The following is a 59,303-nucleotide window of genomic DNA, read 5'->3' as shown; positions in this document are numbered from 1 at the left end:
TCACAAAGACCGAAGCCAAGAAGATCATTCGCAGAGCCCTGCTTCGCGCCCAGAGCTGTAGCCTTGACGAGTTTATGAAAATGGTTGGCGTTGTGAAGGATGCGGTGGAGTGCCCTAGTGATGCCGGCCTCAGGCTTCAGCTCGTCGACCTTAACCCTGACTGCTGGCTCCATATTCGAAGTTTCCTGAAGATAGCAGACGTGCTGCCAAAATGAGGCAGTCAAGGTCAGTGGTGACAATGCAACAAAATTTATGTTTTGTATGGGGTAGGGGCTTGAAGGACGTGCTCTTTTAATACAGTATGACGCAAGTGAACATGATTGCCCATAAACAACAATGAAATTAACAAAACATTATCATAGACTTCTGAAATGCCATTCGGCAGTGAGACGAATTCTGGAGTTTTACGTGCCAAAACCACGCTTTGATTGTGAGGCACGCCGTAGTGAGGGATTCCGGATTAATTTTTACCACCAGGGGATCGTTATCGCGCTCCCCATGCAAGGGGCACGGGTGTCCTCGCATTTCGCCTCCATGCAAATGTGGACGCCGCGGTGGATATTGGATCCCTAGACCTCGTGGGCAGTAACTTTAGAATTCTTCAGTTTATTATATTGCTGTTACGGTGCCATTAGCTTTCCTGCGACCTAATCATAAACCTGTGATTGATTTTTATATATGCGACATATTTTCTCCGATAGCATAAGGCACAAACTCAGAAGGTGTATACATCGGAAATAGTCAATATCATCTTGCATAGCATTTCACTGACATGAGGGATCAAAAATATTTGATCATTTTATTTATCCCTTTTCTATACTTCATATACAATAATCAACTTGTCATGAAATCACACAACTAGATTGGTTACAGATGATCGGCTTTCTTAGTCATTGATAGCCGTACAGATGAGAGAGTTCATTGAAAGGTGAAAACTCCACCCGGCTCATGCAGGCCTTATTAGCTCTTTTAGGGAGATTAAAATGGTATGAGGAGAAATAAAATGAAATTAATAATTAAGAATAAATAAGCTCGACACTTCAGGCTCAAGTAGCATTTACCAATTTCTTTTTTATTTTTTGTTACTGCGTATCTGTAAGGCAAAACACATGGCATTTCATCTACTGGTCTTTTGAGCTAGCGGAACGTCTGCGGCTCAAAATACCGTAAAAATAAATATAAAATACCGGCAGCGCTCAAAGAACTTAGAACATATTGCTGTCATAGCTTGTTTACAAGCTACATTTGGTTTAATTTCTCGGGAGCTCAATGCATCCTGACATCATGACGCTGAAAGTGAACACATTGGCTGTGAACATCGCGACGGTTGAAACTCGAATTTTATCTCTCGGTGCACTGCAATGTGGCCAAATATGGCCGCGCAGTTAGTAGACGTGACTGAGCCTTTTACTTGAATTATTTGTATGCTTTCTTCATAAACTGACTTGCTGATGACCGGCTCCTTTTCTTAACACCTTTATTTCCAATGCACACAAGCCACCACAAGCTAGAGGAACACAATGGTGACAAAAGGGGCCAGTACTGTTCAAAATTTCTTCTTGCTCTAAGAACAGTACAAAAAATAGAGACTCCAAAAAATGAACAGAATGCGCAAACTTCGACTTCTTTTTTGGAGTTAGATCACGAAAACACTGCCATGACACAAAGACACACAAATGGAAAGTATAAAGTCCCAATAGATTGAAAGATTAAAACTTCTGTGAAAAAAAAGTAAGGTTCGTCCGAAAAGCGAAGCATCGATGGTGATAGGAAATTAATTAATTAATTGTGGGGTTTTACGTGCCAAAACCACTTTCTGATTAGGAGGCACGCCGTAGTGGAGGACTCCGGAAATTTCGACCACCTGGCGTTCTTTAACGTGCACCTAAATCTAAGTACACGGGTGTTTTCGCATTTCGCCGCCATCGAAATGCGGCCGCCGTGGCCGGGATTCGATCCCGCGACCTCGTGCTCAGCAGCCTAACACCATAGCCACTGAGCAACCACGGCGGGTGTATAGCAAATTAGTGGACAGCTACATGAAGTAAGGACAGTAGATTTATTGGCCATATAAACTTGTAAACATAAGCATATCAAATAAATTAGGACGCATGGTGTCATGCGCGCATAAACTAACACGAACACAAACCAACATGAACCACGGAGTCTTAATTGCGGGCGAGCCTCCCTCCTTCTCCCCCATTGCGTGCGTGAGACTGAGCTGCGATGGGCGGCTCACCCTCGCACTCTTTCGCTCGCACATAGAGCATACAACTCGCTGCGACGATGTTATCGCCCTCAGAGTTTATACGGAACTTAAAAACGACGGCAGAAGTGCGCTTCGTGTGTCCATATAATTGCTATCACAAAAATAAATATTTCACTCGCAATAGAACTGCCTTTCAGCAAGCTAGAAAGTGTAAAATTGACGTGGCGCCATCTGTTTTGTAATATGGCATCTCTCCTGAGGTGTCAGGACGGGTTTATTTGCTGAAAGCTGCAAAGTGTGCAGCTATGTGAGGGTTACGTCAACTCGTCCCTTTAAGTGCGGACAATTCAAACCGAGGAGCAGCCGCGGGATATTCCATTGGAATTTTTTGCGCAAGAAAGTCATAGGTAAAGAAAACAATTATAGATTTTCGCACAAATAATCTATCAATTTAACTCTGCCTCATATTTTCTAGTGGTGTTTCCTTAAACTATCATAACCTCATACTATGCATGTTTACATGCGCGAATGGTCTAACTTTCCATACACCTTTAGTGCGAGAGTCGCACGACTATTGGGTATTTACTTTGTTGGGTGGCTATAATTTCCTCGTTGTGTTGGTAACGCTCCCAATTAATTTTATTTATGTGTGTTTCATCCTGCAGTCTTCGGCAGCATATCTTGGCAGCCTGAGGGCAGAGGAAAGCAACGTGGCTCCTGCTGTCGTCGAAGTAAAGGTCCTAAATAGGGGCTATTCGTTTCAATTACTGGGACGAGGTTGTGCTCCCCTTGACTCTTCCCATTCGCTACACCGCCGAACCAAGAAGCTGTTACGAAGCCATTGAACACTGTTTGCCAACTCCGATTTCAGTCTTCCAACTTCTATTTATTATGTTTTCATTTCATTTCATTTCATTTATTGATACTATGAATCCCATCAGGGATTGTAACAGGAAGGGCTGTATGTTATACATAGGAACATGGTATAAGGTGTTACTTACTAAATCTTATACAATCAAAAACTTGGGCATATAACAATTTGATTACGGGATTATACAAGAGAATAAATAGAACGGAGAGGTTATGACAAAGATAATTGCAGTTACAGAAACCAGTTACAAGGTTAGTATTGACGTAATAACAATGGCGCAATAATCAAGGTTACAATAATGCCAACAAGAAAAGAAATGTATTGCATCATTGCCCTAATTATAGTCAAGCACAAACACCGTTAAAATAATAAGGCAACAAGGAACTATGCAAATAATGTGAAGAATTATTGCTGCAATGCGTATAGTTGATGCGCAATCAGGGTACCAAACGTATCTAAGGATGAGCTGTCAGTGATACTTGTGCTAAGATTATTCCATTCGCGTGTCGCCCTTGGAAAAAAAGAGTACTTGAAAATATCAGTGTGGAATGGAAATTCGCTTAATGTGTGTGTGTGTTTATGGAGAGTTATTCTAGTCGAGGACGTTGATATGTATTTCATAATAGGCAGTTTAAGTTGATTGTGTATTCACTGATACATGATTTTTAGTCAAGCAAGCTTAGCTCTGTTATGCATGGTTGGGAGTTCTGCCCGTTTCAGTAATGCTGTTGGTGAGTCTGTGATGGAGTGTTTATTATATATGTATCTCAGCGCTTTTCGCTGTACCACTTCAAGTTTTTTTATCAGTTTGTTAGTAAACGGGAACCAAACGGTGTTGGCGTACTCTAGAACCGGTCTTATGAGTGTTTTATATGCGAGTAACTTTGTTTCGGATGGTGCTAGTTTAAGGCGTCTGTTAATGAAGAAGAGCTGTCTTAAAGCGGTTGATGTGATATTGTTAACGTGAGAACCCCACCTGAAGTCAGATGTTAGTGTCACACCAAGGTATTTATGCTCATGAACAGATACAAGAGGAATGTTGTTAAGGGTGTACTGGAAGGCTGATGTATGTTTTTTTCTGGTTATAGATAATAGAACAGACTTTTTTATATTTATATCCATCTGCCAGTCCTTGCACCCCTGGGAAACTGCTGTTATGGCGTTATTGAAAGTTCTATGGTCATCAAGGCAGTTAATTTCCTGGAAAAGAACGCAGTCATCTGCAAAAAGTTTGATATTCTGTGAAGCATATGCGGGTAAGTCATTAATAAAGATTAAGAATAATACTGGGGCTAAGACACTTCCTTGGGGTACTCCTGATGTAACGTTAGTCGTCGCGGACCTCTCGTTGTTAATTTCAACAAATTGTGTGCGATTACTAAGATAGTTTTTGATCCAATCAAGGATACGGCCGCTTCCCAAAGTTAGTTCTAGTTTTGCAAGAAGTTTAGCGTGTGACACGCGGTCAAATGCCTTCGAAAAGTCTAAAAATATGAGGTCTATTTGTTTCTGGTTATCAATGCTCTTGGATATGTCATGTGTTAATTCAATTAATTGCGTAATAGTAGAAAGGCCTTTACGAAAGCCGTGCTGACAAGGGGTTACGATATCATTTACGTCTACAGATGAGTTTACGTGTTTTAAAATAATATGTTCTAATATCTTGCATACTGTACTGGTTAATGATATGGGCCTGTAGTTTGAAGGATCAGATTTATTTCCTGATTTGTGTATTGGTGTTATTTTGGCAGTTTTCCATTCCGTAGGAAGGGTGCAGGTGGATAATGATTTGTTAAAAAGGAGTATCAGGAATTTTGCCATCCACTCGGCATATCGATGAAGGAATATGTTAGGGATGTTATCTGGCCCTGGTCCTTTTTTTGTGTCGAGATTTAGTAAAAGATTTAGTACTCCTGTTTCTGTTATAGTTAATGGTTCCATCTTCACACCAGTGCCGGAGGTTATTCCTGGTAGTTCTCCGTTATCAGATGTAAAAATAGAGCAGAAATAATTATTCAGAGAAGTCGCAGCGTTTTTGTTATCCGCAGGAGATGTCGTTCTTTCGTCTCGTTTTTTAGGGTTTAAATAACGCCAGAATTTTTTCGGGAGAATTCTTTATAAAGTTAGGAAGTGTGTTTGTAAAATAGTGTGATTTGGCCTTCTTAATTTTTGTTTTCAAATCGTCCATGGCGTAAGTTAATTGTTGAGCAGTTCGTTGTGAGGGATGAGATTTTTTATTTATTCTGATTCGCGAACTTTCCTTTTTGCATGAATAACGGTCCGAGTTATCCAGGGGTTATGTTTATGAGTTTTCTTAGTTTTCAAGGGGACGTAGTTACTGATGCAATATGACACAACGGACTTAAATTCGTGCCATAAAATTTCTATGTCTGTGTTTCCATCATGTGCGAGTTGTTTGAATGACGATAGTTGAAATGACAGTGTATCAATGATGCTTGTATCATCAGCTCTGTTGTAGTCTTTGTACGTATTTGTTGATTGTGAAGAGGGTAGCGAATCTTGATACGGCACCTCACACAATACTAGTTTGTGATCTGACAAACCGGTTGAAACTTCGAATTTAGCGTTATGGGTGGGGAAATGATTGCTTAAAAATACTAGGTCTAAAATGTTAGAACTGGATCCTTGTACACGTGTGGGTTCAGTTATTATCTGGGTTAGGTTAAAAGAGAGCATAATGCCGAAAAGAATATCAGCGCAAGGTGAACGGTGATGCAGTGTGTGCCAGTTGATATCAGGGAGATTAAAGTCGCCTAGTAATATGAGCTTGGTGCTCTTCACATGCTGCTGCATATACACGTGCAATGATTGCAACACATTCAAATCAGTAGAGGACTACGGTAAATGCATCCAACAATGAAGGTGGTAGTGGCAAAGCAAAGTTTGCAAAATACAGCTTCAACCCCCTCAACGTCAGGCAACTTAACGTACGGAATTTCCTTTTTTTATCAAAATAGCAACGCCACCGCCTCGTGTTGGCCGATCTTTGCGAATAATGACGTAGTTTGGGGGAGTAATTTCGAAGTCTTTGACGTCTTTGGTTAGCCAAGTCTCTGTTATGCCTATAAATTCCGGTTTGAAAGCTATTAATATTGATTCGAGGGGTCCGAGCTTACTACTAACACTTCGAGCGTTAACATTACCGAACGTTATTTTGGATGTTAGGGACGGCGGGGACGCAAGGTTCGCGTACCGACGTCCTGGTTTTTTGTATCGCTTGAAGTGGACGTAATGGGGGTCACCTCATTATTTTCCTCGTCCCAAGAATAAAGGCAACTATTTATATTTAGTTTGTCGTAGACCAGGACCACTTTATCACCGGATTCCTTCCTTGCTTTTCCATATTGCCACAGCTTCTTCCTAATATCTCGAACTCGCGGTGAGAAGTCTTCGCTGATTGCGTAATCAGTATCCTTGAGTTTTTTACAGTTACGCAAAATTTTTGTTTTGTCTCGGAAGTCTAGGAGCTTAAAGATTATTGGTCTTGTTTTGTTTGCCATTGGTTTGCCTAGTCTGTGGATGCGTTCTATTGCCACTGCTTCTAACTTCAAGGTATGCCTAATGACCTTTTCATTCACCGCGCGTTCCAGAGATTTTGAGGTGGTGTTGCTCATGTTCAAGCAACGTCCTGTCATTTTGCTTGTATAGCACACCGTGCCATCAACGGCGTTTGGGGATCAATTCACACGTGTTAATTTCGGACAGAAAGCGTTGGGCCCGTCTTTCTCATTGACCCTGCTTTCGGTTCTCAAACAAAAAAGTTTACATACACATCTCTCGATACTACCTGCTGATATTTATTTTACATTGTGTACATTGAAGCAAGTCAGTTTTGAAGCACTCATTTGGCGCTGGTGTTTTGCAAACCAACGTCCATGATTTTATTGCAGTAAAAAGCGACACGCAATAAAGCAACTGTTGCCTTCTACGTGTTTACCAGCATGCGATCGTGTGCCGATACCTTTCTTACTTTTTATCTTATTTTGTACATAAGTCTCAACTGCCTGTCTTTCGTTGCTCTGTTCTATGTTGTAATCGTCATGCCTGATGAAAGTAAGAAATATTCCATGTGTGTTCCCGCAGTGAAGCACGAGTCAGCATTTACAGCATAATCGGGTCACTACACACGCTGAATGTGAGAGATGGGGAGCGAGAACTTGAATGCAGTAACACCGCAGGCGTCATGAGCATTTTGTTGGACATGTATATGTACGCTTCTTGCGTATGCATGTGCAAGAAGCGAGTGTAACGCGATCTTTTAGTCTCAATAAAAAGTTTTCTTGCTGCCCAGGATGAGTTTAATTTGCAGTGCCATACTGACTGCAGTGGCAACGATACAAGAAAGTTTGAATGGCCCCAGGCCGAGGCAACGCTCATACGAAAGTATCTGGTGCAAGTAATCGAAGCTCAATCACGGCAGAGTGGACTTAAGAAGATGGGAGAGAGTGACGGAAACAAGTGGCCTTTACTACATACTTGTGGTGTTGGCGTTGGGTTGTAGCAACAGGTGGGTTTGGCCTCTCGACGCTGCGCCACTTAACGACATACTGCACAGACTAACAGACGGCGCCGCTGTGAAGTCGGCCGGTGCGTCATGTGCCCACGTGCGATTTAGCAAGCTTCCACTGCGTATATTGAATAGGTTGCCCGGCGTCGCCAGCTATAGTGAAGCGGGAAAATGACGCTGTGCGGGAAAATGGCACCATAGCATTGTCTGGACCTCGAGCGCAAAAAAAAGACGAAATGGCGTAAATCGTGCTGTTTTATGTACATGAATGTAACGGATACATGGCAGGGTCTGATACCAGGTTTTCTTGCTGCACGTCTACATACATCTATAGCATGTCTGCGATGGTGCCTTCTAACCCTTCCTGCAGTGGGTTGGTGTGGGGAGGATAGGAAGCCAATTTCGTTGCGATAGTGCGCGCATTTGAAGACGTCGATTATAAGTTTCGCTGTAGAGGCTAGTCCGTTGCCATTGATCACGCCAGGCACCATTACTCATAACGGTGTGGCATGTACAAAACAGCAAATTTCTAAGCCTTGGCTCGTTGTACAGCTCTTGTCTCAGTGTAGCGCTTAAGGGTTTCGGGCAACTACTATCGATTTGTTTGTGGCAGATGACATCGATGTATTGGAGCAATCCAGCAAGCTTCGTAAGCGACGATTTGTTGTGCTGTCATTCTCGGCATCTTTGCACGTAACCGTGGACGCAGGTAGGAAGCCTTGACCGGCAATACTTCTGGTGCAGTTTAGCTAGAGTATGCATTAAGCCTAAGCGTCCTGATGCGGGCACGTCATGCAAATCAAGGAGAATGCCATCCCGGAGTTTGGCAAGTAAAACCAGCATATGTAGGCTTTGTCGTGGGTGATCGAGCTTCTTTTAAAGCGAAGCTTTCTTTTCCTCTTCCTTCCACTTTCCAACTGCTGCTGTCCCGCAGACCGCCTCGGGGGGTGGTTCAGAACATATGACAAGCGCGAGTAAGAGAGGAAAGGTGACGGGAGAAACTCGTTTTCACCCCACCACGTCGAATGTGCACAATGTCCTCTCGAGCTCCCTGGAGGTCGCCACATTAGGCGCTTAGGCAATATTTAACAAAACTAAGCTGCACATTCAGAGGAAAATACGTGAGGCAGTGCTTGCTGCGTCATCGCTGACACCATTGAAGCCTCGGTGATGGTCCTGCTTGTTATAAGTGGTGCTCAACGAAGCCAACGACACTTGTTGGGCTTGCAGGAAGCTGCCGTCCACGGAACTGAGTGCTTGATTTTCACGTGCGGTGCGAAGCTTGATAAGAAGCTGGCCAAGATAACTGCACATTCAGAGCAAAATACGTGAGGGAGTGCTTGCTGCGCCGTCGCTGCCACCAGTTAGGTGACGGAGTGGACGATATGCGCATGTCCATTACGTAGGCTTTCTCTACCAGTCCTATATCTAGCAGGCTAGGCGATTATTATATCTTGTCCTAGCCAGTATTGTCGCATTCTGGCTATTAGAACTGATAACGCTTAGGCACGCGTTTATAAAGCTAAAGCTTTGAAAGGGTGGGAAGCAGAGGTTTGCAGGAACGATATCACCAGTACAAATGTTGGCGCTATTATTAACAATTCCAACCAGAGGTCCGCCAACTTAGGTCAAACCACATGTGCGCAAAAGTGCCGTATGCAGTTTTTTTCATCCATTCACGAACGCCACTATGATAGGCTGCGCTGCTTGTGGTTTTGCGAAGCAAGTGTACACTTACGAAGACCGTGACTCCTTATATTCTGAAGGAAGAAAAGGGGGCAAAACCGACAAGTTGAGTACGCTCTCTCGTTTGTTAGACGCATCGACAGACTTTTAATGACGCGGTGAATAGTACTATCGGCACAAGAGGCCATTAATGTAAAGGGGCAACTAAAGAGAAAATCAGGTTGAGCTGTTTCACCTTAATGCGCTAGGTCTTTAGAATGACGGAAAATGAGCTGCTCTTACAGTCAGAGGAGCTTTCATGAACTAGAAAACACAGCCAGAAACACAACATGGGCGGGGACGCCACCTTGAAGTTCCCGTACGAGTTCGCAGTGATGTAATCAGTTTTGGCGGCTTCTGCTCTGACTTAGCTAATTTTTGTATAGACACCCTACACGTAGATTTCATTTGCGCAGATTAACTACAGTCTACTCGGTAGGCAACGGCTGAACTTATAAGCTTTCGAGAACTACAGTACTGCACCACTGTTGAAGAGAATCAGCATTTATAGAAGATGTACACACAGGTAGATCGGACAAACACAAGTACTTCTTACTCATTCTTACTACTGCACCACAGGCCCTAGCGCTGTTTAATGCATTGAAGTACGCGACGTCCCACTGACGTTAATACCGCTGGGGTATTGCAGCAACATTTAAAAAGAAATGTAAACTTTGGCCTTTGTTTTATTTTTTGTTAGTCAACCTATTACCTGGAAATTAACCAAAGCAGAGCTTTAGAAAGACACTTGGCATGCTTTGCTATTTGGTGTTTCTCTGTTTTCAGACTTTCAAACTAGGCGAATAGATCTTGTTTTGTGCCGCAGCGTATATGTGCCGCACGCATGCATGGCGCGCGGTCGGCCAAGACTCGGCGGGCGACGCCTTCCCGAACTCAACTTCATCGTGCGGTGATAGCCCGCTCTCTGCCGGCTCGTAGCCCTCGCCGTAACCCACCGGTTTGTTGTAAACGAATTCTTCGTACTGCATGCTGGTAATGAAACTGGTCCCCTGAAGCCGCAAAGAAAAATGAATGCGAATAAAATTCATTGAAAACTTTACCACTTTTGCAGTATGTTTGGGTGTCTGTCCGTATATGGCCTCTTTCAAATACCCCATGACACGAGATGTCCGCTAGTTTGGGCCACTATGTATGCGCTATCTGCTGTTTGGTCTAGTAGACAACCTGGGTCACTGAGTACATGTGAAGTGGTGTGTATGTATATAGGGTAAATAAAGATAGCCCGTCGAACTCTTTCATAGGCACTCTTCAATTTTTTTCAGGTCACAACTCTGTCTCGTTAATTCCATCTTCTTCATCTCAATACTTATATTATGATAACATAACACATGTTATTAATTACACATCAATTATAAGAAAGATTTGCAATCACATTAACGCCGCCAATAATCTCCAAAGGATATCTGCTCCGCTAATTGCTCCTTTCAAGCAAGGCTTAGCTTACAAGACAGCTTTATTTGAATGTTGCTCGTGTGCTTCGCCAAGAACAGGGTATCCTATATAATAAGTTGGACTGGGTGTCCGAAAAGTAACCATGCAGTGAGAGAATAAACAAAAATATGACGACTATTGTGATTGACATTGCAGTTTCACTTGCAATATGATAGCGCAAGACCTGCATTTCGTCTGATTCCTTCTGTAGGATGCAATCAAAGGGCGGGTGTACAATAACAATCCTCACGCACTGCAGGAGTTACAGACAGCCATTAGCCTGTGCATTGCGCAGCTAACCCTGTAGTAGGTCCCCGCGGAGTATTAACAGTTCTAGCTCGGTGTCTTCTGTTGTTTTCGCGCTGATTAAGAAGTATGCGAGAAGATCGAGTAGTCTGTTCTGGTGAAGACCGTATACGCCATGATCAGTGGCCATCTGGATCACTAAAGATATATGTGCTGTCAAACAAGGTGTCTTGCTGTGAACTTCCAGGAAATTTCCAGAATAGTGGGGGAAGGTTTAGGAATTGAATCGTGGTATGAAAAAGAAAGAATAATCGCAAACGCAAAGAAAACAACACGAGGGGAAAGAACAGAGGTGCCTTAGAAAATGAGTCGGTCTAGAAAGAGCGTAAGAATCGACTATTCCAAGTCTTCTCAGCGTCTCAATTCACGTGAAACTTATCCGACCGATTCTATGGCTGATCCCTTTTAGCGGGTCTGAGACAAAGGAAGAAAAGTGGGCAAACAAATCGAGACTTTTTGAAAATATTACTGCACTAGGGACATTTTGCTGTCTTTATCGTAACGTGTCCTTGGCAGTACGTGCCACAATCTGAATAGTACGTCAAGCCACTTCTGGCATATAGAAAGATTGTCATGATGGCAACGGCATACACAGTCAATCTGGTTGTCTATTGAGACGGTATTACGACAGTTTTAGCTTATTTCACTGACGTCTACTATCTCGTTCTTGGACCATCGCTCATGTTGAACGCGCATTATCTTTCAGACGCAAAAAAATACAAATAAAGCTACTTTAAGAAATATCTCTATTATGTAATTTTATGACTTCTTTCTTTCATTTTTTGTTTTGATATACCTCTGCAACCTGTATAGAGAACCAGTGACATCTGTGTTCTCATATTTTCCATTGCTCCCCTCTACCTTGTGTATTTATATTCTTTTTATGTCTCAGAGCTAGCAAACCATATGCGAGGGCTTACGCGCTCCCAGGTCACTCCTGCCAGCTCCCTCACAACAGACGTGGGAGGAGCTGCTCAGAACGCCGGATGAAAAACTACAAAAAGCCCTCGTTGCCTGGGCCGAAAGGGTCGCGTCTCGGGAGGGGCCATTCTAAAACGCGGGCCTGCCAGATCATAACTGAGCAGAGTCTCAATAAAGTTGTTACCACCACCACCCAGGGCGTCTCTGCTTTGTTCAATTGTCATGTTGTTTTTTTTCGTAACCAACTTCCGGATTCTGCCTGCATCCTGCTAAGACCGCATTCTTCACTTTTTCTAGCCGTGGGTTTATGCTACCTTCCCGTGCCATCATCATTAAATTCAGCACGCTCCTCGAGCTTCCTGGCACGTCCTCTCGTTCGAACGAGCACGGGCATCGGTCAGGAAGCAGTCCTAGCGCAAGTTGAAGCTGCAGCTGTTCCAGTTTTTCGTCCAGTACCGATTTATCTCGGTGAGTGCGCGTGCACGCTACATACGCTGCCGATTTCATCGAACCCGTACCCCTGATTTTTCACTGGCGCTATTATAGTTAATGCACGATGGCTTTTATTTTTCAGTCCACTTATGAGACGCGCCATTACAAGAAGGGAGGCTCTATGTAATGAATTTTTTTTCTTCAAGTATTTCGAGGTGGGAAGCCTTAAAGGGACTGGTAACCGATTTTTAAGGGCATAGTTTTTTTATTGCGCAAGGCAAAGCTTACCCTCGCTAGTGTTTGCCCCTGCAGCAGTTACTTCCAAAAGCGCGTGGATATTTTGTAAGCAGATTTTTTTCGATCTGAGCAGCCTCTAAAAAAGTAAGGGTCCCACTCCAGCAACTCTGAGAAGGGAGAGCAATACCGATAGCACACCTCGCAAACTCTGAAAACCACCCATCGTTCTGCTTTCAATGGAGTGAGTGCAACTGTGGTTAACCACCTACATTTTGACCTTTCAGCCACATTTGAAGATAAAAAGCTGGCACAATAAATTACCATTGTCATACAGACCTTTCTTAAATTTGTGTCGCGTTTCCCCAAACCCTATGGCTGGCTGTTCCCCGTTGTCGCTATTCTGTCGATAGACGAGCCAAGCCAACTCATCGGAAAAGAAGGCGAAGGTAGCGCCATTTTTCTGCTCCGTGCAAACCAAGGCCCATGTGCGCATTGTAAGTTACAAAAAGTTATAACGGCAAAAGGTCTACTGCATCTCAATACTAATAAAATGAGCAAGAACCGCGTAGACTAATAGAAGGTCACGTGATAGACCTACTGTGCATCTTAATGTGTTTGCCACGTGGAGCGTCAAAGGTCATTTGTAGCGACTTTTAATGAAGAATTAAGAATAGAAACCCACGTTTGATGAGAAAAAAATATGGCTTGTTTTAACCAATACTCGGTAATCTTTCCATCATCGGGGTGGTCTCGATTCATGTTCTGGGCGGTTTTCTGTCACTTTAATGCATGACAACGTGGACTTTGAGGGACGCCGGGCAGGATTCCTAAGTAATCTCGACCTTTATGTTCTCTAAGGGTCACCCGGAGCATGGATACCAATGTTTTTGCTACCTCGTTTCAAAGATATATCAGATTCTGTTGAATTTCTACAGTGGCCCATAGAGATTTCGGGCCCCCATGGCGCTGAATCGAATCCACGACCTTGTGCTCAATTCTGGAACGCCGCTGCCAGCGCAGTGACTCCGGAATTCATTGACTGAGTTTTTGATTGATATTTATTTGAGAAGTTTACCGAAGACTTATTATGAGAAAGAGAATAATGGGGATGAGCCATGGCTGGCTGGGCAAGTCCGTCTCATTAGCTTATCCTAGTAGCGAGTTCGAAACTTCGGAAATGTCAGCACGGCTTAGCCGGACGCTGAGCTCACTTGGTGGTAGATTAAGTGACATCTAAGTAGTGATCATGATCACACTTTGGAACATGTTGCTGTTGTTGTTGTTGTTGTTGTTGTTGTTGTTGGCTGTGCTGCTTTCAAGTGCAAAAACACCCGGTAATGTTTAGAAAATCTCCATTCTCATTGAGCAGGGGGGAGTGCGTCTTTCCCTGACAACACATCAGTCTCGCCGTTTTGCTACTTCATTGCTATTTAGCTGATGTGTGACCTAGGCTGCCTGGTTTACGGTTGCTTTTGGCAATAATTTGACGTCTTTTTTTAGTTTAATTTAATCAATTGGGCTATGAGGCTATAATACTCCGGTCACTGCAATCCTTACACGACACTGACTGACGTATTTGTTAACTAGCCCTTTAATTGCCAGGACAAGAAAAACTTGGCCTAGAATGTTTTTATTGCTTTATTTCTTTTTTATATTGCTCAAATACACACCAAACGAAATACTAGTTTCTCTAAACAAGTTATGCAGATCCCACGCACTGTGGGAATAAACGAAGCTTTGAGTAATATCGGCATGGCCACCATGAACGCCCTGCCGGGCACGGAGAACGTAGGGCACGCCGAGACGGCGCCCTGAAGCAAGTACTCAGACGCAGCCGCCTCGGTCAAATCCGCAGCCTCGATCAATGCCATATAGTCGCAAAGCTATCGCGGCGGGCACAGACGTGTCAATTTGACGTGCTACCGCTTCCATTGTGTCGCATAAACCCTGCGGTGCGCTTTAATTAATGCGGCTCTGCTTCTGCACGCCCTGCGCATGTTGTCCGCTAGACATATTTTAATGGGCTTTTTTTTTCAGAAATAGAAGAAACGTACCGTACCCTTCCTTGAACTTAAGTTTATCCTGCGTTTCCTCGCCTTCTTACGTCTCCTTTCCTTCATCCCCCTCCCCCTTACGCTTGTATGGAAACTGCGAGCGAAGAGTGTCAAGGCTTTTATTCACCCATTACGCGACTGCCTAACGCTGAGAAGTGCTCTCGCAAGGGCAGCAGAAGATAGCGTCAACCTTTCCTTTTCCCTTCAAGAACCACTTCTCTCTCATGACTACGTTGGTTCTACCCATTCTCTGCCTCCTCTTCCCCCTCCTCTCTTCCATTCTATCTAGCTTCGCTCTGGTCTTGCACGTTGGTAGAAAGGTAAGCGCTTACGGGGGATCACGGATAATTACAGCTGTCAAGAAGCTAATGTGGTTACGTCCGGGAGTTCTAGAGGGCATTGTGTACATTCCACGTGGTGCAAAGGTCCAAACGAGTTTCTCGCGTGGCCTTTTCTCTCTGCCGCGCTCCCGTCATGTATACACGCGCTCTGAACCACCCCCAACGCGGTAGCAACAAATAGCAATAACCCCCCTACCCCCAACTTCTGCTGGAGCCAGACAGCAACAGCAGAAGTTAGAAAGTCGAAAGAAGAGCCATAAAGGCTTCGCTTTAATAAAAGCTAAGCGAGATAGAGTAGGTCAAAAATGAATCTATCTATCTTTTATTTTCTCTGAAACATTGTGACCAGCTGGTTAAAGGTTAATGCATGGTCAAAAACTCGTTCAGTTATGTGCATAAATGAACGTAATAACTGAACTGAACTAACTGAACACGTAATAATAATATTATTATTGTTACGTAATAATAACTCAACATAACTGAACGCACAGACTTATATCTGGGCTTGTCTGGTTTTTGCGGATGTTTTTGTTAGGTCAACAAAAAATGTTGACTTGCCACTTAAAGGTTACGAAGCTAAATGTCTTATTTAACCCGGATAAGATGTCGGCTTTTAAATTCACAAGTCCATAATCTAGCTCATGTGTCGACTCACTCACTCATCCAAACTCAGACGGGCTTCTGAACCTTTAGGTCTGTATAAGCTCAAGTGGGTTTTAAGGGTCTGAGAATGAGTGAGCTCGGGTGAGTATAATTTCGGTAACTGATAGTCCGAGTGAGCCCTGCTCAGTAGCATATATGGTGATTCTGAATGCGAGTGAGCCCTACGCAAAAAAATATATATTTTTTGTGAATGAGTCTGGGCGAGTTGCATTTTATTTGCTCACTCAGGTTCAAATCTTAGTGCCTACTTTGTCTTCATTTCTCGATAAACTTTCCTTAAGTGTCTGAAATTCCTAACCTGCACCCTCATCAATGACACCATCGGTGACGTTTCTAGTGGATAATCAGTGTATTACTTTTCAGGTTCATTCTGTAGGCATGACTTACTACGATCCAGCACTTTACCAATCAGCCTCAGCATATGGCCAGCCGGCGTATGGCGAAACGCCATACGGTCAAGCGTCATACGGCCAGGGGCCGTACGGACAAACGCCATACGACCAAACGGCGTACGGCCAGACGGCGTATGGTCAAACGGCGTACGAATCGACGACGTCCAGCACGTACGGACAGACAGCTACCGCCAAAGGTATATGGAATGGCAATTGCCGTATTCATATTTTATGCAAGCAATGTGTTTGCAAAAAAAATGGAGGAGGCTTAAGCTTCGCCTTTAAGGTTTGAACGCGATAGCATTCAAAGACCCCGTACTGCTTTTTATGCTTCCCAGCAACCTGCAGCTTATGTAACCGTAGCGTTTACAGGGAAACGCTGGCTGCGAACGCTATGAACGAAGGCAAGTTTTCTGGTAGCAACGCGGCCTCTTGCGTGGGTCGGTCTGTTATTGTTCCGCACTTTTAATGTTTCAGTCTGAGATGAGATGACATAAAAGTACGCGAGGGTTGCAATGTGGGCTTGTTGGTAATGCATCTTCAAAGGGAGTATGGTAGCGCGATTCAAAGACGGGACAAGAGAAGACACAAAGGGACACACACAGCGCTGTGTGTGTCCCTTTGTGTCTTCTCTTGTGCCGTCTTTGAATCGCGCTACCATACTCCCTTTGAAGATAAAAGTGCGCTGCGGTTGTTTTTATTACATTTGTTTTTTTTTCATTACATTTGTTTGTCCTCAAAATTCCGAGGAATAACTTTTTAAAGAATGAAAGACAAGGTATCAGCAACTTTGGTGGTAGAAGAGTGGTTGGGTATGCTTCGTTCGGAATTCAGCTCTGAAGGCTTTTCGCCGAGGCGACGTCCGACGCTGGTCCCCGGACCGGGAGGCCGGATGCCGAAGCCGGATTTTCTGCGACCCGGGGCCCTTTACGCCATCGCGTTCAAAGGAAAGGATAGGAGCTTAAAGACGTATATCATTCGCAAAAAAAAAGCACCCCGGAACACAGCGATCTGCACGGCTTCCTTTTGGGATTCGGCGCTTTCGAACAGCTACCTTGGCCAATTAATTTTTGTCAGTCTAACTAAAGGCTTACATTTATAAAGTAGAAGTAGGTCTACAAATTATATTTAAACCATATAATGGGCAGTCTGCAGGGTACGCACGACAGACACAGACAGACAGACAGACAGACAGACAGACAGACAGACAGACAGACAGACGGACGGACGGACGGACGGACGGACGGACGGACGGACGGACGGACGGACGGACGGACGGACGGACGGACGGACGGACGGACAGACGGACGGACAAATTTCATTGGACGGACGGACATCCGTCCATCCGTCCAATGAAATTTGTTTCATTAAAGAGAGGACGGTTAACTCCACCGGCTGCAAGAAGCGGGATTTCGGTTTAGACTGTCACATTTTAACACATGTATAGAAATATTACATATTCAGAACTTTGTACCAAAACAGACATAGCGTTTTTTTTTTTTCAACTGCACCTGTTAGTTCGAGCACCAGAAGCAGTCATTTAAGGAGTGTACAGGCTATGTGAAATCGGTACAATTCTATTGAAACTTCTGCAAAATACCTGCTCACGCAATTGTGGCAGTTTTCATAGCAATGCATTTATTCATCAGTTTGAAATTTTCCTACACACCTCGTAAGCATTGGATAAAGGGGCTTCATAGTAAACGATAAGTGGGGACAGAGCAAAACACACTGTACAGACGTAATACTATACCGTATGAGATTATGCACTTAACATGATATTCAAACACTCTGACATTACAGAAAGATGAAACGCTAGTAGACATCAGTGGGAAAAAGAAAAATCATACGGTCCGTGAAGGAAGCAAAATGGCGAAAAGTAGTAGTTGCTCTAATTTGGGCCAAGTAAAAGACACAAGAATTAAAAAAGAGAAGAGAAGCATCATATGAGAGGTACAAAAGAAAAAAAAACGGTGTACTAAACGCGCAAGAGTGAAAAAAAAAGAAACGGGAAGAAAAACATGGTTTTGCACCACTGTGCAGAAAATACGAGCTTATGAGCTGGTGGAATTTATCTACATTTGTTCCGACGAAATCAGCTAGAGCGACGAATAACCGGATTAAACGGGGAAGTAATGCATCAGCATTGTCCGCTAAGCCTTTTAATGGGCGCAGTAGACAGAGTTGCGACATTGTTTGTAACTGTGAAGCATTTCTTTGCCTCGACGCAGTAAAGTTCAGAGCAAGGTCACGCTAAAGAATGCAGTGACGTTATGATGGCGCTTTCTCTTCGAAAAATGTGGGCCAATCTCAAATAAAGTTCTGTTTAAGTGTGGATATAGTGCAAATTAAGGCCGCCCGCGGCGACAGGTTATGCACGAGAGCGCAGATGTCAGCTCCAACACCAACATGCCGTTTTTATCATGCTGTCGTCATCATTCCGTCATCGTCATTGCATTGTCTTCATGTCTTTGAGATCAATCTTTCGTTGTCCTTTCACCGTAATCTCAACGCCGTTTTTATATTCCCTCGCTGTCACTGCGTTGTCATATAGTCTACATCACGCCGTGCTCGCGCCTTCGTTTTACCATCGTCATTATTACATTGTCGTCATGCCATCGTCGACGTCTCATCGTCATCAGAATGTCGCCGTCATGCCGTGGCGTTCATTCCTTCACTGTCATTTTGTCGTCACGCCTTGGTCGACATATAGTAAATTTTAGCATCGTCATTTCGTTGTCATCATGGCGTATAGTCGCAGTTCCAGCTCCGCCATTCCCTTCCTTACACTATTTTCGTCAATCCAATGTCATCAATCGAATGACGTCATCTCGTGGTCGTCACGTGGTCATCATCGTCACAGCATCGTCGCCAATCCGGGCAGCGTCGCCACCCCACGCTCGTCGCGCTTCTTCGTTACGAGAACACGCCGTCGTTCTTGCGCGTTCTATGCGACCGCATGCGACGAAATCGCACTCGTCCGGGCTCTTAGAACCGAAGCGGCGAGAGATCAAGCTCGGCCAACAAGTAGTTACGTGCCGTTACGTGCGGGAAGTGTTGTGGCGTCATCATAAACACTTAGATCGACGCGCGCGGCCTCTATCGAGGCGAGGCGCTATACACGAACCAAGTGTACAGGACGCGATGTGTTGGTGTCACTGACCACTTGTTTGCCGGAGGTGTTGATCTAGGAACTTGCAAGTGCGTCTGGTATTTCAGTCCGCTGCTATCCGTGATGCGTAGCATCCGTACGTTTGAAGAAGCATGAAAGAAAGCACTTAGAATAGCGCTTAAGAGGAAGCCTTTCCTCGGCCTCAACTCCGACGCGGCCTATTCAAATACATGTAAAACGCAAAAATGCTTTTCTGAGATAACGCCTGGACCAATTTTAATGAAATTTGTTGTATTTGAAAAAGGAAGTTAAATTCTCGTGACTGTTGGAAGCGGAATTTAGATTTAGGGCTTGAATATTGTGGGAAGCGTTTCAAAAATTCGGAAGATCGAAAGATATAGACGCACGACGTTAATAAATTAATAACTCGGCACCAAGAACAGATATCATGGTTCTGTAAACGGCATCCATTAGGTCATTTAAAGCGAACAAATTTGATATGTAAATTTATATTTTGCGTGAACTTGTTACCTTGTGTACAAGGGTTCCGCAAAGGCTATATTTACATGTTACTGAATTTCTCTAAGTTCAAGTGTAACATATCAATTTTGTCCGCCATAGTTGTACTATTAGATGCATTTTAAAGAATCATGATATCAATTTTCCTTGTTGAGTTACGCAGTTGTTAACTTCATAGTTTCGTTTTGTGACTATTTTTGATTTTTGCGAATTTTTAATAAAATATTTAGGAGCGATATAAAAAATTCGAAACCAACAGTCACTATTTAAGTGTTCCTTTTCAATGCAAGAAATCTTGTCAAATTCGGTGCAGTGATTGCCGAGAAAACCGAATTCTCCTTTTACTTGTATTTAGATAGGAGCACCCGAGCTAAAGCTTCCTCTTAAGAAATGAATGCTTTGCCCATAGATCTTGGTCATATGTATTTTTCAGAAATGCTTCGCACGACATATCATCGAGGATTGTTTGAGCCTTCTTTCTTTTTCTATTTCTCATTTGCGCAGTTGTATGAAGTTTTAGTTGTGTTGTTCCTCTGTTTGCAATTTCCGACAGTTATGAAATATTTCATGGTTTAAATAAAAAAATTTGTTCCTTCGGGTCAGTGACTTTAATTTTCTATTTCTTTTAAATGCGAACGACATCAAATTCGGTGCAGTGTAACAGAGCGTTACGATTTCTTCGTGTTCATATATAGCAATATGAGGTAAAGGATCCTTTCAAATCACTAGAACATCAGCACTGAGTTGAAAGCAGCGATCTTACCTGGCAATGCACCCTAGAAACGCATGCGCAACACACTCAAATTTTCTTTTCCTTACGTTTTTTGTTGTTGTTGTTGTTGTTGTTTCAGACGAGAAGGATGACCAGTAAGTACACCCTGTCTCTGGCAAGCAGTTCAGCGTAAACGATGCATATTGGTATCCTTCTACGGACAATGTATTCTCCCCCCTTCCATTCAGCGATATGTCAAATTTCAAAGGAAACACCAGATGACTGTAAAGTGAAATTAACCCAGATGCTTCGTCTGCTTGCTTAGAATAAATGGCCGATAATAATATAGGAACGAGCCAGTTATCCGAAAGACACACTGCCGCGCAGGTCATCAAAATCATAGCTGCAGTAAACGCACCAATGCGAATTAGATGACCCAGACTATGCTAATTAACTTTGTGTTTCACGACGATCATGCCTCGCAGAAGGACGGAACGCACTTAGCAAAATAATGTTAATTCCAGACTGCTGTTTTTCGTGTGGCGTAGTTGTTATAGGCTTTTGTTCGCCTCAAATTTTTTTAGTCGTTTTATATTGCAAATATGCCGCGGTCCTTGTCAAATAAAGCCGAAGCGGTCGCCGTTGCAAATCCGCGAAATTGATACCTAACCAAGAACTCCGTCTGACAACTTTACTGACAAGTTTAATCACCAATAGTCAGGAAGCGGGTGCTTAGGAGGTGAGCACACTGCATGTGCCTTTTAGAAAACACACGTCATTTACGCCGGGTGAATTCACGAAGTAATTAAGTCGATTTAATTCCAACGCGCGCACGCTTCGTTTGTTTACACAGCCGGAGCTTCGCCGCGGCGGCAACAGCCGTGTGCGCCACGATCGTCTTCCTCATGTCAATGTGCGCACTGATCGTGCTCTTCGCTTTCAATTCAGGTGAGCATTTTGTTTCTGGGTCCGAGTAGAACATTACAAGATTTGTTACATACTCGTACCACATGTTCTTCAACGTTAAAGAACCCCAGGTGGTCAAAATTTCCGGAGTCCTCCACTACGGCGTGCCTCATAATCAGAAAGTGGTTTTGGCACGTAAAACCCCAAATATTATTATTATCAATGCTCACTAGGCAATTTCGTCGGCTATGGCTGAGCGTACCGCTTAGCGTGACAGATAATCATCAAGGATGGTTCCTGCCTTAATTTTTTTCTCCTATTTCTGAATAACGGAGTTGTTGGGTGCTACGAGTCCTTTTATGTCTTTTTTTCTTTTTTGCGAATGCCTACGTTTTAAAATATATTCGATGGTATGACTAAAGAAACAAGTTCCTACTGTAGGGAAATTGTAAGTTTATTTTTCTTTGAATGCGAACGTCATCGTCAGGTGGAACATGAAACGCTTGAACATGGAGTTGAATGCAAGCATGAAATTCTGCTAAGGAAAAACAATGTAATAAATCATTTCAGTAAAGACAGCCTGCACAACAATGGTATTTTATGTGGTGCACAGCGAGGTTTGATGCAAACTTCGGTGTGTTAGTGTGTCTGGTCGCATTTCCCTACTGTTCTTTTTTTTTGCATGAGGAGTCTCCCCCCCCCCCCCCATACCTCCCAATGATCCCAAAAATAGCCAGCACATCTATTTGTAACAGATATTACCGTTCCTTTAGCGGTGCAATTTATAATATGTTGATATACGTAGGGACCTATTTATGTAAATCTTAGGATTGGCATGATATGATTAAAATGTTCATGCTTGGTGCTCGAAATATTTTCCTTATTGTTTGAGCCATGTTTCCATAAAAATACATAAATTTCAAAGTTAATAAGATCATTTAGTGAATATTCATAACTTCAGGGCAAGGGATTAGATTAAATTTTTTATCGCTCTCCGACGCGTTGCAGTATTTTTTCTAAGATTGGAAATTTCTGTGCACTCCTTTAACACGAAACAGTGACGAGTCGAGATTGTGACATCTGTACTTAGTCAGTCCTCGCTTGAATTGTGTGCGAGGTGTGTTTTTGGAGAATGCTTATACGCAAATAATGGTGCTGAGAGTAGCGGAACGTGTTCGAAGCGAAGTAAAAGCACTATTCTCTCATGCAGAAGCATTCGAATCACAAAGTGACGAAAATAACGCAGCAAGAACTGTTCCGACTTTTTTTTTTTCGTTGTGTGCACGAAAACAATCACACGCAATTCTCCAACGATGCGCATTCGCAGATTCTTCCTATACGACCGAGACGGGTGATACCGCGGCTTTCGGCACCAACGTCAAGCAAGGCAGCGACGTCGTGGTAGTGGTGAAAACAGTCAACACACCAGCGACGACTGCGGCTACCACAGAGAAAACTGAGACGCCTACTGCGTCAACAGCCGCACCCGCAGAAAGTAGGTCATCGCACCCGCTACTATCTATCTATCTATCTATCTATCTATCTATCTATCTATCTATCTATCTATCTATCTATCTATCTATCTATCTATCTATCTATCTATCTATCTATCTATCTATCTATCTATCTATCTATCTATCTATCTATCTATCTATCTATCTATCTATCTATCTATCTATCTATCTATCTATCTATCTATCTATCTATCTATCTATCTATCTATCTATCTATCTATCTATCTATCTATCTATCTATCTATCTATCTATCTATCTATCTATCTATCTATCTATCTATCAGGAAGTAGGTCCATCCCTCGCACGTCTGTCTGTCTGTCTGTCTGTCTGTCTGTCTGTCTGTCTGTCTGTCTGTCTGTCTGTCTGTCTGTCTGTCTGTCTGTCTGTGTCTGTCTGTCTGACAGCGCAGTTGCAATTAGCAATTTATTGTTAGAACACTCCTCTCTGTAATACCTTCGAGTTCGGAGAGTATGAAAATAAATAAATAAATAAATAAATAAATAAATAAATAAATAAATAAATAAATAAATAAATAAATGATAATACAGTATATATTTACAGAAGAGTGAGTCGCGTACAGAGATTCGCGATTTATGCTGTACCAATGGCACCCACGAGGATAATGGAAGAGGGAATAGTCTAGAGGAATTCGGTATCCCACAAGTAACGCCCGCAGAAGTAAAGAAAGCCTTGGAAGTTATGCAGAGGGAGAAGGTAGCTTGGGAGGATCAGGTAACAGCAGATTTGTTGAAGGATGGTGGGCAGATTGTTCTAGAAAAACTAGCCACCCTATATACGCAATGCCTCATGACCTCGAGCGTACCGGAATCTAGGAAAAATGACAACATAATCTTAATCCATAAGATAGGGGGCGCCATAGACTTGAAAAATTATAGACCGAACAGCTTACTGTCCGTTGCCTACAAAGTATTTACTAAGGTAATCGCGAATAGAATCAGGAAGACTTCAGATTTCTGTCAACCAAAGGACCAGGTAGGATTTCGTAATGGCTACTCATCAATAGACCATATTCACACTATCAATCAGCTGATAGAGAAATGTGCGAAATACGACCAACCCTTATATATAGGTTTCATTGATTATGAGAAAGCGGTTGACCTCAGTCGAAACATCAGCAGTCATCATGGGATCAGGGTGTAGACGAGCCGTATGTAAAAATACTGGAAGATATATATAGCGACTCCACAGCCACCGTAGTCCTCCATAAAGAAAGCAACAAAATCCCAATAAAGAAAGGTGTCAGGCCACAGCGCGTTTGCAGGAGGTATTCAGAGACCTGGATTGGGAAGAATAAGGGATAAGAGGTAATGAGTAACGCAATTCGCTGATGATATTGCCTTGCTTAGTAACTCAGGGGACCGATTGCCATCCATGCTCACTGACCTGGACAGGCAAAGTACAAGGGTGGGTATAAATAATAATCTGCAGAAAACTCAAGTAATGCTTAACAGTCTCGGAAGAGAACAGCAATTTACCATAGGTAGCAAGGCACTGGAAGTGGCAATGGAATACATCTAATTAGGGCAAGTAGTGACTGCAGATCCGGATCATGAGACTGAAATAATCAGAAGAATAAGAATGGACCGGGGTGCGTTTGGCAGGTATTATCAGATCATGAACAGCAGATTACCATTATCCCTCGAGAGAAAAGTGTATAACAGCTGTGTCTTACCAGTACTCACGTAGGGGGCAAAAACCTGGAGGCTTACGAAAAGGGTTCTACTTAAATTGAGGACGACGCGACGAGCTATCCAAAGAAGAATGATTGATGTAACGTTAAGGGGGGGATAAGAAGAGAGCAGATTGGGCAAGGGAACAAACGCCAGTTAATGACATCTTAGTTGAAATCAAGAAAAAGAAGTGGGCATGGGCAGGGCTTGTAATGAGGAGGATAGATAACCGATGATCATTCAGGGTTACGGACAAGATTCTAAAAGAAGGGAAGCGTAGCAGGGGGCGGCAGAAAGTTAGGTGGGCGGATGAGATTGAGAAGTTTGCAAGGACAACATTACCACAGTTAGCACATGATCTGGTTAGTTGGAGAAGTATGGGAGGTGCCTTTGCCTTGCAGTGGGCGTAACCAGGATGATGATGATGACGGTGATGAGTCGCGTACAAGAATCCGATAGTGAGCCTACCGGCAACCAAAATCGTATTTTATAACTGAGACGCGACTGCTTTAAATTCAACTGGCCAATGCACGGAACAGAGCAGCAGCTCCCGCGTGCCCACCTCAAAGGGAACGCCACCTAGATAACACAAGGCCTGTTTACTCCGATCCATGACGTCACGCTACCTGGCCCCAAATTTCCATTGACAAGGCTGGCGTGATGAAAGCGGTGACGTCAAAATCACCGTTGCCTAGTCGGGAGCGTCCCCATTAGATTATATGGCAGTCGGGCCAGGTAGCATGACATCATGGATCGGAGTGAAAAGGCCTTGTGCTATCTAGGTATCTAGGTGGTGTTGTCAAAGGTCAGTACGCGTCAAGTTTTACGTCACAGCTCGTGGCCTTGTCACTCTGTCCGCGCTGCGAGCAGAGATTGACGACCGGCCCCTGGTGTGCACTATGGGCGCGAGGCTCAAGTCGACGCAGATGTTCCCGCCGGATGGTTTGTGCGAGTACATCTTCTTCGACTCGCTGCAGAAGGACGGCCGCAACCGCCTGGACGCGCCCGGACGCTACGATACCAACTTGCAAACCTTCCTCGGCGCAGCCCAAATGCACCAAATCACGGCGTTCGGAGTCGGCATTTCCTACGAGTGAGTATAAGCCTCAGATACCTAAAGGGATCGTTAAAGTGACGCACTAAATTAGCTCAGAATGACAAAGCGTTGTTCCAAAACTGCATTATTTTTTTAATGGGTTTTTGCATGCCAAAACCGTTTTCTGATTATGAGGCACGCCGTAGTGGAGGACTCCGGAAATTTCGACCACCTGGCGTTCTTTAACGTGCACCTAAATCTAAGTACAGGGGTGTTTGCGCATTTCGCCCCCATCGAAATGCGGCCGCCGTGGCTGGGATTCGATCCCGCGACCTCGTGCTCAGCAGCCCAACACGATAGCCACTGAGCAACCACGGCGGGTAAAACTGCATTTTCGTCAGCTTCGTTGTCTGAGGCTGATTGTTAAGACTGAAAATGAAGGTCAGTGTATCACTTTTCTTTTTTTTTTATTTCTAGCCGACACTTTCAGTACGTCAGTGTTACGTCACAAATTTTAAAGCACTTTTCGCCTTCAGGAGGTTGTGGATCAATAATGTTTTTGATATTTGCTAAGTTCACTCTCTGGCTCCTTTAGAATATAATGCAACACATCTTTCACAATGAAGAAATTAACTAATACCGAGCAGATGCCGTCAGACTCTGTGACGTCACGCGAGTGATGCGGGAACTTCAAGGTGGTGGCGCCGCCTGTCTTTAGTTTATCCGTCTTTTCTGGCTTACCAATCCTTCTCTTGCGGCAAAACCTGATTTTATTTGTTTTTGCAGCATGGTAAATTACAAATGCGGTGATCGGGCACCACGACTGATGCACTCGAAAGCAAATTCCAATTTCCCCCTCTACGCAAAAGCTGACAGATAACAGAACAGCGCGTTTGTTAAGCACAGAACCGATGTTGATTAGGTCTGCTGCATTTAAAAGAAGACCTTACATATTCAGTTTGTACTTATAGTTACATTTTATGTTTGACATTTATTTGTAAATATATTTCTTTTAATGCGGAATTTTTTAAGAAATTGGACATAAACGTTTCGACTCCATAGCTCAGATACGAGCACTCGCGTCTTTCGTCTCCTTCGTTGCGTTCCTAAGCGCTGCTCCTTCGCGAAAGTATGTACTAACTGGCACAAATTAGCACACGTAATTCTGTGATAAATGAAACGATGTCTCTATTCTTTAAACCTCACCGACTGAGACGCCTAAAGGAGACAATATTCGAACGTCATTCACCACTGTGAATGAGGCTAATAATTTCTGAGTAGGACATTATCAGAACCTTCGTAAACAATGTAAAAATTTCCCGTAAGCTAAAAGTTCTGTAACAGATGTAGTTTACAGAACTGGAATATTTCTTGCTGTTTGAGAGTTATAAAGGCTTGGTAACTTCGTGCGTCGTCTTACTTCCCCTTTTCTTTTTGTTTATCAAATTTCAATTTTGTTCAAAGTAAAATATTCAGCGTCAAAATAAAGGTGCGCCGATGTTCTCGTCGTCACGAACAAACTGCCATAAACAACAGCGAAGCAACAACGCTGCCACGAATAATTGCTATCGTTAAGTAATACGGCAGACTTTCGCGTTCCAACTGACTTGGGGCTCCGCGGATGACTGTTATCCATGCCTGCATGCACTCTTTTTCATACCATTTACCTCCTTGTCTGCAGAATTTGACAGGCGGCTGCCGGCCCCGGGTGTTTTTGTTCCTGTTTTGTGGCATTTCACCATGCAACAGTTCTGGGCTCCTTGGCTATCCAACCGTCCTACCACCGAGAAATAACGGCGACGCAAGGAGCAATTCTGCGAAGATAGATGCATGGATACTATGAACGTCCCCTCTGGAACGGGGTGGTGGATCGCGCTACTAAGCTATTATTATATAGCCCAATGTCCTGCCTATGTTAAAAAAAGGAAAAATAAAAAAAAAACGTCCACGTGGAATTCCCATCATCAAATCAATCTTTCTATAGATATATAGCAACTATATGTACACTCCAGGCGCATTTGTGCCGGCGGTGTCGTCTTGAGGTTCCGGATAAAATCCAAGGGCGATAAAATCGTCGCCTCGCGTCCTATGCTGTATGTGCGTATGAAAGTGTACAAGGGTGAGCCGGCGACTGTGGCTCAATCACGCGCACGCAACGGCGGAAGGCGGCGAGAGAAGCGCGCTGCCTTCAGTCGCGCGCAAGCCTTCAGTGGAGAGGGGCGTAGTGGGGGGGAGGGGGGCGCATTCTACTCTGCGCGGCTCGGGCGGCCTCGTGCGCCTGGCCGGGCCTCTGTGTTCTTGCTATCGGCGACGGGTGCAGAGTCCGCGCTGTGCCGTCATTTCGCAGCGGGCTTGGCGTAGATGCGAACGCTTGCACGAAGGTCAGTTCGCCCGCTGCTGCTGCCGCATTTCCTCCCTGCAGAGTTTTGAAAGCGTGTTGCCACGGTCATCGAGTGAGATGTGCACGCGCGGCACCATGCTTGTTAATTTGGTTAGGGCGCCTGTGTTTACGCGTTTACACGGCAGACAAAACTACAAAGCCTACTCTGTATGGCTGTCCACTTATTTCCTATTGCAATCGCTGCTTCGCTTCTCGGGCGAAACTACGATCGTTTCCCTACTTTTCTTCCACCAATCTTCCAATCATCTATGAGTAATCTCTGTTGCGAAGATATTTACTGTCCTCTGTTCTCGCTGAAACCAAGGGCTTCAAGGAGGCCAGATGTGCCTAAATCGACCGCTGGAGAGATATCTTCACATTCTAATAAAACATGCGCTGTAGTTTCCCTAGCTTTACCGCAGCAAGCACGTGCTTTTTCTTCTTTTTTATATCTCGCATTAGAAGTGCGTGTTCTAAAGAATCCTGATCCCGCTTCTAAAGTAATGAGCTTCCCTTTGGATTATCATATATTGTTTCTTTCCTGATATCGTTTTTTTTTCTCCTAAGTAGTTACTCATAGCAGGTTTATTTTCCATTGCCGCCACCTATGAGATTACCTCAGCCTCTCTGAATTTCCGCTGCAGATATTCTTTGTTCCCATGTTGCTAACCAATACGTCGCATATTTGCTAGTAAGCTTCCTGATTATCTTAGTCCCCTGTGAATAAAAGTTTTATTTCTGTACAAATACCTGAAAACTCTCACAACCGATTAACTTTCTTCCGTATTCCTCAGTCATCCTTCATAACAACTTTTACTGTGAGCTTCCCTCGCTTCAAAACTTGTCCATCACTTATCACCCTGCCCAGCTTCATTAGTAATCCTCCCGTGAATCCCCATCGTGAGGCGTCTTACTAGCCTTTGGCTACCCTCGAGTCCTGATTGTACCCCTTATTTCAAACAAACAACCACATTTCCAAATATAAGTCCTTGAACCATTACATCTTTCCACATACCCTGGAGCACCTCGTAATTTTTGTATCCCCATAGAACCCCATTGAACTCCGTGTTCCATTATGACCGCATTTCTCTTCCCCTTTGTCATTATTGTTTTTTTTCTGTGTTTCCATATACATATTGCCTTCGTTCGTTCATACACCGAGGTATATATATAATATTTTACCCGTGGTATTTCCTGGACCTGCATTGACATTATATATTCACTGTTTTCATTGAATACCATAACACCTGATTCCTGACGCTAAATTTCAGATCTAAATTCTCGCTTTCCTGTCTACAGAGATTAGCCAGACGTTGCATATCACTTTGCTTGTTAGTTAGCAACACATTGTCATCCGCATAAAATAAACCTGGAAGCTGCTGCTCAACTACTGTACCCGCCTCTATGTATTAGAGGTTAAACCGACATTACTTTCCTTGAGGGCCCTTTCCATCCTCACCATTTACATCATAAACATCAGTGGGGATAAAGGTCCGCCCTGCGTAAGTACCTTCTTGATATCAACTTTCTCTTCACTCCTCATCCCTTCCCATTCAGCGCGAATGGTATAATCTCTCTCAAAGGCTATGTACAATCATCGCCTAAGCATTCCCCTTTCATAATATGCCACAAAATGTTGCTGTCTACGTTGTCATAAGCTTCCGTAAAATCTAAAAAGGTCATATTTAACAGTGTCCTCTCTACTCTGGGTATTTCAGTACACTGATTAAGGACAAATAAGTTAACATCCATACGCCTACTCATTCTGAAGCCATTCTGAAGTTCTCCCAATATGCCATTATTATCTGTCCATGCTTACATTACTAACCTGTATATTAGTGATGTAATGGTCAACGGTCTATATGAGTGAATTCTATCTTTCTCCCCCTTACCTTTATAAATAAATTCATTTTGCATCTTCGCCAACTGTCTCGTATTCGTCTATCTTTTAGACTTTTTTCTACTGCTTTCAACAGAGCTTCCTTACTTTTTGGTCCTAGTTGATTAATCAGCCTAACGGGAATCTCGTCGAGCCCTGTGGCTGTGCGCTTCCTAATTTTCTCTTCGGATTTCTTCCAGTTGAAATTTGTGAGCACCAGCTCCTTTTCCATCTCGTTCTCTTTCATATACCCCTTTTTCCTCAGCTACAACCTCTTCATAGCCTTGGAAATATTCGGCTGTTATTTTTTATTCGGCCTCGTCCCCTTCTAGTTTGTTTCCATCTTCGTCTAGGATATTTTGTTGCATCATTGTTCAAAAAATATTCTAGGTGGGACCTTCTTTTTCTAAGGTATTTCTGGCAGCCAACGTTGACTTTCACCTTTTTTTATCTTAGCTTGAAGCAGTATTTGAACTACAGATTTTTTTCTCCCTGCATATTTCCCATTTTCTGGCTATTTGTTCTTGCGGCAACAGCGCTTTTTTTTTTACGAGCACTCCGAGCATTCCGAGCCCTGCATGGTTCCGGCAACCTGATAAATTTTGACGCCTTCTCCGCCAGGGGAAGAAATGGCGCTGGCGTCTGCCAGCAAACTTTATGGTGGGAGCCTTATCTGATGCAGGTGTCAGCAGATATGCGCATGGCAGGACAATATGTTATTTCACAGGCAGTTAATATAGATAAGAAACAGTGGCGGACCTTGAACACGCCCCTTTTGTACATAAGATGAAACATTGGAAAGAGATAAAAAAACTGTTAGCGATGGTGAATTGCTGCCTGTTACAGCGAAATTTGCGAAGTCAAGATAAAGTTAGAAAATACAGTTTTATTGCTGATGATTCCACAAGAAGGCGACAATGGGTAACTCGACCAAGAGCTTAAGAAATCTCAAGATAGTCAGTCTGTAAGTTTAAGTACACGTTAAAATGCAAGTCTCTCGGTAATTCTAGTAGTTGTCTCCCGTGACGAACACCTCCTGAACCCATGCAGGTTATTGAAAAGAGAATTCTTCAATTCCAGTTGATTGTAAAGATGGGACGCCATGATGTGTTCCATCATTTTGTAGCATATCTACGTTGTGTAGTGTCTACTGCTAATTAGGACAGTCGGTCGAGCATCAAGACAGCCCAGACAGTTCCCACACACACGATATCTCACATAACGGGACTGCGGCAGCCCATAAGTACATGCTCTTCTTCACTGCAGTAGTTGCAATTATAGCTCTTACAACTAGATTCCTTACCAAGATTAACCGTTTCAACTTATTTGAGGCTGATGATTGTACTGCGCTTAGTGTCACACTGACGGTCGAATTAACGGACGAACATAAAGGAACAAAACATGGACGTACATGGCACAATACGCAAGTTGCCTCACATACGTCTGCGTATTGTTCCTTTAGGTTCGTCCATCACTGTAACACTAAGCGCAATACAATAATGAACGTCCATCAACTAGCCCCGCTGATTGCTTTACTTGAGGCGTATGTTATCACTTACATTTTACTTTGCCGTCTTCATTACATTTTATGTCTTCAGCTCTGCCAAGTGCTTCGGTAGTCTGTCTTGTTTTCAAGATCCCGCTCATATTTCTTGCGTTCATTTTCGTCGGGTATTTGGCTTGGTTTTCTTAGACTTTTTTTATATTTAGCACACCTAAATTATGACCATCTTTCCTTGTATAAGTTGACCATTACTGCATCGAGAATGAACATTCCCAAAGTAATGTCTGACCTGAGCTAGCACACGATGTAGGTTGTAAAAGCAACCGGCAAGGAGTGACGAGTGCTTTTCTCATGATGTAGTGCTTCCCACTCGGTGGCGACCTTCCTAAACAACAGCATTCGGAGCTTCAAACCACTGAAACCCTTCTGGGATCACTCTATCTACCACTTCGGTATCCTGGACACCGCTACCGTGAACCCGACGCAAACTGACCTAATACATGCCCTGGAGTGCCTCAAGGTATGCATACAGTGCTCTTACAAAAGCAGCGAAACGCCACAGCTTACTGCTTTTCTCTATAAGAACAGGAAAGCTGTTTGATACGAGTTTCGCTGTGCACCCGGAACTAGGTACTACAGTAAGATGAACATATACATGTGTACACCGACATAATTTCAGTGTTTCCGAGGAAATTGCATTATTATTTTCTGTTAAAAGGTTATTTCTTATTGGGTCACGTCTTTAAATATTTCCGGCTTTATTATACCTAGTGATCCAGAAATCTGAGCTCTAGGTATGCACGACACTTACAGGTAAAGACACGCTGGTTTTCTCCTCCGATTTTGCACAACGGAAGTATTTCATCAGAATGACTAACTGGGTGAGTTGTTGTGCAGCCATTGTTAGACAGAGCGCGAAGGTACAAGGACGACGGCACACGGGGTGAGCGCACGCATTTTCTTTTACACGTACAGCATATGTCAGTTTCTAATAAAACTTTTTCAGTTGATAGCAAGCGTTCGTCATGTGCTCTTCCGCCACCGTCGTTCCTGCGCATTATTTCTGACAAAGTAATTCATTCATTCATTCATTCATTCATTCATTCATTCATTCATTCATTCATTCATTCATTCATTCATTCATTCATTCATTCATTCATTCATTTTACATATTATTCACAATTACCGGTTGTGCAATGGGACAAATGGAAAAGCCTTCAAGAAATCCTTGGGCCCGCCAAGGGTTCAGTTTAATGCTGCTATTCTTAACATTACCTGCATGTTTCATTCAGAACAAAGCCAAAGCGAACATTGTCTGTGGCAAGGCCACTAAAAGAAGTTTTGCCGAAATCAAACAATGGCGCCATCTTTCACCGCGATAGCCGAGAAAGGCGGATTTCAACATAGCGGTTACAGATCGCGCTATCGTTCCCCTGCTAAAGAACCTTCGTTCTAAATGGCGTCGCAATAGTCGACGCGTACTTCGGCTTTGTTTCGAACGAAACAGACAAGAAATGTCTACAAACGTGGTAATAAGCTGAACACGCTGCATAATGCCCTATGCGAAATATGAACACAATTGAACAAGTTATTTAGCTGTACGGTTCATGTGTTCTTGTCTTTTCTAATAGGCATTACTCTGTAGACGCATGTTTCTGCGCTTTAAAGAGTTAAATTAACTCAGAAGATCCACACGAAGTCATTTTTGACTGGTAAATTATTATTTCAAAACCGAATACGCGTTCATTCGGTGGCAAAAAAGGTTGTTGCTGAAGAAAGGCAAGGCCATGTAATATAAGTAGAAAATTATATGCACTATAAGTCGAGTTCATTTGCAATATGCAAAGAGTACAGTGCTGAAGGACACCCTGGCAATAAAGCTGTAAGAAAACAGCCTGACGAGGCCTGGGGGCCACTACCAGGCAACAACAGCAGGCAGCATAACGTCGAACAAACATTCAGTGGCCATTTTCGACCCAATGCGAGAGAAACGTGTTAGCGTTACGTCACACCGCTTTGAGGCACCGCATTCATGATTTAAACCCCGTTAACCGCATTCGAAAGCCTTGTTCAGGAGCTCACTCGACACACGTCCTGCCTATTCGGGGCTCGAAATCCAAATAACGTTGGGCTCACACACACACACACACACACACACACACACACACACACACACACACACACACACACACACACACACACACACACACACGCAGGCGTAGGCGCACGCACACGCACACGCACACACAAATATATATATATATATATATATATATATATATATATATATATAAATATATATATATATATATATATATATATATATATATATAGTGAGAGAGAGAGAGAGAGAGAGAGAGAGAGAGAGAGAGAGAGAGAGAGAGAGAGAGAGCCATGGAAAGCATCGGGGAAGTTCACTGTGGTTGAAATTGCAATGTAGAATATAATACAGGGAAATGAAAGTGGGGACGAAAAGATAACATGGCGCCGGTGGGGCAAGAGCCCACAGCTTCCACATTACGCGTGCGCCGCACTGTACACAGGGTGTCCACGCTATAATGCACCAAGCTTTAAAAATAGTGCACGCAAATGCCACGAAGCTGGGCAGAACGAAAGTAATGTTTGCTGTCGCTTCAAGACACTCAAAGTATATTCTGCATTCGGCCTGATGAAATAACTAGACTTAATTGAATAATCAATTTTTCAAGTATTATCATTAGGTGAAATGTGTTAATGAGAAAATTGTAGAGCGACACGAAACACTCCCGGTACAGTTTTGTGTTGCTCAATTCGTGCTAGACACACGCACTTTTTCCCATTTTGACACTGCGAATGCTAACGCATTAAATGTGCAGTGAAGCACTGGCTTTGCTTAACACACACATACACCCAGATACCATTTATACGTAAAACTTTTGGGTATATTGAGCTCCTAATAAGTCTCACGTGCTCTGTTTATCTTTACTGTTAACTGTTAATTTCTTGTTTTAATAATGCACGCGCAACCATAGTCCACGCGTATACATACAAGCTGTTCACTGGAAAATACGTTTGCGGGAGTTGTTGATCTCTGCGTATACGAAGGCATATGGGACCAAGAGGAGCGCTTCTAAGAATAGCGTTGAAAACAAGCAAACGAGCACATTTAATCTTCTCGCAGCTCCTGCGTGACCATTACTCCCAGGAAATCATCGCCAAGGGCATCAAGGTCTTCACATTTCTTGCAGCAAGTGCTCCAGACCAGGGCTGGGCCCACTTCTACATCGCAAATTTCGTGTAAGTTCGCCGAGGAATTCATTATGTCACGGCTATATAAGATAATGCCGCGCTGTCAACACAAATTGGCAGCTGAAAAGCAAAAAGAGAAACTGCAAAGCATTCATGCGTTTCGACGTTTTCTAGCTTCTCCGTCACTTCGTGTCGCTTAATCGCACGCCGCACGTCCATACCCGCGCATTGCGCATGCGCAGCCAATATTACACGCCGCCATGATCGTTCGCCCTGTCCGACGCGCCACGCTGTAGGTGGTGTGCTGCAACTGCCTGGAAAGTAGGCCAGTGTAGATTAACTCATCGAGGAAGTCCTGATGTTTACTGTGTTTATTTTTACTCACCATATCGACAGCTCTGCCTTTTTATGCGCTTGTTGGCTTTTCGGCAAGTTTTATTACTTAGCCTGGTAAAATTTTCGAAAGGAAATTGGCCAAGTGAAATGGCCTCCCCACATTTATCCCGATAGGTCTTCGAGCAATCGCTCAATAAATACATTTTACCACCACCGAGAAGCCGAGGGAACCTCTTCGTGTGACGGCACGAAAGGAGCATAATGAGGAAGGCGCGCAAGGCATGCTGGTCTCGCTCGCGGGGCGAACGAAACCGGTGAAGACGAGACGCTCAGCTGATTCGCGACCTTGCCGGACATTCGTATGACAATGTGAGCTGCACCTGCTCTTCAGATTTGGCAAACAGTGACAGCTACGATTTTGGCGAATTACCTAGCCACGAATCGCCGTCTGCGTTCGATCTGCGACCACGAGAGCCAGCGCCCATACCCTACATATTGTGCTGCACCATGAGGAACGCCGCTGGCAGTCAAAGCACCGATAGGTGCATTTGTTTACATCTGTTTACATCAGCAGGTATACAGCGACCGCTCATCGTTCGCTTGAGATATAATGCTAGCTGCTCATCAGTGAGATCCATTAATGTTAGAACATAACAAAACACGCACATTTTTTGCATGTGAGCACCCTGGCATCAATCGTGAGTCGCGCTGACATGAGCGACCGCACGGTTTCGAAAATGGCGAGCGGGATACCGTAGTATTTTTTTTCTTTCTTTTTCTTTATTAGGACACAAAACATACAGTCAAATATTTTCTCAGCCCGCCAAAGCAATGACGCTTTCGAGCGGGACTGGGCAGTGCTCTGGCCCAAATCGCACAGTCTTGTGCTCTAAGAACAGAGGAACAATAGGAAGGGAGAAAATAAATGTACAATAGCAAATTAAATTTCTTGTATGCACCACAAATAATAACCTGTAGTCCGCGAGAGCACTGATGCTTTTATGCGGACCACTGTGTATTTGCCTTCAACATGGCACAACACATGGACACATTTTCGAGCCTTCTCACTTCCATGCCCTCACCCTGTTCCTTCATCGCTCGTCTAATTTCTTGTATTTGTTACAGCACGAGCCATAGTTTAAGCAAATACATATTGTTACGGGTTTACAGCAGCAAAAAAAAAATGTACAGCACATCTCTATATATCATCATATATAGAAGTCAACGTGTTGGAAAAGTAGCAATCATCAAACACTATTGGAAAGTAAAAAAAGAACAAAATACACATAGAAAGAACACAATACTCTAGTCTGTCTTATACAATTGCTAGCGAAAGTTCGGCGGCGTCGTGATGATGCCTACTTATCATTCCTCGTATTGCCCTCGTGCACACAATTAGTGTGTTGCGTAGAGTGGGTATAGATCAGGACATTGCGCGTGTTATCGTTCATTTAGAAAGCACGCAGTTTTTCTCGCGGGAACGCCGATGCCAGTATTGACACCGTTGGCAGCTGAACGAGGCGGTTGCTTACTGCATCGAAGGGACCTCCGCTTGCTGCCGATTTGGGATCCGAGGCAAACAGTGCACCTCAGAAGATAAATAATGAGTGGTCACATTTAATTTAGTGAAGTGCCAGGGGGTGCGACTGGCCACCTTCGAGAACGGCGACGTATACCGATGATGATAGCATGCCGTGTCGCCGCTTTCTTGTTTTCTCTGTGTGCACTGCACGAGATGAGTGACGGTTTATTTCAAACCCGTATGGTCAAAATAGAACTACAGAAGCAGTTCGCTTCTTCCGAATGGCTTAATTAGCTTCAGGTCAGTCACTCAGCCACGCCAGCATTAGAAGCATGAACTCGGCCACTGTGATAGGCTTAAACTCGGCTGAAAGCGATCGTCATCGGCTCAACTGTGTTTGCGGATGGCTAGGGCTGAAGCTCGTGCAGCCAACAGCGCAGCGACACTTGCCTCCCATCTCTTGCCCGTCCACACAGAACGTATATAGTCTTTCGCGACCGCAACTTCTCACGCCAAACAGTTGCTCACTAACACTATATACAGCTGTCCCCCTCGGCCCTACCGTCTGCCATTCATTCCCAGCATGCACTGCGTATACACCTCCTTTAACGTAATATCGCCTCGTGGCCACTAGCTGAGGAACAGGCAAGGCAGGTGTTTCGAGGGAATGCATGAAATTAATTTGTAAAAAAAAAAAAACTGGCTGTGGCTTAGCCAAGGTTAAGCCCAGGATGCGAAGCATACTAGCCTTTATTTTAACGCGACAGCGTTAAGGAGCTCGTGTCGCAGAAAAGCCGGTGTCGTCGGCGTCGGCTCAGGCGTGTGGCGCTTGCTCAGGCGCACATTTCGTTGTCGCGCCGAACGCTGCGTCGCTCGACGCTCACCGCGTCCGATGCGGGGCGCGTAGTCGCTGCGCCCTAGCAAAGCCACCTAGAAACAGTCTCTGTAGCACGCCGCAACCTTCGCTTCTCATTCCAAGGAGCAGCTCTGTCTCCAGGAGGCATCTCACCTCGTGAGTGTCTAGCAGAGGCAAGCGCAGCTGCTTATATACCGCCGCGAGCGACGGCGCGAGTTGGAGCCCCGTTTCTCCTCTGTCGTGACGTCACGGTGTCATGTGGTATTGAAGGCGACACCGCCGCGCCTGAGGAGCTGGGTTGAGCTCTAGCAATATGCTTCGCATAAAAACTGAGCAACTCTTAAGCCTTACATTTTCGAGAAATGACGGTAGTATGGGGAAGAACGCACTCATGAAATTTCATTCAGTTCCGTTGACCTCGAAAAATCTCCGGCGTTGCCCTCCAAGCGTACCATTCAGATTCAGAGATAAGATATCGCTTATGTCGCGAAATCGCGGCCATAGCCTGGAATGGTTTGCGTAAAGGTGGGTCTCTCCGCACCCGTGCGCAGACACTTCTTTGCGCCGGACCTGTTCATCGGTCTGGGCCACTACCCGCGAGGAGACAACACTTTGCCCGGTTGTTTCGTCGTGCCACCCACGCTGCTGCACAAACCTCGGGAAGTCGGAAGCAGTTACGAGCACGATATGGTGAGAGTGCAGCACTTGCATAAGAAAATAACCATTCGGAATCACTCCAAAACGCAGCATTGCACATTGAAAAAAAAATGGGCAGAAACCAGGATAATTTCTGTCAAGAGATAGCTTCCCGATAGACAATAATGTATCGGGATACTGTGCTGAGGTTATACTATAGGCACAGCGTAAAACTACGTATGACATAAACAAACAAAATGAGAAAATATTTGTTTTTGCTTCAGAAAGTCTCTTTCAAACGAGAAAAGAGGCTTTTTGATTAAAAGTGCCTTTTGTTGTCTGTTTGTGATGAAAGACAGTTTTTTCTTGAATTTAACAGAAATCGGTTTCCATAAGGTAAAGTTACACATTTATCATCAATAACTTGAGCTAAATGACATTTATTCCCCTCTTTAACATCCTCAATAACATTTGTGCGAAGCTTCATCAGCCACGTAGGTATAAGCACATAGATCTTACACGCATGAGTCAGTTTGTTTTAATTGGAAAACTTGCTCTCCGGTAGATTCATGCCATTCAGAGCATGATTTTACGCATTCGTAGAGGGGTTAGTGAGATGTGTCGCACACTGGTCGGGCGTCTTGTCAAATATAATGTGCTCTATGTCAAGCGCTTATCTGTACTTGCAAGGTCTTTTACAACTGTCATCCCAGCGTCTGACTCTTTCGTGCACCTATAGCTTAAGCAATGAGAGAAGTAAGGCGTACTCCTATAGGATAATAAGCGATGTGACACATTTGCTTCTCTGTAAAGGGACGGAAAAAAATCAGCAGCAGCAAATGTTAGTGAAACTGCAGAAAACGTGAGAAACAGAAAACTGAAAAAAAAAACTAAGAATGTTTGTTACTAAAGTTGCCGTAGTTCTTTCTTGCGTTTAAAAAAATGTTTTTAGGCGTAGATCTGTTGGTTAATCGTGAGAGGCACGTGGTTGTTGTGACGTTGCTCCGCCTCCGAGGTCGGCCATCTTACAAACCACGCTGAAACCCTTGCCAGGATAGATATCGTACGCTGGTATTAGGGTCAACTCACCCAGTCAGTGCCAATGATTACGCTGCCTTCGAGATCGGCACAGTTTACTATGCCAGACAGCAGTCGTACTCGCAAAGCTGGGAGAAGAGCCAAAGATTGCTGTGCTTTGAAAAGCGTCCTGCTCCAGCAATCGAATACAGCACCTGCTGACAGTCGGGTGCAGCTTGAATCAATTGCGTAAATCATTGGATTGAGGCAATAACCTGCGAAAGAAACTGCATGCAGGAAAGCTAGTATGCTAAGCCATTTAGGGCACTCTGAGGCTTTCCGGTCTTATTTCTAGGGTTCGGAGGCACCAAACTTTATGTAACGCAAACATATGAAGAGTCGCAAATATCGCGCCACTACTCCGTAAATAATTTCAGGAAATCGTCGCGGAAAAACACCATGTGATGAGTGAAGCTTTATTATCGGGCAGAGGGTGTACGTATGGACGCATAGGGAAGTGGGCAAGTTTGAAGTTATTTCTTTGTTAGCAGCGCGCGAACAGACGAGTGTGACTGCGAAAGAACACAGGATGAGCACCGTCTGTGAAGTGCTTATGTTTGCACAGAAATAATGATATTATGAGTGCGAAACCAATGAAAAATAAAGAAAACAGAAACCCCATAAAGTCGTATGAACGAAAATGTAATGAGCCATCAATGAAACCTATCCCTCCTTTGAGAGCAGTATCAAAGCCGGGGGGGGGGGGGGGGGAGGGGCTAACGCATCTGGCCAGTGTACAATCAGCCCAAGCGGATCAATAGCTGAAGCAATTCAAATTGTAAAGCGTGAGGTAGCGAGAAATCAACCAGGCTAACATAATGTTATCAAGATAATTGGCGCTGATTGATGGCTGGTGTTGTTTTCTGTTATTCGTAAGGTTTTCTTTCTCTTTGTTTAGAAAGTCTTGTTTTAAAATCGTTCTACTTTAGAATGCACGGTTTTCTTAGAATAGCACGCTTATCAAAGAATGTCTTTGCAGTGGAGAATTTGTACCAAAAAGAGCAGGAAAAGTAACTAGTATAGTGCTTGGAAACAACGCTGATATGCTCTAACAGTTTTTATTATGCTTGATGAAAAAGTTGTTTAAGCGTTGTTAATGATAGTGTACACATCCGTCGCGTGGTCTTGTTTGCTCTGCGCAGACGACGGCGTTCGAGAGTTTCCTCAGGCTGACTCAGGCAACTCTGACCCTGAAGTATGCGCTGTCGGTGACCATGAAGGGTCGTTTTGCGGTCCCCAAGGTTCCGGCCCAGTACGGTTTCTTCGCGCCGTGCATTACCAACAAGACCATTGATTCGTTCGCCAGCGTCACCGACGTGAGCCAGACCAAGCATAATTATCATCCACATTGGCCTACCAACTGCAGCATATGTTTACCGCATTTACGCGACTCTAGAAGTCGGAATAGAAGTCAATGAATGAAAGCTAAGAAAACTGATTTCAGGTGTGTTAGCAAATCAGACACGTCCACAATACCAACAAGCCACCCCTGGTGCGTGAAGATGCCTGGTGGAAACAAAATTCTGAGGCTTTTAATGTGCCAAGACTGAATTTGCTTAAGAGGCACTCCCCTGCTTAGGGCTTCAAATTAACTTTGACCCCCTGGGTTTCTTTACCGTGCATACGATGCACGGTACGCATGGGCTTTTACATTTTGCCTCCATCGGAATGTGGTAGCAATGGCTGGGATCGAACCGACGACCTCAAGCTCAGCAGCGCAGTGCCATAAGCTCGGGGCTTGCGCGGCCGCTAGGCTTGGATAGAAAAGTGAAAGGCTGGTAGCGACGACGCCTTGAAATTCCTGCATCAGCCCGCCTGGACATCGCGTATTCTGATCACGTCTTTTTGGGCCCCAGTTAAGTTATCGTCATGAAAAAATAAATGGACTGCATTGTATTCTCAGGGAACCAAATTCTCAACTTCGAAAGTTTCAAGAACTTTCGCTCAATCACAACGGCCGATATGCGAAGAAGAAAATACTTTGCAATACATGACTTAACATTTACGACTGGCCTTGGGTTTTCGGTGTGAAATTCAAAATTGGAAACTTTGCCGCCAGTTTTTTCTTCTTCTAGTATATCTACGCAAAGCCAACGTACGCAGAGTTCTTTAGGAATACCTTATAAATGTAAATTGATTAAGCGTTTGTTTTAAGTGACCCTTCAACTTGCCCCTGTAGCTCGGACTTGTGATTCGATCCTACTAAGAAATGCAATAGAACTAACTTAGTATACGCAAAGTGTGCATGTGAGTAATCGGCAGTTACGTGGACGCACTATGAAAAAAGAATGCACACAGAATCACGTATCCACCTTGACTTTTTTTACGTTGTGGCCAGCAGTACTTAGAAATGAAATAATATGAATGACGCATTTAATCAGAGTCTATTACAATTTGTGGCTGAAGGGGATGCAGAGAAATTTAGCAGAGGTGCTCGGAGGTTACGGCCCGTACCCGAAACAACCCAAACTCGGCCGACAGAAAGAAACATTCTGGGTTTTACGCGCCCTGACACGATTATATTACGAGGCACGGTGTAGTGGGAGACTCCAGAATAGTTTTCAATTCGCGAGATTCTTAGATGTACACTTTAAGTACGTACACGATTGCTTTTCCATTTTGCCCCCATCTAAATGCGCCCGCTGCGACAGGGGTCGAACCTTCGAGCCTCAAGTTCAGCATTGCAACGCCATAGTCACTGGGCTAGCTTGGCAAGTTACTGAGCCCAGACAGCCTAAGCAAGTCTGGAGATCGGAACCACACTGTGACAGCGGTGCGACACAAACACTGTCATATTATTGTGAGAGGAAGCTTTAGCTCGGGCCCAACTCCGATGCGGCCTGTTCAAATACATGTAAAACGAAAAAAAAACGCTTTTCTGAGGTAACCGCTGGACCGTTTTAATGAAATTTGTTGCATTTGAGAGAGAAAGGTAAATTTTAGTGACAGTTGGAAGCGGAACTTCTATTTAGGGCCTGCATTTAGTAAAAATAATTTTCAGAAATCGGAAAATTAAAAGCACATAGAAACACGAAGTTTACAAACTAATATCTCTGCATCGAGAACAAATATCACAGTTCTGTAAACTGCATCCATTAGAGCATTTAAAGCAAACAAATTTGATATGTCAATTTATATCTGACGTGAATTTGTTACGTTGTGTACAGGGGTTCTGCAAAAGCTGTATTTCCATATTACTAATTTTTTCAGGATTTATGTGCACCATATCAATTCTTTAGTTGAACTTTTAGATGCGATTCACAGAATGCATTTTTCATTGCTTACTTAGAGTTGTACACTTGATAGTTCCGTTTTCATAAAATTTTTCATTTTTGCCAATTCCTAATAAAAAATTTACCCCTTAAATCAACAATCTGAAACCACCAGTCACTAGATTTTCAGTTTCTATTTTAAATGCAACAAACCTCGTCAAATGTGGTGCAGTGGTTGCCGAGAAAAACGAATTCTTCTTTCACATGTATTTATTATAGGAGCACCCGAGCTAAAGCTTCCTCTTAAGACGTTCTCACCAGTTGTTTATCCGTTTGTTTGTCTGTTTTGCTTGTTCTTGAAGTGATATAGAAAAAGGACAAATAAGTACTCAAAAGGTATCCGAATAGGGTGTTAGGTATTAAAAAAACACTACAACTATATATATCAGATGTCATGGTCTTCATGGTGCTTTTGTGTGTATGTACGTAAATTCCGACATGGCGATGTTTCTTTTTTTTCGATCGGTCCTCACGTGGCAGGTGTGCAAGAATCCGAACTTCAGGTCGACACCGACTTACGAACCACTCGTGGATGCGACGCAGATTCGCCACATCACCGGGGCCACGGTGTTCTCTTACGACGACCGAGTAGGACTGTGCAAGAAGGTGCGAACCACCGGACAACGACTATTTTCGATAGATGTATACACAGTACAGCTACACATATGTAAGGAAATCAGCAGGAAATGAAATTTCTTGTGGCTCTGCGTCATTAGGAGAGACCGTTACCTCATTAAACTTCGTCTAAATGCAAGAAAACAGAAAAATTTGTTTGCTCGTCAGTCACTCTTCCTAATTCTAGGAAATGTGTTGCATTGTAGTTATCAACTCAATGTTGGTACTAGGTTCATTTATTATGGCTGTCACTGTTTCACGAAAACTTTTGAATAACGCACTATAAAGAAACACAAGCATGAAATAATTTCGCAATTGGAAACGGTATCAGAAGTGTATAAACCACGTCTGTTGAGGCATACAAAGCGGAGAACTGTGGTGTAAAATGCATCGATCTGAAATGTACCACTAATTTATTAGTGAAATTTTCTAAAGCCCTTACAAACATTGCAACAATTTCAAGTTATCGTGTAACATTGCACAGTAAACCAATTTGCACAAGTAAGGTGTTTTAGATCAATAAGTCCTGTACTAATGATGACTGATGAAACTCACACCTTCACATCTTTGCGGGTGCGAATTATGGACCAATTTGCACCTTTAAGTAGCCTTGGGGGCGTAAATGGGTTTCGAGTGTTTACAGCACATTAGACCGTTTCCGATACGCTGAAATTTGCAGTTTGCATAATTGTTATGCCAGTGTTGGTGCAGAGTTATTATAGACTGCTAAGCAGTGTGCTTCATCTTTTCTTTTTTGGCATACCAATTTACGGGTAAGTTAATATATATATATATATATATATATATATATATATATATATATATATATATATATATATATATATATATATCCTAATTTTGGAGGTACTAAATGAAATCGGCTGGAGTTACAGTGCGCTTGTCGAGCCATCTTGGAATACTAGTGATAGCACGAATAATTCGGCGGACAACAAGACAGCCGATGAACACAGTCACGCGCTCAGCCAGTTGTCTGACAAATTCGGAGGACCGCTGGTGCTCTCCGAATAAAGTTTTTCGTACCATACTATATACTAGTGCTCTCATCTCATTTGCGCTAAAAACTCTTTAATGCGTTAGCTTTAAAAGTGTCAAAGTGTGGGAAGGCCGCCCACGTGGCGCATATATTTCCCTTTTCGTCATTATTCTCTAGATTTCAATTTCAACAACGGCTAATTTCCCTATGTTTTCCTTGGCTTCAGTGTCTGCTGGCTTTGTATGGTCATTATTGGCAAAAGTCGAGCCCCTCGACTTCACTTCTTTATTCGTTTATATAAGCATATATGAATGAGAAGAAAGGAAACCGAGGGACCCGATTTTTTTCTAAGTCAGTATCATAAGAAATAAACTAACAAGATATTACACGAAGCACCGCTGTTAGATATGGCGCCGTTTCCTGAGGCTACTTCGAGTTCCCCAGACCACATCGGATGGCAGCACAGCTAATTGAGGAATGCAGAAGCAGGAAAGCGCATTCCAGAGAAGCGGCCGAGCAAACAAGTTTAAGGCAACAAGTTTACGTGCCAACAAGTTCGTGCGCCGCCGGGATTAGCAGGTGGGCATCCGACAATGAAGCAGGTGCAGCCCTCCCCTTCTCCTTGTTCGAAGTCCATTGCCAGTCTGCGAGGCAAGACCGCAGCAAGCCGCCAGGTGTGACACCACGACACGGGCGCCTACCATTGGCTGCAAGTGGCGTCATCGGAGTGGACTCTCCCATTGGTCAAACATGACGTGACTTGCAGTGCTCGAAGGGCTTATAAGAAGCCTTCCAGAGAGACCTGGGCATTCTGGAGAATGCCCTGATTCCCTGATTCACCTCTCTCGAACGTCTTGCCGCGGGCCGCAGCGTCCGAGTTGCTGCGGGCCCGTAATGAAAGTACGAATGTTACCTGACGTCTCACCTCCCTGTATAATGTAGAATAAACCCTCCCAAGTTGTGGGTTTTCATCCGCGAAGTCCCGTCCTACAACCCCTACATCTGGTTGGCAGCGGTAGGATCGCCTCCGAACGCATCAGCTGGTGGCAGCGCTACGGATCAACCTTCGTCGAGAGAGATCATAAGGAACCGGGAAGAGCGAAGAAGAGAGAGCCTTCGTCGAAAAAGGTCCGAAGAAACTGGGAGTAGCGAAGAAGGAGCGAGCCTTCGACCCAGGGAGTCCGGAGGAACCGGGGACAGCGGACGAACGAACCGGATGGCAGGGTGCTGCAACCGTAAGTGAGCGCGTGGTTTTTTTCCTTATGATTCGCCAGACTCAAAGGTTGTGTGTTCAATTTTGATAGTTCTGGGAATCGGGAATTTGTTGCATTGTGTGTTTGCACAAATTAATAAGGAAAACAGTTTTAACCACCTGTCGGGGCAGCTGCCATGGATCTTAGAAGGTTGACGAAGTTAGATTTGTTGTTGGTGTGCGACGATTTGGGAGTTGAGGCGGACGAACGGATGGAAACGCCAGCTATCATAAAGGCGATTAATGATAGTGGCAATGATGACAAAAGCATTGCGCTTGCTTGGGAGGTGATACAGGAGCCACGGGAGCGTGTGCGTCGTGTACGTTTGCGAGAGCGTCGTGAGCTTAGGAGTGAGCGTCAGCGTGAAGAACGCGAGAATGAACGGAAGCAGGAGCTTCAAGAACTTACTCTTAGGTGTCAGCGTCACGAACGTGAGAAGGCACGCGAACGTGAGAATCAACGTAAGCTTGAGCGAGAGGAAAAGTATGAGAGAGAGAAGGCAGCGCTGATCAAAGAGATACAGCATTGTGATCAGTTATTGGCACAGAGACAACGGCTGTCTGGGAATTCTGTAGGAAGTACAGAGCGAAAGAATGAGGAAGTGTCTAGCGGACTTTCGCCAGAAGCCGACGAAAAAAAGAATAGTGCCTGTGAGATTGGCTGCAGATTCACCGGAGAAGGGAAAAGGCTAGCTGCTAACGATGCCTTAGTGGCAATAGAGGCCGTTAAAGGCCAGAGTGAGAGCGACGAGGTGCTGTGCCAACAGATGACTGTGGAGACAGCTAGGCCAGCTGCGAACAAATTGGCACAGTTACCGCGTGTGTGCGTCGCTAGTAAGGTTAGCGAGGTTGCTAGCGAGGAAAAGGGTACTGTTGACGCGACAGACGCGAGCACCCATGTAGAGCCAGATCTGAGTGCAGAAGTGAAGTGCGAGCTGGACGATGCAGTTGAGAATAGCTCTCGGGGTGGCGAGCTCCGTAGCTCACGAGAGAACAACTGCATTGTTCAGGGATCGGTGCGGCTCTCCGCCAGTCTAGATAGCCTAGATAGGGATGATTCTGTTAATCATTCGGACTGTGCGCGTGAGACAGCGATCGATACCGACGGGCTGTGTGTCGATGCGCAGCGTGCGCTGGGCAATGTAGCAGAGGGCAGTTCGCAAGAGTGCGAGTTGTCTTACTCGAGTAAAGCCTGCTGCATTGTGCCAGAGTCGGTTGGGCTGTCCGCCAGTCGAGGCAAAGTGAGAGTAGATTTAAATGTAAATCACTCAGACTGCGCGGGTAAGAGGCCGATCCGGGCCGACGAAATGTGTACCGGCCAGCACGAGGCACGAGAAGGCTACATGAAAGCGAGTGCAAAGACAAAGCGCCTTAAAAAGAAGCGCGGTAAAAACCGAAAGTCGGTAATTAATGTAGCGCCGCCAAAGATGGCGAGAAACCCAAAAGGGCAGGGCGCGAGGAAGAAGGTGCGGTCGTCTAGGACGATGTTGACGCATCCAAAATGGTCGAGCCACCGGTCAAAGGGGGACCGCGAAGAATGTTCTGCGCGGACGCGGACAAAGGGCACGAGGCTGTTAATCTCCTCGTCGTTCCGTAGTTCTTTTCATAGCTCAGCGTGCAGTTCGAAGAAACGCAAGGTGGCAGGACGAGACCAGGTGGGGAGTAGCGACGCGGTCAATCGAGTTCGTGTTGAAAGCGGGGCGCGGGGACGCAAATTGGCAGGAGACCGTGACGTCTTGGGGGAGCTGATAGTTAGTCAGCCCTTTTGTTGTCTCTCGGCAGCCAGAGTAGCTTTCAAGCCGCGCCCACCGCGAGGACGGCTCAGAGTATGAGTCAGACATAAGCGTTTGGAAAGGGAGGCCAGGAGCGCTTCCGTAGAAATGGAGTGTCTTGTTTTTTTTTATTTTGAGCATCGGAAAGTTTTTCGCGATTTGAGACTAGGATTTCTTTCAATGTGTAAGGTTTGAGCTTTGTCTGTGTTTTCGTTTGAGAAGCTCCGTGATTTGAAAGATGAGGTTTATGTAAACATGTAGTCTCGCGAGATGCTCATTAATAAGTAGATAGGTTTTTTTTGTGTGTGTATGTGTGAGTAACCTGAAGGGTCAAGGTTATTGTTGAGAGGCCTATCGTAACGCGCGTGTGTGTTATTTAACCTTCTTTAAGTGTTTTTGAATTTTCTAAGGTTAAGCGCGTAGATTTTCAGTGAGTGCATGAGTTGCACTGAGAGGCGTTCTTAGTTCCATTAGCGCGTGTCCTGTGTGGACGGAACGAAGCAGATTTATGACTGGGTTGCTAGTGTGTGTTGAGGGCAGCCGTATTCTGACTTCTTTAGTGAACGTGCGTGGAAAGAGTTAGTAAAAGACGCATTATTTTAAGAGTTCTGCGGAGTGTGTAAGTCCCGCAAGTTTAATTGTTCGTTTATGTCACGTGTCCTGTAGGACTTTCAGGGAAGAAACGTGAGTAAGCGTAAATGAAAAGTTTGCCTACAACGCAAGTACGTGTTTTGTTTAGTGACCACAAGGCTAGTGCGCTTGTGATTACGTACTTGTGAGGTTGACCAGATTGTTCAGTGGCACCAATACGTGCGATAAGTACGCCACTGCGATAGATTGGAAACATGCTGTTCGTGTAGTTAGGCCACTTAAGTTATGTTCGGCTGTTTTCATTTGTTGTTTGCATCGTCAACGACCCTTTTGTTTTGCAACAACAATAGTACTCTGGTCTTGTCGGCAATCGAGGAGAAATGGATAGCTGTTTGGAAGGGTGGTTGGAACTGCTTTGTCAAAATTGGGGAACTAAAAGATCAGGGTTGATTTTGACTCAGTAATAGCCTGGCGAGTCAGGGGTGAAGAGCCTGCGCTTACACGTGGGGCAGCGCTGTGTTGTTTGGTTTGTTTGACGTATGTTCTCCAGGGCCCAGGATCCCGAGGGTTGTCAAACGTGGCTCGACCCCAGTACCCTGCAGCTTCTTTCAGCGTTCCTCATGGCCAGCGAATTGAGTTCACCGGCCATTCAGAACTACCGGCGCGAGGACGAGCTGTTAGATATGGCGCCGTTTCCTGAGGCTACTTCGAGTTCCCCAGACCACATCGGATGGCAGCACAGCTAATTGAGGAATGCAGAAGCAGGAAAGCGCATTCCAGAGAAGCGGCCGAGCAAACAAGTTTAAGGCAACAAGTTTACGTGCCAACAAGTTCGTGCGCCGCCGGGATTAGCAGGTGGGCATCCGACAATGAAGCAGGTGCAGCCCTCCCCTTCTCCTTGTTCGAAGTCCATTGCCAGTCTGCGAGGCAAGACCGCAGCAAGCCGCCAGGTGTGACACCACGACACGGGCGCCTACCATTGGCTGCAAGTGGCGTCATCGGAGTGGACTCTCCCATTGGTCAAACATGACGTGACTTGCAGTGCTCGAAGGGCTTATAAGAAGCCTTCCAGAGAGACCTGGGCATTCTGGAGAATGCCCTGATTCCCTGATTCACCTCTCTCGAACGTCTTGCCGCGGGCCGCAGCGTCCGAGTTGCTGCGGGCCCGTAATGACAGTACGAATGTTACCTGACGTCTCACCTCCCTGTATAATGTAGAATAAACCCTCCCAAGTTTGGGTTTTCATCCGCGAAGTCCGTCCTCCAACCCCTACACCGCATAAAGCACGAAGCACCGCGAAATTATTTGAAGGTATGAAGGCGCTGCATTGTTGATAAAAAAAGTACAGGCAGAAGGAACACAAGTACAGACAAGAAAGGCGCTTCAATAATTTCAGATGTCTACATCTGCGTTCATTCCGTATCTTTTGCACAAATCGCAGTTTACTTCGAGCTAAACCACCTGCTGAACTTGCGCCTTATATTATTATTCAAAGGCATTTATAAATGAAAGAGCACGAGGGCACCGGGTAAAGCTATTTTCGGCTTCATTTTCCAGCCTGTTCCTTAGCGCTTAACCTCGTTTTGTCAATATGAACCTCATATTGATTCATGAACCAATATGAACGGAGTGGTGCATCAACCCTAAAACAGGAACTAGTTTTTTGACGCTTCTCCGGGTTTTGATTATTATTATTATTATTATTATTATTATTATTATTATTATTATTATTATTATTATTATTATTATTATTATTATTATTATTATTACTGTTATTATTATCTGCTTGTCTGGCCAGGTAGGTTGCCGTGAAACCTTCGATTTCGTACATTGGTTTTGTGGTGCGAAAAACATCCAACTCACATCGAACACGACACACACGTGTTTTCGGCGCAATTTATTACCCAGCGTAAAAGCTGGTCTCTAGCTTTGAGGTTAGCGCATGTGTGACTCACGCCCGATATTAGAGGCTATGGATAGAGGGGTGCTGTCTGCACTAGAGCCCCAGATCGCCGTCCATAGTAATCCTTGAGGTAAACCACGGAGCGCTGGAAACACTGACCATGGTCACTTTGGCAGCATTTGTCCTTAGATCAGCGTGTATATATAGGTCGTGGGTAGCCACTATGTAAACAAATTATTTTTTTTTCTTTTTGTTCTTCGTATCCTTTGGCAGCTCTGCAACGTCCAAGCAGTGGATCCCTCCGTGAAATTCGGCATCGCCGTTTTCGACCTCGACTACGCGGACTTTGCGAACACCTGTGGATCGAAGGACGGGCCATTCTCAAGACTGCAGCTGCTCCGCGGCGTGCTCAACTTTTTCCGGACGAGGTACACGACCGAATCAGACACGGCAGATTGTGTGAACCTGGCCACGTGACCTACGCGTGCTTCGGAGGCATGAATGCATAGTGTACATCAGGCGCCCTCCAATCTACCCGGGCGACGTTCCTCATTTAGCGATTAAAAAAAACAACAAACGCTTGCTGCGCTATATGTGTACCTGTGTCATTCGTTGCTCACGCTGGTCAGTGAAGCTTAGTATAGAGTTTCTGCAAAATGTATTAGTGTTTACGAAACAGCTGGTTGCTGGCGTTCTGGATGGCAGTAGTAACGCTGTTACAGACATCTGTGGCTGTTTGTGCAGTCAGAGAGCGTTAGAAATGTTTTCATGACGCGCGTACTCTTGTCGAAACGAAAAAACAAAAGATCCTACGTTTGCGATTACTTCGTTGCGGATTATTTGAGGTAGCAGGTAAGCATAACAGGGTTGATCAGACTGCGTATGCCGCGTCAAAAGCCAAAAAGCATGGTCATTTACGCGAAAGTATTGTTTAGCTCAGGGTGGCCTTTTGACTAATTACTAATGTCACTGGTCAGGCCTAAACTGGAATGCGCGTCACCCATCTGGAACCCGCATCAAGCACATCTCACAGACGCATTAGAATCAGTTCAAAATCGGGCTGTTAGATCCATTCATACCACATATTCATACGACGTCAGCGTTTCATCTCTGAAATCAGAATCCGGCTTGTGAATGCTTTCATGTCGACGCCGCATTTCTAGTCTTTTCCCGGTACCACAACTTCTTCTTTTCTTCCCTTAATCAAGAGCCTTAATCAAGAGCCGGTGAGCTGGCCGGCCAATTTACAGGCCCGTGCCTTCCAATGTATTGCGCATGAAAAGTCGCATGCAGCCAGTTTCGTCCTCGGTTGTTGCTGTGGGCTGGTGCTCCATCTTACTGAGGCCACAGAAGTGGAAGACGTGACAGCGGGACTTCGCTGAGGAACTCATCCACCACTCCTTCAAGGATTTCGTCCACGTAACGCTGTGCAGTCAGTGAGTGATTGAGGAAGACGGGACTGATTATAGCAGCGGCGTAAATTCTGCAGATTGAACGACCACTGGTACTGGTGCCGATTGCACTTTACCCAGTGTGCATTGTAGTCACTCCAATAGTGCGCATTATGCAAGTTTATCCGGGCGTTTCTCTAAAAATTGGCTTCATCTGTCCGTATAATGTTGCTCGAAAAGTCCGGTGACTCGTCGGCTTTTGTTAGGACCCAATTCGAGAAATATAGAAAATTCTACAGGTTCCTATTTTCCAGGCGTTGGTGCTGGTTAAGCTGGTAAGGTTTAAAAGCTGTCGTATACAATCCTCCAAACTGATGACTTGGAAATTGGTACCTGGGTGCCCGCGTCCCGCACTCTAGCATGAGGGTTTGAGGCCATAAATGCTAGAACATTGGTGCGTAGTCTAGGAATCAAAGATGGAGTCCTACGCCATTGTTTCTGGAAGCTGCCGATCTGTCTCAGGTTTTTATAGTTTCTGATGATGATCGACGCGTTTGGTCTACTGCCGGCCTCCCTCTTGCTGCCATTAGCAGCACCCAAGGCAAGGATCATGCTTTCCTTCTGCTCATTAGAGAAAGACATAACGACGGGACAAAACGCACGTTTAAACATTTGCACTGACATTGCCAATTCGTTTTTGTGGTGATAGGACTTGTGGCAAATAAAAAAAGACCATCCGTGCACTTTCTCTACGCTAAGAAGACAGCCATCACAGCTTGTTTCGAACACCAAACGAGACGTGTTACTTCAGCCGGAGCGCGGCGGATAAGAAATTATCTCGACCATGATGCCTTTCTTTACTTCTTTTATTTCGTTCTGGCTAATTCAGAGGGAGCTTGTTCCAGAGCGCTGCTTTATAATGCGGGTGGGAGCGCAGTCACGCGGTATTTTTAATATTTCGTGGGATTTATTTATCGGTCGGGAAAGAAATTGTGCGCAATTAGTACGTCACTGAAAATACCGCAATTAGATGTCCCTTGGCAGTGCCTACAAATGCCTCATTGACACTTTGATAATTAGGATAGTACGTCTCTAGTTGGATAATTGAATCGAATTGAATATTTCTCGTTCATTCAAACGAGGGCAGACTCTCAGACTAAAGGCATAAACCTGACAAAGGTCTCAGCCCCCACGAACGACAGGTTTGACAGCAGATCACACACATATGCCCAATTTTGCGCGCTACAACAGTGTTGGTTACTGTGAACATTCATGGTAGCAAGGTCCAGGGTCATTCGAGTTTTCATAATCATCGTACAATGTACAGCAACAGCTAAGTACAAGTAAGCATTTGAGATTCTAATGGTATGGTAAAATTTCACGATTATACACGAAATTAGACTCAGCTGATTACATATCAGTGATGAGAAACTTACAGGCAGCTAATCCACTGCGCGGGAAACAATATGCACTAGGTTCTCTCCGAGTAACGCAATAGCCCTTTCCTTAAATCTGGGTGCATCATATTTAATTGGGACACCCTGCGTATATTTATCACCTATGCTTGTAAATGACGATGTTTGCATTCCTAATAAATGGTGTCAATTTTAGAAGACCTTTTTTATGAGTCGTTAGCATTGCTTACCGGAAATAGAAGCACTACTAAGACATCATTCACGTGCATTTCATACGCCTTTGATAAAAGACTCTGCCGAAGCTGTCACGGAAGTCTGCATGTGTTTTTTTTCGGGGTCAGAAAAGAACACTCACAGCAACATATTCACTCGGCAAAGACAATCCAGTGCTTTAGTAACAATTTTTAATTTGCCACCTCCTTCCCTTTCCAAAATATAGTAGACTTTGTGCACTGTGTACAGTTAAATACACTGTATGTGCATGGTGTTTACAGTGTAAATTTAAAACAATGTTGAAGTTGAAAAATAACGATGAGGCAGCTTCCATTGAGGCTTCTAATGCGCTTGTCATTCAGCTGTGAGGATTTGAAGAAATAAAGCGAAATAATGTTTGAAAAGCCGTGCACGTCTCTGCCACTAATGATGCAGTAAGTTATTAGGCCCAATAAAATTTTAGCTGGAAATGTCAAGGCAAATCGGAAGAAATCCCGAATGATGTGGGAGGGGATGTAGGCTTCAGCGTCGCTGGGGTGAGGGGGTGCGGCCCTGTCCTAAGATCTCCGGAGGGGTCTCAGTCCCCGGAGCCCCCCGTAGTCGGCGCCTATGATTTATGCATATATATTGCCATATTAAACGCAGCTGGGGCATACCCGGCGATACGCTTTAGCTCTTTTAGCTCTAGTTTGACCACCAACTTTTTTGCCTACACACACAAACCGCCAGAACCTGGGGTATAATAACTCCGCTGCAAAATTGATGAGTCATTCGTCACATACATCTAGTAACGAGACCCAGCTGCCTGCTCTGAGTGGGTGGACAGCCGCTTCTGCACCGCGGATGCGTCCCTGAAGCTTCCATTCAGTTGGTGTCCCATGGCAGGTGATTAAAAGATCCAGGTCCAGTGATCGAGTCTAGGTTCTGATTCTTGTAATTTCTGACTCATTTCTGCTGGGTGGCAATGCAAGTCACATAGCTCGAAGTTGTAGTTGTTGCAAGTAAATGATTTGAGGAACAAAAAAAATACGCCGCGTTGACCCGGCACCACCTGACAAGAGAAGGCCTGAGCGCTCGGCGAGTGACGTCATGAGGAGGAGGCCGGCGGCGTGCTCGGCGATACCGGTTGAATGAAGGAATCGCGCACACACGTGCAACGTTAACCAGAGCACTGTTATTTTTTTTAGGCATAGTTCAATAGATGGTATGCAGAGCACGGAGGTTGTTCCAGGAATATTTTATTTATGCAAAACTATTCGCGCGCTCAATTATAAGAAAGCCCATCCATAAAATATGAAATGGTTCAACGTGAAGAATGAGAACTAATTTCGGGTACATGATGACAGGGTGCATGGCTTATAATGAAAAGTCACAGTGCCGCTCTCTTCTTAATAGTAGCTTCTTTGCCTTGATTTATCGTCGGCGTCATAGAGATTGTCGTTCATGCCACCACAAATGTTATTCGACAAAATATTAGCACTGCACCATAGCACATATCTCATGACCACGTCATTGGTGTGTGCATCTTCAGGTTCGGGACACATGTATGTATACTAGCCTAGATTAGGCTTTAAACGAATAATTTCGCTTTGGAAGCATTATTACATACAGTACTACAGTCCACATAATTGCCACAGCTCAAATGAGTTTAGTAGTGAAGATACAAAACATTCGAGCAATTATTTACAAAGAAGCAGCTGCCTTATTCCGCAGGGTTTCAGATTTTCCCATCTTTGCCATTAGCATTGGCATCCAATATTCTGTCATTCATCTTGCGCAAACATGAACACATGATTTTTCGGCCCCGATTCGTAATTGCTCCAACAATCGGGCACGCAGCACTTAATAGGCATTTCCTGGCATGAACGTAATCCACATTCCGCGGCAATGAAGGCTTGCCGGACACACAACCGCCATCGCTGCACAAGCGCAGAGACTACATGCACGGTTCACGTTCAGAAAAAAGGAAAAGTGCGCTTAGAAGGGAATACATCTACTTAGGGCAGGTAGTGACTGCGGATCCGGATCATGAGACGGAAATAATCAGAACAATAAGAATGGGTTGGGGTGCGTTTGGCAGGCATTCTCAGATCATGAACAGCAGGTTGCCATTATCGCTCAAGAGAAAAGTGTATAATAGCTGCGTCTTACCAGTACTCACCTACGGGGCAGAAACCTGGAGGCTTACGAAAAGGGTTCTACTTAAATTGAGGACGACGCAACGAGCTATGGAAAGAAGAATGATAGGTGCAACGTTGAGGGATAAGAAAAGAGCAGATTGGGTGAGGGAACAAACGCGAGTTAATTACATCTTAGTTGAAATCAAGAAAAAGAAATGGGCATGGGCAGGACATGTAATGAGGAGGGAAGATAACCGATGGTCATTAAGGGTTACGGACTGGATTCCAAGGGAAGGGAAGCGTAGCAGGGGGCGGCAGAAAGTTAGCTGGGCGTGAGATTAAGAAGTTTGCAGGGACGGCATGGCCACAATTAGTACATGACCGGGGTTGGAGAAATATGGGAGAGTCCTTTGCCCTGCAGTGGGCGTAACCAGGCTGATTATGATGATGATGATGATGAGAAGCATGCCGCAGCATGCCAGGACTTTTCTAACTCTGAATCTATCCAAGGAGCTGCAGGGTTCCCGGAAATAATCGACGTGTTGTCGCAGTCATCGCCCACTCGGTCTTCGGCGCTCCATTTTCAACGCAGTTGCGCCACTCGTAGCTTCGTAGCACGCTGCACAGAACTTCTATGTGGGCCTCTTTTTTGCGTGACGTAACTCAGGGGGAGAGAGTACAGCCAGAAGGCCTTCAGTTCTTTAGAAAGTTTTGGTTGACCACGCATGCATGCCCGAGGCGTGGTCCTCGACAGTACCGCACTCGTTGAAGTCGCCGAGCAAAGTGGGTGCAGGATTCGGTATTGTACTCGTTTCGTGCACAGCCCAAGGGGCACATTCCTCAATACCATTTATTCCGTGACTGTAGCAAATTCTAAAATGAGCAGGGTTTTAGCTATGCCACGTTTAGCTATGCTAGCTCCCACAAAAAAGGAGGGCGAGAGGGAGAAAAAGTGGTGGTATGAGGGGCAGTTGTAAAGGCTAGGGTAACTTGTCCCTCTGTAGTATGTTCCAAGAAATACTTGCTGATGTCGTTAAGAAGGAATGTCTCTCTTTGGTGCCGCACCTTCTGCTCTCTAGTCCACCGAAGTTCTCAGTGAGGCTAGTTTTGAGATACAGATATCGAGCTAATGGTTACTTCTGCCATTTCGCTATGTGTCGCTACAGTGTACTAGAATAGGGGCAGTGTGTTCAGGATGCGATCGCCGCTGAGGCATGTAGATAGCACGAGGTGGCGCTGTAGGAACATGGGCTGTATGGAACGGACGGCGCAGCATGTCGATATTTCGATAATCATTTTATGTCGCAGTCAAATAAGACGTGCAAATGCTCGGCGGATGTTAAGATGCATCCGCGAAATTCACTTCATATAAGAGATGAATTATATGTGCACTCCTAGCGCACCTCAACGCCAATTAGACGGATTTGTTAACCTGACAGCAAGGGTTTTGGAGACACCGAGTTATGGGCATAAGGCCATTAAATTTGTTTTGAGCAGCGCACACCTAAACAAAAAATATTCGGACGGAAAACTCGGCTGGAAATAACGCCGTAGTAAAGGACATCAAATTTATTTTAATTGATTCTGATTCCAGGTGCACACATTTTCTTTTGCGGTTTGCATTCATAGAAAAGCGGCCCCGGTATCCGCGACCCAACGTCAAGCGCTTAGTTCCTCAGCCGCTGTTGTAGAAGGGAACGCAAAACAATACGTACGTACGCAGCCGAAAGCCAAACAGCTTCCCTGCATGGCATTTACCTTCTTTCGCGATAAACCTGTGTCCCTCGTTCTTTCATTCTGTTTCGCGAACCCCCCGCAACCATATTTGCACAGTTTATTCGTTAATTTTTGTGTTTACATCAAGAGGTGCTCCCGAAGGTCAGGCTCACGTGTGAGTATGAGACACACCGACATCCTACACTTGTATGAAAGGAATAACGCAAGTAGGAAAGACGCGATGTAAAAGGGATCTCTGCAAAACTACACACAGTATGCCAAAATACAGAAAAACAGTGCGAGTACATTCCTTCCCAAGCAATGGAGACCTACAGCGGGATTAATGTGCGCAAATGAGTTCCTTAATTCATTACTTAATTATATTCCCAAGATTAGCTTTCAGAATGCACCAGAAAAAGTTGCGCATTCAGATAAAGAAGACAAAGAAGGGTCAGCATACATATGTTGCACCAGCCTGCTAAGAACAGTGTAGCCAACTTTTAAGTGCAATTTCTTTTTTCGTCGTGCTCCTCTTCACTGATTAAGACATCTAACGTGAAAGTGGAGCCTTGTCAGGGAATAAAAACGTACAACTACTGATGGGAAATCATCAGCATGTAATTTGCAGCCTATGGCATAGCCAAATTTATAGCTTTCACTAGAATCATAACATCAACTATACTGTCGCTGCAAAGCTCCTCTTTGCTGAAGAAGGTTGTAATTATATTCCCTCAAGTTTCTTTAGTGCTTCAAAAAGCAACTTGGGCGGATACAGCAATCCTCCCCTGTCATACATTTCGTGAATTCTGAAACTCTGCTACTGACACTAGAGTTCTGCAAAAGAAGAGGGCGGCAGTCCTCACATTTGTTGTGAGTAAAAAACTTCTGCGCGACATACCGTGCCATATATAATGGATGAGGCGGTCATTGCTCCTTTCTTCAACATAAGCCCGGTGCTCTGCAGGAGTACTGTTTAGCCTTTGCTCTACCAGAGTCAGATTTCCAGTTTCATCAAGTGACGCATGTTCCACTTCCTTGTCAGAATTATCAGGTGAGTGAAGTAGCCATACCAAATCTTTATTGACCTCTGTGTTTCCTGTTTGCATTGCCTTCGCCAAGTTATAAAAAAGATAGGCAATTCACAACAGTCAAAAATTGACACGGCGCTGGGTTATCTTTGGATCCGCACGACTGCCTCACAAGAAGTTCACCAACTTATATTGACTAAGTCTAGATGCGAATAGTTATTTAAAACCCTCTCCTTCCAAGTATTCTAACAGAGCCAATGTGCTGCACAATGTCCCACGGAGCCCATCTGCCGTCGACTGGCTCAAGAAGCTGCAAAGACATTCTGCATTCGACTCCCAACGGGACAGAAACTCGAGGAATTGCTTCAGAGTCCTTCAGAGCAAGCATGCTGCAACTGGCCGCACTGATCTCTGCACTGCAACCGGCCGCAACTCACGGAGAACGCGTCCGTATACCGTCCGTGCGACTGCAGCGCCGCCGCAAACATCCGGGACCTGTCTACGTTTCCGGTTTCAAAGCAGTGCCTAACACTGCCCCTATTCTAGTACAATGCAGTGTCGCTCTGGAGAGAAGACGTCCAATTCACCTGAGCGCCGTCTCGGTACCCGACAACGAAGGAGGCCACGTGCAGCAGTAGGTGACCACGTTCCTAAGCATCCAGCACACGGAAGGCGAGTTTTTTTTTTGTTTTTGCCTGTGATTCCGAGCGAATTTACTTTGAATACCAAAGTGCATGTAAATATTTTTTGGCTATTCCAGAAATATGTGTGGTCGATTAGTCGATGATGATGAAACTCTCTTAACATTTATGGTTTCCCCATTCTTTAAAATAAATCTTGTATAAAGCTCCTTTTTTTGTTGTTGGGTACAACAAGGTTACGCTTTGAGGAGCCTCAACCTTCGACAACAGGGTGAATGCTCTCTGTTATTTTACGAAGTAGGCGAAAGTCTTGATGCGAACTAGAGTAAAAAAGCCTTTATACGTACATATTTTCACTGTGTCGAACGATAGCTGTAGTAATACTTGTGTTGCGTACCCGCTGTAAAATGGCCAGGAAGTGAGAGCGTTATATTTGTGGAACAACTGCTAAATATGTAAAAATACAGCACAGCGCATTGGACATTCTATAGTGCAGGTATGCACTACACATCAGACCGCAGCGAAGGCTGACTGAACATCCATTGTTACAGGCTTGCGTTCCACCTGCGTTCTCTCATCTAACTGAACGCCATTCACTTCGTGATAAGTCATTGGATTCGAGTACAACCCTTACATCATCCAGAGACCCAAGTGTCTCTGAGTGATGTAAATACTCTTTCCGATTATTTCCTGCGACGAAAATTTCGATCAAAATCATGTTAACGTGCGATATCTTCCTTGCCCCTTTCCGTGCAATATTCTGAGTCTGAGGGGCTAAGTGTCGTCGTAACATCTGGCCTTCTTTGGCCACACGTGGTACATGCGCCATTAAAACCTAGCCACCATCATTTCATTTATAAGTCATCACGCGTCAAGTGAGCACGTGTGGGGCCTTAAGTTTGCCATAAAAAAATTATATTCGAAACTTGTACGAAGGCCGAAGTACGATTGCGTTATTTTTCGAATAGGAAATGTCTGTATTACTTCCGGCTGATAAGAAATCAATATAAATTTCTTGGAGTTTATGGTCATTAGCTGCATCAAGAACTTATTAGAGAGAGATAATTTTATATAAGGAGGTGACTATCAATGACATTTATTTCGAGGTAGACAATATAATCGCGAACGAACAGCCGAATTTCGGGTGACGTATGATTGGACACATGACTGATGAAAACTTAAGAAAAGTGGAAGGTAAAGAACACCACCTCGTGAAACACCAGAAATGAAGAATTATGCTGATCCCACACACTGTGGGTATCGATGTAAGTGAAGCTTTCCCTGCTGGATGTCTTGATTGACGATAATTAGCGGTGATGTTGACGGCTAAAGCTTAATT

The 59,303-nt window shown here is 44.4% G+C and overlaps 1 protein-coding gene and 1 long non-coding RNA gene across 2 annotated transcripts; both read left to right on the top strand.

Annotated features, from left to right (window-relative positions):
* The first annotated feature begins 12,345 nt into the window (after positions 1–12,345).
* LOC139048590 (uncharacterized) lies at positions 12,346–21,420 on the top strand. Its single transcript, XR_011507785.1, has 4 exons — positions 12,346–12,480; positions 16,103–16,328; positions 20,614–20,629; positions 21,328–21,420. It is a non-coding gene; the product is annotated as an uncharacterized lncRNA (long non-coding RNA).
* Positions 21,421–22,712: 1,292 nt separating this feature from the next.
* On the top strand, positions 22,713–50,031 carry LOC135918313 (uncharacterized). The gene is made up of 4 exons (XM_070523009.1): positions 22,713–22,875; positions 25,457–25,679; positions 42,793–42,918; positions 49,714–50,031. The coding sequence occupies exons 2-3, from the start codon at positions 25,486–25,488 to the stop codon at positions 42,902–42,904; spliced, it is 306 nt and encodes a 101-aa protein (XP_070379110.1). The 5' UTR covers positions 22,713–22,875; positions 25,457–25,485; the 3' UTR covers positions 42,905–42,918; positions 49,714–50,031.
* Positions 50,032–59,303: the final 9,272 nt, after the last annotated feature.

Source organism: Dermacentor albipictus, chromosome 8 (genome assembly GCF_038994185.2).
Source record: "Dermacentor albipictus isolate Rhodes 1998 colony chromosome 8, USDA_Dalb.pri_finalv2, whole genome shotgun sequence".
Lineage (NCBI taxonomy): Eukaryota > Metazoa > Arthropoda > Arachnida > Ixodida > Ixodidae > Dermacentor > Dermacentor albipictus.
The sequence above is the reverse complement of the archived record's forward strand: the minus strand, read 5'-3'. Positions and strand labels throughout refer to the sequence as shown.

Excerpts from the sequence above, each read along its gene's own strand:
- LOC135918313 (XM_070523009.1), top strand. The coding sequence starts at position 25,486 with ATGGGCGCGAGGCTCAAGTCGACGCAGATGTTCCCGCCGGATGGTTTG. Across the intron at positions 25,680-42,792 it reads GGAGTCGGCATTTCCTACGA|GTGTGCAAGAATCCGAACTT; the intron begins GTGAGTATAAGC and ends CTCACGTGGCAG.